Genomic DNA, 71,471 nt, shown 5'->3' on the forward strand with positions numbered 1-71,471 from the left:
TGATTTTCGGCAAAGAAGGCTCATGATTAATATCAGTTAACTGCGAAATCAGACAGACTTAGTGGAAGAACAGGGCGATTCATGTAACATACCTCTCCCGCGAATTCTTTTCACAATACATTGCCGGTCGAACGCACTTATATAAGACGCAACTTTTTTCGCAGATGAGATTTAACACCAAAACTAACGATCAAGAAGCGAGCCTCATTGATGCTTTATTATGCGTGTTACATTTAAAAGTCTAGAGACATTGCGCTGACTTAAGTTTACAAACAAAAAAGTAGGAGACGCACGTATAGGCGGTGGGCACGGATGCGCCTCTGTGTGCCGTGTTTCTCCCGCTATTTCGTCTTGTCGACTTAGCTAGCGCAGTGTTTTCACTGTTAAGACATACAAACAAGCCCACAAATTTCTCCTTCCCTCTGGAAGCGGTTTGTGGCCACGGAATGCATGTGCATATAAGAATCCGATACGACATCCCCGTGCTTGCAGCGCGCTGCCCCAGCGCGCGAGCGGCGGGATTCAACATGGCGGCTTCCGTAGCAGACGACGCCTCCACCCGTCACGGAGGGGCGGCGAGGAGGAACATTCAGGCACCCTAGCCCCGACAGGCCGCGCTCGAGGCGTATAGTGGCGCAAGACATTTTGGGCATAGAGATAATATACTGACTCTAGAGGGAAAGCGCGCCGCTCAGCCAATGCATTGGAACCGTACGACACACAGTGGCAGACATGATACAACGATTTGAAGGTTGCCAGCTGAGCTTTTGCTTACTAAAAACGGCGAAAGCGATGGGTTATAATCTGGCAACGTGCTACTGTGTCGTTTCCGCGTCCGGCTAGCGAAGCATGCCGGGATTAATTGTAACATGGCGGACCGCTGGGCAGGCGGATTTTGTGCAGGCGGCGTCGACAGCATTGCGTAGTTTTATCTCCTGAGGGTAGGTATACCGACGTGTTCTCGGTTCAGCGTGTGACTTATATGTACTGAAACTATTTGAGCAAGATGTGGCGACGCTCACACAACACTTGCGCGCAAGTTCGAATGCGACTGATCGCATGCGGGAGGACGCCAAGGAATCAGCTGATCCGTACTGGGGCGCACAGAAAAATGAATCTCCGTCATGATCTACGAGCATTTTTACGCTGTGCCACTTTATTTGCCATTCTGTGACATTTTGCGCGTGGCTCAATGCTTTTCAAATGAAGTAGAGTGATCCGTGACTTTAGCTGAATGTGGAGCCTTTATTGACACCAAGAAAAAAAAAACAAAAAACGTTATCGCATGGGCCAACGCTGATATTGCCGGTGAGTCGCGGCCCTCAAAAGCACAGGAATGAAAGGGCGCGGTCGATCGCAGGCCAACGGAGTGGCAGAATGCCTGCCAAAGGAGTATGCGAAATACAGTCAGCGGCGTGTCCCGTTTTCCTCTCTGTCTGTATTCGTCAAGCTCTAGCTGCTTTCCACCACTTCAAAGGGAAAGCTTGCGGGAGTGAATGGGCAGTAAGTTGCTGCAGAGAGCGCGCGGGGAGAGAACATTGACTTATTGTCTTATTGTGAGTGGTTAAAAAAAAACCGCATTTCGTTATCTATTTTTTCGTTCTACCTTTACGAACGTTTGCGCAAAAGATCGAAGCACGGAGAGCTGTCAGAAGTCCCATGAATAAAACAACTGGAACGGAACGATTATAAAAGCTCCTTTTATTTCTCTTCCAACGAGAACGATCGCTGCCACTCCGTAGCATGTAGTGAACTTGCGGTAGCCAAGGTCAGATCGGAATCGCTGTTCCGGCGTCAGTGCGCAGGGGAATAGATAGGGTGCTTAACGTGAAGAAACGAATGACAGCCTCGCGAGCGCCCGCGAAGGCACTTGCTCAGCGTGTGCATCCGAGTTGTTCCAGTTACACACGTTTTGCACGCACGCAGACCTTAGCTCGAGACTGCACACACACACACACTTCGCATGTCAGGCGCAAGGGCCTCGCCCCTTCCTAGCACACCGAAAATCGAAACCAAAACTGAACTACGCACTCACTCTTTGTTCGCTAATTAAAGCTTAATTACAGTAAACGTTTTTTTATAGAGCTAGTTTAATTACTGAGGCAATTATTTGTAACTATTTTGCTGCAGTTCTTTGTTTTATTTAAATAATTACGGAACAACTGTTTAGAGGACTGAATAAAATTGATCTGGAAACCATGAGAATTGTATCATGGGCCCTATTCTCGACTGCACAAATTGCCGGCAATTCAAGCAATTTTCCGGAAGTCTTTTCTGATTGGCTTTCAATTTTGGTCACGTGCTTCCGGTTGACAAAGCGGTTGTGTGTGCTGTCGTCATTTTGACGTTTCATGTCGTCTACGGACACCAGTTCTAAAGTTTGCCTTATTTCTCGTTACTAAAGGCGCATAATTCTTGGCCGGAAATGAAAAACCAGACTAAATGCAGCGGACATGACAACGTAAGCCTGTCTTTGCTATTCAACAACACTACTGCTTGTAATACACACTCCCTCTGTGATTGGCTGAGAAGGCGTGACGTAATTTAAACAGTTGGCGGGAACGATTACGTCATGCATTGGCAACTTCAGGCTGCGTAAAAGTGACGTAGTGCTACGTAACAGCTTAAAAATGGCGGCTGTTTTTGTCGCAAAATACAAGCAAAATAGGGCACAATATTGCCCCGGCTTACGGCGCCGCGAAATGTGCGGCAATTTGCTGCAGGCGCAGTTTCGCATGTGCGCTGTTTAAAGCATGTTTCCTACCGAAACAAATTATAGTTTCAACTGCTTCCAAGTCAGCGATCATGGAACATACAAATAACATGCAGTATTTTGCTTTTATGTTTGGCAATGAAATAAAAATTATTTGTTTGGCGTAACCGCAACATAAGAGGGCAGTACAAGCCTCTCCATGACAAAGAGAACCCAATGCATGGCATTTGTCCATACTTGTCCTAGTAAGCTGTTGGGTCACATGATCGAACTCAAGACAAAAATAACAATAAAAAGTGACTATTTAGTTCATTATAGTGCTGATTGCAGTCGAGCTTGACGAATGAGTGAATCGGCGACATCGGTGCGCTCCGCGGTTATCAGGGGTAGCGCTTCGCTGCTCTTACGTGTCATAGAAGCGATGGTCGCGGCCGTGTTTTTCTGTGATCACGCCATAAACTTGTAACATAGCAGCAGACGATGGCGTGGCGGCGGTGGCGGCAGGGAAGGTGATAACGCGAGAAATCTTGCATTGAAGCAGAGAGCCCAGCTATGTTAATAAAAGCGATTGAAAGAAATAAATAGATACGGTAAAAAAATTGTGTGATGTTCTTTAGCTCGACATCCGCCTTTCGCTCGCTTTTGGATCAACGTTACTCGATCGCCTTGTGGTGTTGGCGCCAAATTTGACCTCCAGAAATGTGTTTTTCTTGTCAGCCTCAGCTACCGTCTTAATTTTTATAGTACATGCCAAGTGTTTTTATATCTTTCTTGCACAATATTTGATACCATGGTAGCGATCTTTATGAGTGACTCGTCAAATTACACTGCATGTCGTCATAGCTATAGGTGCAGCACGTCACTGATTGCTTACGTCGTGCTTACGCAAAAAAACATGGGCGAAATGCCGGCAATTTGTGCAGTCGAGAATAGGGCCCCATGTCAGCGCCCACGATTCGTACGGTCTCGGAGCTCGCTTTACCCCCCTGATTTTGGGTATGCAAAAAAAGATACATATATATATATATATATATATATATATATATATATATATATATATATATATATATATATATATATATTTATCTCTTTACGGCCCAGCCCACACAAACGTGTGGGTCAACGAATTCGTTTACTTAGTGGCGCCTGTTCCGGTTTCGGTTTCACAGCCCTGAGTAGCCGCTGCGAACACTTCCGAGACTTTATTGGTTTCGGTAGTTCATTCATTTCGCCACCAGGGGGCGAGAAATCGCACAGTAAAAATGGCGCCCCAGCAGGCACGATTACGCTAGCCGCCTTCAAGATGAAAACTGGTATTTCTTCTTGCTATTCTCATATTTTCTGAATAACAAGCGTAAGACACGACTTGCAGGGCTTGGAAAAACACGATCGGCTAAAAAATACACCCGTTCCCTTCGTCTGCGTTCCGTCATCACGCTTGAAAAATGAACCCACACATATGTGTGGGCTGGGCTTTCGTCGTTACGAAAATTTTGCTGGGCGGTTTAGGCTGGCGGGCTCGTGCACTGCAGCGCTAGCGATAAATAATTTTTTCTTGCTTTCTTGGTGTCTCAATTATTCGCGGTTTTGTGCTGGCTCGTTGGTAATGTTTTCTGGCGCCTTAACCTTGAACTAGTTCCGTAATTACTTGTGATAATAATATTAATTATAATTATTAATTACATTAATTAAAACATCATTGTTATTTATTTTCATAAAATCCTATTTATAATGCAAGTACTCCTGAAAACAATATGAAGCTTATAAATAATACGTAAAAATGCAGTTTTTCTGCGCCTGATGCCGTTTTTAAGGTATTCTTACTATGCGCGGATCATACGAATAGAAGCCCAGCCCACACATATGTGTGGGTTTGTTTTCTGTATGAAATACTCTGAGCTTTCCATTTTAACTTGTCGAAGCATCATTAGTTAGGGGTAAATACACAAAATGTAATTACTTGATTACTTGTGGCCATTTTTTCTAAAATATTTTTGTTGGGCAGGAAAGGGATATATATATATATATATATATATATATATATATATATATATATATATATATATATATATATATATATATATATATATATATATATATATATATATATATATATATATATATGGTAGGGTCCCTAGAAATTGTGCTAGTCTGCCGTCCGCGCGCTTTCTCTATGGGAAGGTGTGTCCGCGCCGCTGATGCACGCACAGCGCTGCGCAGAGGGCGCTGCGAGCAATCGGAGCGCCCGAGCGGCCGGAGCAAGAGCGGCCGCAGGCCGGCCTGTGCCGCGCGCTATACTGCCGCGGAACGCGAGCGCGCATCGGGGTTTGTCGGCAACTTAGAGCGGTGAAATGGAATGGTACGAGGTACATCAGCTCACAATTGAAGGTACGATAGTACTATAAGACCTTCTAGTTTCACGCCCCGAGTTTTTCGCGAATTGGGCTACGGAGCCTCTTTGCGGCCGTTGAATTTCGCGAGTGAGACCGAAGGATGAAACCGCAGCAACCAGCGTAGCCGTTTCACTACCACCGCTTGGACCATTATTAAAGTAAAGCTTTCTATGTCTCACTGATGGCCTATGTCGCCTCGAAAAAGCACTGCGGGAAAGCCAACTGTCTCTGACGACAGTGATGTTTGTGAGTAAAGTGAGAGGGGAAAAAAAACGCTTCCCGTGATCAGAATCGAAGCTGGCTCCATCGCGTTTTGAAGCCGACGTCTATCTCAATGCGCAATTCCAACATGGTCAAAGCAATTTGGATTTGGAGAGGAGTGCATGGACGTGCACATGTAATTAGTCAGAAAAATTATCCACTCCTCCACTCCGCAACGATGGTTGAACACGAAGCTTTCTTCGCGTGAAATCAAACGGCAAAGGGTCGATTTCAAATCCGGCGCGATCATAAGTCCAAAATGCGTGCGAGTCAAAGTGAAAGCTCAATGAGTCAAAGTCAAAACTCAGACGACAAGGAAGCGCTCACAAGAAAGCTTCGCGTTCAACCATCAATGTTCAGACAGTGAGATCCCGTTAAAAAAGAACTCCCTGCGGCACCAGAAGCTGTGTTTGGTCCACATCGAAACTACCGGGTCATTCCCGAACGTCATTGACGGTGACAAGCACGCAGCCGGCTGGTAGGCTGACAAGAAGAAAAGCGAAAGCTTGAGTAAAATGTTGTGCCAGCAAAAACTTGTTCCTATATACTTTGGGCAGAGTGCGGGGGGAGGGGGGATAAAGCAAGGTATATATGGTCATGACAGTATAAATAAACCTCAATATTTTTACTCCTTGGTTTCAAACAGCCACGATTATATGATTGGCCATAACACAAATATTCTCCCGTTTTGCTTTCCCCGCGTGCGTCTCGCAATTCTCTCCGAGTGTGTGGGTGATCAAAAAGAACCTGTGTAATGACTTGTAAGCGAAGTTACTGATTTGCAGCCGGGTTTTATTAAAAATCAGTTCCACGTACGCAATGCTGGCGAATGTTTCAAATCGTGGTATTCACGAAAATTAAAGGCACGCAGAAGAAGTTTGATAGTACCCAAATTTTTGAAAATTGCGAGGTAAGCGGAGTGTTGGGTTAAGCGAAATGCGAAAAATGTATGGCCAGATCACTGGAATAAGAGCTAGTGCTGGTAACAAACATTCCAATGCACAGGGACGCTTCCGGAATACAAGCAAAAATAATTTGCAGAAAAAACAATTTTTTTAGGTATTGCGGAAAAAGAACTGCGTGATGCTGGCCTGTTTCGCGTTCGCATCTGGTCCCAAAAAAAGTGTTCTCGAGCTTCTCAATGCCGCATCAACTGTTGGTCGCCAACGCTATATTCTATCTTTGCTGTGAAGCAGGCAAAGCATGTTTTTCTTGTTCCTGCCGTTTTTGGGACTTTTTGAGACACGTCGTCGTCCACATGATCAGAAGCGTCTTCCCCAGCTATATCAACGATGTAGGCGCCGGACAGCACTCCGCTAACGGGACATCGGCCGCGCACAGTGCGTACCCCGTGCAAATTTGCCGTTCGCGACGGTGTTCGGCGCGTAATGGGAGCTAAGCTTTAACCGAGAGCTTATCAGCTGCCTGCAGCGGATGCTGCATTGCGTCCTATTGTGAACATTTCGAGATATCCGTGATCCCCAAAAAGACGTTTCGAGACAAAGGGTGGAAAATGTCGCCTATGGCAGGTATATGCACGGCAAAAAAAGGTTTCGACTTAACCGATATTTCGAGATATCCGAGTTCGAGCTATGGAGAAATCACTGTATCTGATGACTGAAGGTGATAAAACTTCGTATGCATGTGCACACGTCTTGTTTTTTTATTCGGCATTTACATTTAACAGATTCCCAGCTGACTGGACGTAACTGAGGGGGCCGCGAAGACGTGCGCTTAAGGGCCTCCAGATCAACGATGCGAAAGGTCAGGAGGCACCGGTTCGAGCTGCTTTATTTACATACACGTACAGGGGACAACATCTTGGGAAACTTGCAAAGAAAGACGGTTCCAAAAAGCCATAGAAAAAAGCGGAGCGCCGCCACACACCACACACATTTTCACGCGCTGACTAATCCATCAGTTAAAAACGGCGGGAGTATTCACAAAGAACGGTTGTTTGTTAGCTGAAGTCCCGCATGATATTTCCAAGCTGGAAAACGATGCCTTGCCGGCAGTGTTCCCGAAGCCCCCGAGTATGTGTCGAAATCGGTTCGACACATACTCGGGGGCTAGCATAGCGACACGATTCCGCGGTTTTTACAAGGCTCGATCCTTCATAATACGCGAAAACGTACTCCTGTCACTTCACGCTCCGGTTAAAACACTTCGTACTGGTAAGAACCAACTTATTTGGCTAATCTGGTTTGTCGACAGAAACGGATAGGGTTCGAAAAGGGGCAGTTAAAATGGGCTGAACCCGCCCAGAAATAGGGCAGAACTACGAAGGCAGCAGCGGCACGGCAGAGCGCCGTCCGCCACTGCCCATCGCGCCGGCCGGCCACCGCGCTCCGATTGACTGCAGCGCCGCCGCTGCATGCATCACGGAGGAGCCCCCTTCGCGGCCGGCGGACGGCAGACTAGCACATATTTCTAGGGACCCTAATAATGGTATTCAAGCTTTTCTTTCTGCTTGAGGTCGCTTGTATTAATGGGTAATTAGGGTTTTAATCATAAGTTTCATTTCACGGCCTCATTCTTTCCGGTAATAAATTACTATTTTGAGGTCCTCGCGAATTTGAGATATTGAGTTGGCCCTGGCCAATCCCCCTTGTGGGTACATGCCATAAACATTGATGGTATCATCATCATCATCATCAACAACAACATCATCAAACAACAACATTGAGAATCTCCGGTACTCTTGGAAATGTGACTTAGCGCAGTCTCGACTGTGCGAGGTCACACTGACTTGCTTTCGCTGCCGAACACCTAATTTGAATTTTTATCGACACCGTGCACGCATATCGCTTTCGGCCATGTGCCGCGTCTGTCAAGAGGAGGAAACAATTGACCATTTTCTGTTGTCTTTCCGGCGGTCCTCCTCCCTCCGAAATCGTTACCTGGAGGTTCCCCTCCGGCAACTGGGTCTCACGTTGTCGGTGCCTAATTTATTGTCATTTGGGGCAGTCGGGCCTGGTTGGTGCAACTGGGATGTGTGCCGCCCTCTTCACTCCTTTATTGCCGAATCAGGTCGCTTACCTTGCTAATAAATCGCATCAATCAATTTTTAAACGTTTATTCCTTTAATCGTTTATTCCCATGCTGACCCACGCGTCCACCTTCTGTAATAAAGTTTCGTTATGCTATGTTAATCGTTTTTTAAAATACTTGTTGTAACGTCAGTATTGAATTTTTTTGGTTCTCAAATTGTTCAAGTATCCCTGTACCCACTATTATCCCACTTATATTTTTCCTTAGTTAGAATTCAAAAGCTTCTTCAACAATGAAACCACAGCCAGACTTGGCCAATCCCCCAGAGTGGGTACGTGCCATTCTTGTTATGGCTCCAACCAACCAACCAACGCCGACGAAAGGGAAGAAGGTCTGCGCGTGTCCTCCGTGGCGTTCGTTCTCGAGCAGAGCTACAGCACCAGCCATGGACAAAGCCTCGGTCTGCAAGGCGCCCTCGCTACCCCTGCTGCTCCTGCTGATACCGGTCGCCCACTGCGTTCGGGCCGCCTCGTACCTGGGCGATGCGCGCGTGGTCGAGGGGGACAGCTTCTTCGTGGCCTGCGTGACCGAGCCCCACGCTCAGCCCGCCTGGCACAAGGACGGCCTGCCGCTGCCCTCCTGGGGACACTTCCTCTTCCACGAGGACCTCACCGACAGCGGTGCAAAGGTGCTGCCTCCTACTCCCGCCCACGTCCTCGTGACCCCTGTTGCGGCCCCAGATACGCGCTTTTGTAGCGTGAGCTACACTGGCCGAGGTTGAGCAGTTTCCCGTGGCTCCTGGAGAGCCGTGCTACGCATGCGCGGGGAGCAGTGACGTCTAGCGGCGCACAGCTGGAGCGCCGGAGCCGCCGCTCTAGTGCCCAGAATATTCTAGGCACTATACCGCCGCCGCCGTGATTGGATTGGACTGAATTGGATTCGATTGGATTGGATTGGAAATGGTTTTAGCAGCAGTAAGCATGAGAATTAGCTAATCCTAGACAACCAGGAAACCTAAGAATAACCAGCTGAACCTTAGCTCACGCTACATATATCCTGACATAGCCGAGCTAAGCCACTGCTAATTTTTTTGGTCGCCGCTCTAAATCACTATTTGTGAAAGTTTAATGCGCTCGAGCTGCATTTCCGCTGAGCCCCGCCGCAGTGGAGGGCTGAAGATTGATTTTTACCAGGGATGGAAAACCTTTTGAGGTGGAGGGCAGAGTGCATGAAGCCGACTCGACGTAGGGCCGGATGACAAATCTGGTGGGGAGGCGCAGATGGCTGTGTAGGCAAACAGAAAAAAATAAGCGATTTGAAAACAATATTTGTCAATAATTGACAACAATCAGTAAGTGTATAGACAGGGGACAATGCTAACTGGAAGCGATCATTGTGTGTTCTTGTGTCCCGCCTGACCTCATTTGAGGTCAAATCTGGCGTGTCGGCCTTCAAATACCGAGTGACAGGATGAGGGGTGAGGATCTGAAGGCGTGCTGGGGCCGCATAATACTGGGCCTCCTCGATTTACCAGTCCTGGACGATCCGCGGGCAGTCCGAGGACTGCGTTCGGACCGGAAGCCCCATAGGAATACATGGGAAAATCGAGCGCCGGATAGCGCCTCGGGCAGTCCGCGGACGATCATGGGCCGATAATCGAGGAGGCCCACTGTCTCGCAGGCCGAAGGTTGCCTATCCCTGCTTTGGACCATTTTTAATTTTTCGCCTTCAGGAAAATGGTCGCAGCGCATGTGTCGAGCCTGTGTCCTTGGGCTTATACTCGGTTACAACTCAAGAACGGCACCACCTCATGTAGTGTATCACTCCGCTAAAGCGCCGGACCCGGGACGTCAGTGCGCGCGCGTTTTGAAAGGGGTTTGCTATGAATGCATGATATCGTCTGCCTTGTCTCACGCAGTTTGTTTGCCGTCACTGGAGTCGTTTATAAGCATATTAAGTAAAAAAAAATCACGGGAACGGCTCACGTTATGTTTAAAATATTCCCAGTAACGCCCTACTTGCGCCGCGCGGAGAAACGTCCGGCTACGGTGATAAGGCACAGCGGCAACTTCCGGTGCTGTTCTTAAGTTGTCATCGAGTATAGCAACCCAGCGCCTTAGTCCCTGCGCCAACGCGGAGGGCTAGTTGCTATTTTAGCATATATCGACCCGGTTTTACTACCAGGTTTACCATAGCTGAAATTTTAGACGGTCTGTGTCGAGAACCGTGTATAGCTGCTCTACATGTGCATGAGAACTAAAACGAGGTCTGAAAATTCGGAGCAAAGAACGGCTCACGTGGGGCTACCTATTGGGTTTGCTCTAAGATTTACCAGGGATGACTTCAAGTTGGAAAAAAGCACAAGCAAACGTAGTAGGTGCTAATAAAAATCTTTCCTTGATGAACTGTTAACCGAAAACGACACGCGAACGAGCCCGCACATGCAAGAACCTAATGGACGTAATCACTTCCAAATATTCGGTAATATGGTCATCCTTCTGAGGTATTAGTATACCCAGAAAGTACAAGCTGGACAAGTTTCCGATTAAAGCCCAATTAATTTTTTTTAAATTATAGACGTACTATGAGGCTTGGAAATGGATTCTTATTTATGGGGCCGCCGTAAATAGATTCTGGGCACGGTGTCCTGCCGATGCCGCTCCCATGCACTAAAAATGAATGCTTACCATTACCACTGCAGTGTCCTCCTTCCCAGAATAGAGTAACAAAACTTTCGCTTCAGAACCTTCGGTGCGCCATCTCAAAAGGGGTGTTTTGTTTGCGCTTATGCCGCAGATGAACACCCTGTACGTGGCGCACGCTCTGCCCGGCCACTCCGGCGACTACTCCTGCGGGATCAGCCTCCGTGATGCACACCGCCTGCGCGTTGAGCCCGCTTCGGATGCACGCAGCGGAGTACTACACCGGGACAGCCAGCGGGCGTGCCTGCACCTGGTGGGTGACCGTACAGTGTACACGCATGCGCTGCGTTGCGTAGAGCATTCCAAATATCATCACTCCCTGTGGCAATGTCCGCCCGGTGTTAGCGCACGGCTTTAGGACAGGCCCACAGCGTGCAAGGTGTTGCATTCGGGAAAGCGTACCCTAGCCGAGCTCCGTCGCCTCCGAGATGCGAGTGGTAGCGTAGTGAAGCGGGTGGCCAGCAAATGTTGCTGCCTTGAAGATGACAAGAAGCCGAAGGCAAACTTGTTTACTGCATGGCGAGAGATGAGCCGAAGCAAGACAATAACAATGCCCTGACGTGCGAGGTTACAGTACAGGGCTCGAGCAGAGTGACAGCGTTTATGCACTGCTCAAACAGGAATGAACTTCTGCGCTTTCGGGGGCTCTTATTTATACCCAAACCGCTAACGGTCAAACAAGTGTTCCCCCTGGTTTTTGCACACGGCGCGACATACTAAAGACACACACACAACGCTCTTTCCAGAGTTCGTGACGGGTCGGTAGTAGTGGCGCACGCTGAGTCCGAGAGAGGGGAAAAAGGAGGGTTTCGCAGCGGTGTCCGCGTCCTTTGGGCATGTAGTCACACGTCGCGCTTTCCGACGCGGAAGTTTGAATGACGCAGACAGTGAGGCGCCAGCGATCCGGCCTTTCCCATGCATGTAGCTGCTTGTTGGGATCCGTTGGCTGTCAAGCCTGAGTCACCGACACAGAGACAGCCACTCGAAAGGCGCCCGTAGTGGAGGCTCCGCCACAAAGCAGAAAAGCACTGCACGAAGCTTGCACTACAGCGGCGCGCTGATTCGTAACAAAGGGCAAACCTCAATAGAACGCTTGTCTCTCTTGCTCACCCTCGTTTACATCATTGACAGTATTCTAATCGAAGATGGTCGGAGCAAAGGGGTGAACTGCCTCAGCAATACCGGATGAGCCTTGCTGGGACAAGTTATTACAGGGAACCACGAAATGTTACAAAGAGGTTATTCTGGGTGGATTAAAATGATCGCTGAGCTAGCTGAAACGCGAGAGCGGAGCGACAACGTACCGTACGCCCATGAAATTAGTAAGCAGGGATAGGTGCACTCGGCGACTTTAAACCTATCGGTCCGGTCAGTAATCTCCCCAGCGACGTTAGCAATATTTACAATAATGAATGACAAAGCGGTAACCAGAGAATAAACCAGAAACGAAGGTAGACAGACAGGGCGACGAAAAATTGCAGCTTGCTTCCATGTATACCTGCCTTTCCCTTTTGTCTTTCGTTATTGCGCTGTCATATTTTGTTTTAAATGCACTAAACAACCCAATTCCACACTTCAGCAATGCCTATATAGCTCGAAGCATGCAGTTCCTTCAAAATACAATTTTCTGGCTGGACGTGCCATTACCAGGCTGGTGAACACCACGTCCATATCTCCGTGTTAATTACCCTGTCCCTGAGTCATTTGCAAGACCCTCTTTGGCTCCGAGTGTTCCATCCCAAGCCAATCTTCCACTAAGCTACAAGCAGTGAATTTCGACACGTTTATCTAAATTAACAAGCTCGGAGGTCGGCCTAAACGTCACTCATGGACCCTGGAAGTCATTATTAATTCTCGCACGGTTACATAATGATTCGCAGGGGCATTAAAATTACGTTTTCGGTAAAGGTATTTAACCATGAAGAAGTTGCTTCGCGTCACTCTGAGAGTATTGGCCGTTACAGCTGCATCACAGATAACAAGGGTTTCGAGAATAAGAGTGCCATTAACGTTTCGTCCGCTTATGGAGGCAGTTATGTGGAGTTGGTTTTAGGGCGGAGGCTTTAAATGCGCCATCCTGCGGGAAACCGTTCGTTGTTGGCCGGTCAGAAAAACGGCCGCCGCTGTAAAGACCGTAGGGGAGGGCTACGGATTACTTTTAAGTGCAGAGCACTTTAGGGGCTCGCCTTGTCGTCGTAGCTCGCTCTCTGGACCCAAGTAGAGCCGCATGGCGTTCCGTCGTACACCGGCTGTTGTTGCGGCGTAACCCAGAGGCTTCGGAAGCCAAGCGCTTTATATAGTCATAAGCGTTCGAAACTCGTGAAACGCTGGCGCTTGTCATACATCGCCGTTGTTTAGCGCAAAGAAAACTATATGTACATTTGAGCAAAATAAACGCAATAACAGGCAGCGCCCGTGTTCATTTAGATAGGAACGCTCGTCGGGTTGGTTTTTACGATAGTAAGCGAAAAAAAGTGGCAGTGGGGATCTTTATGGGGGTCTTTAACGTGGGCCCAGATCTTGCCACACGGGCGTTTTTTTTTTTTTTTCTTTTCGCCTTATCGAAAAAGCGGCCGCCGCGGCCGGGAACCAAACTCGCTTCCTCGGGCTCAGCAGCACAGCGCCATAGCCACTGAGCCACCAAGGCGGGGGAAATGCATGTGCGACCCTGTGGGGTTTGAACACAGGTTCCCACAGTAGCACCATGTAGGGGCCCGATTCACTCCCCTTTCGCTATATCAGCAAGTTGCCAGCGCTACAACATAACTTGCTGTCGCTGCTGCTCCTTTCATTTGGGCACATACCCAAACTTGGATGGGCCAGGGATCGAAAACAATGAGCGACTTAGTGCCGGCTTCACAAAATGTACAAATGCACAATCGGAAACGCCAAAACTGTTGAGCAGTGCGTGCCACGGGACACCTAAACGTAACACCACAGGAGCAGAAGAAAAGCAGCTGTTTGATGTAACTCGCACCAAAGGAGAGAAGAAATCGAGTGCAAAGAAAGAGGCTCAAATACGGTGTAGCAGCAAATAGGTTGCTAATACGTATCGCCAGGCCCTCGCCTTCACTTAAGTGTTCCCAGGAATTCTTAATGCTCGAAGCATTAATGCCTATCTGGGCATGTTTTTATGTTGCGCGGGTTTCTGAATACCGCGCAAGGAGGGTCACATTCTAGTGCGGCGGAAGTTGTTTCCGCCCGGGGCTGTTTTTAGTGGGAGACACCAGCAACCTTGATAAGGCGCAGCACGTATTCCCAGTGCTGGGTCGCGTTGCACGGCGTACAGAACTTTTCCGCAAAAGGACTCGGCACCCGCTTAGTCGACGTTATAATCGCATTGTTTCAGGGCATCAACCTGACCTTACACACGCTGTACTACGCTTAAACCGGAGAAGCTCCCGGGATGCATTTCAGCGGGCCCGCGCATCAGTCTACCAGGCTTTTTTATAGGCGTACGTTCGCGCGTACGTCTGTTTATAATATAATATAATATAATATAATATAATATAATATAATATAATATAATATAATATAATATAATATAATATAATATAATATAATATAATATAATATAATATAATATAATATAATATAATATAATATAATATAATATTTGTGACGTGGCCAAAGACGACGCAGTTGTCTTCAAGGAAAACAAGTTTATTGGAGCGAACTTGTGTTCCCCTAACAACTCAAAGAATACAGGCGGCGAAGCAGCAGTCAAGGAAGTGACGTGCGAAGGCGAGCGTCGACGATTCAAATGCCGTGGTGTCTGCTCTGCAGGCTTTTATCTTTATGCGCGAGTGTTTACATCCAGAACATTGCAGATCAAAGAAGATTATTCTGGGCTAGTGGCGTTAGGGCGAAACAGTTTGCTTATCTGAATGAGATAGCCCGTGCGGCATAAAAATAAAGAATGGAAGACGCGCTTCGTTTGGAACACAGATAACAGAGCCGGGTGTGGCCGGGCAGTAAAAACAAACAATAAATAAACAAACCCATACATGGTTCGCGGCAATATAATATAATACCATGCAATATAATATATAATACTGTAAAATGTAATATAACCAGCGGCTTCACTCCAGTGCCGATGCTTCAATAAGAAGACCTGCCGTCGTCGAAACATTGGTATTGGGCTGCGGCCAGTACCGTGTCCGAAGTATGTCTCGTCTTTGCCCAAGTCTCATATTCCTAGTTTCATCCTTGTACACACTCACGCGCACCAAATCATCCCTTGGATCCGATGAACATGCTGTTTTGACGTTCTTCTGCGAAACGTCCAAAACCGAGCAAGTGCCACCCAACTGTTTCGTTACGGTCAAAGTGTGTTTTCTCTGGTGGGCGGCAGGTGCCGAACAAGTCGCTGGAGATTCCGTGCGAGTTGTCCAGCTCTGGCCGCTCGGTGACCTGGTACAAGGACGATGACGTGCTGTCCCAGGGCGACGGTGGGCGCATCCGCATCCACCCGGGAGGGTTGGAAATCCGGGACTCGAAGTCCTCCGACGCCGGCACCTACACTTGCCTTGGTAGCGGAGGGATGGGAGTCAGCGTCAGCGTGGCCGCGCCCATCGCTATCGAGCCGATGCCGGCGTACCAGAACGCCAAGGTATGTTGAGCACAGCCAGGGTGCGAGACCGAAAAAATGACCGCGGTTGGAACAAAAACACTTAGCAATGCTTTGTCTGCAAAAATGCCTGATATCATTGGGTATTCTTGCTGATACAGGTTTCGTGCTTGAGTGTTCTTTGAACTTTTACGTGCGAAGCACCTTAGGACCGCACAGTGTCCGTCCTTGTCCGTGCGCATAGCATCTGCAATCGCAAAAAATCACACAGGCACGGGCAGGATTCGAGCCTGTGTCTACCAGACAGAGTTAGTGTCAGTCGTCTTACCCGTTGGGCTACGACCTGAGAGTCCAACAGCTTACTCCCTCGCCTCTAACGGTGCGAAGTATACCTTAGGACCTCCCAATGTCCGTCCGCGTCTATCCGCGCGCACACCACCATCAAGCGAAATTCGATTTCAGCCGTGAGTTGCAGTTTCATTAGGGAACAATCGAGAAGCAACTCACGGCTCAAATAGAATGACGGTCGGGGCGCAAATCTGATGTCACTCGGGGCGCAACTTGGATGTCATTTCGACTCCCCGTACTCCGCACTCTCGCCATAATCCGCGGAGTGGCGATTCTGCCATTTTTTCTTCCGCGATCAACATCATCATCAGAGAAAGTTTGCTTTCTTGCAGTGCGTTTTGGGTGGACGGCAGACATCCGTGAGAGGCTAAAAGTTTAATAAATGCAGGATCATCCACCCCGCACCCCTCAAAAGAGTCTGGATCTGCCTCTGATCTGATGGAGCGTCGTGGAGGGCGAAGATAGTTTGAGGTATACGGATATCTCATTGATAAAATCGCAACGTTTCACGCCTTCTCCTCCCCCGTTCGCCTCCTCCTCGACTCTGTCGAGGTGGGAAAATTGCATGAAAAATGGCTGCGGCTTAGCTCAGGCAGCCCTGGGTATGCAAAGCAAAAAGCTTTGCTTAGCCTGGTTGAGTCATGACTTGACTTGCTTAACCCTTGATTTAGCGGTAATTATTATACTATTCGTCCAAAGCCTGCCGTTTTCTACAGTTGTGGTCCCGCTTACGGCGTTTTCCGAGCCGAACGGCTCGTCGGGAGATATCCACAAGGTGCAGACGCCGCTTGCCGATGGCGGCTCGAAGCCTCCAGCTCCCGCGCAACGCTCAGTGAAGACGGCCTAGCCTCGCTCTCAGTCATGGCCAAACTCCTATGTACGCGCCGATTCACGTGGTCAGGCGTGAACAAGCTGCGGAGAGTGCATGTGCCGAGCCGGCAGCTGCGGCGGGTGCGATGAACGTCGCTGCTTTTTCGTCTTTATTGTGTAACGGCGGCCGTCGGCGGAGCTCGGTCGGCGGAGCTCGGCCCGGCAAGTCACGTGATGCGTTGTCAACGGTCGAGCACCGCAGCGGTGGATTGAAGGTCAAATTTACCGCGACGGCGAAACCGCTTGATGAGATTAGTAAAAAGCTTTGCTTTAAAAAAAACTCCCGCCTCCCGTCGCGGGAACCCCTGTGTAGATGCGACGCATAGGCGGAGCGGCCAAGGGACCGCGTTTTATAGCGCGCATAACGTTGAGGGGACAGCGTAAGCCGGTCCCAGTCGATGACGACGTTGGCGTACTTGTAAAGCGGCGTGGACTCTAGGTGTTTGAGCCAAGCGTGGATGTTGCTTCGCCGGAGAACGGCACACCGGTTATATGCGCAGCGCGCCCGAAGGAGAGGAAACCGCGGAAGAGAGAATACTGCACATGCGAAGGCCCCAGCGCGTCTGCCGCGGCTATGACGCAACACAATCCACTTTAATCCAATCCAATCCAATCCAAGCCAAGCCAAGCCAAGCCAAACCAAGCCAATCGAGTCCAATCCAATGCCCCTCGCGAGAGAGTGTTCGCTATCGGAGAGGAGAGGCGGTGAGCGGCGGAGAGCGCAGCTGGCGCGCCGAGGAGAATGGGGGAGGGGCGGACAACGCCGACGACGACGACGACGACGCCGGAGGGACAAGGCGAGTGAATCTAATAAAAAATTACAGCCCTTCCTCTCTGTGAAGAAGGATGACCTGCAAAGCTGGGCACAGTCTACGGATTGCACGAAGCAAAACCCGTTTATCGTAATTTGCGATGAAGCATACTTCCTAGCCAATGAGCTGATTGAACCCCTGAAGGATCCAAGCTTTTTTTCGTGCAGATAAACATGGAACTGCCTGTGTCCCTCCCGCGTCGTAAGCATCTTACTGTTTGCGTAAGGCCGGTTTCAGACTGCTGCCGCAACGGTCGTGATGACTTTAAAGAATGACGTTATTTCACGTCTCAGCCAACCGAACTGCGTCACATGGCATTTTTTCACGTCCATAGATCACGATACGGTTTTTGCGTCGGTGATCTGAACATAGCCTAACACACAAACCGAATCCGCTCTACCACTAAGGACTCCGGACAGGTGCCACTGGGCCGTTTAACGTCCGCGTTTAAATCTCGTACCAGCACAACAGACATGCCATCCATCATCCCGGCATGAAACCTATAGCTGCGCGTGCACGCCTCCTACTATTTTTCAATACAAACCTGCGCACGCGTAAACCGGCAACCGGTCATGTGCGCGCGCTTAGAAGTGACAGACGCCGCGACGGCGGGTTTCGGTAGTTTTAGGGGGCAGCCCTTTGGCAGCCGTTACCTGGGCTTCGCGGGAGCGGCGTCTGGTTATGTCCATGTAACCGAGTGAGCGATCGCAGCAGCGACGAAAGAAAGAAAGCGTAGAGGAGCGTCTAGCGAAGGGTGAAGTGGAGTACTACTACACGTGCGGCTACGCCGTCATCTCTCGCTGCCTTTCCCTCACATGTTTCATGTCGCCACCAAGGAGCGCCCTCCTCCTGACACTTTCCTCAGACGCTGTTCCATTCTCCGCTAATCCAAACCACGTGACGTTTGCGCGGGAGGTTCAAACACGACATGCAACAACATGCTCGCTGCTCCCTTGTGCGGGGCTAATACGAACCACGTGACATTTCAGCGGGAGGTTCAAATACTATTTGCACCATGCTGGCCGGTGGCGGCGGCGCACTGCGAGGTAGCAGCAGAGTAGCGCACGCCGCCGTACGTTCGCTGATGACGCGAACACTTCCTGAGACACAGCAGAAATGCGCCGTGACCGAGAAGACTGCATCTCACGCTGCGCACAAATTTCACATTAGGGAGTGTAGTAATCGTCAGTGCATTTTTTTACGCCCATCCGCGCTTCAGTTTATTTTTCGCAATCATCTGATAACCGCATACCGCCGTTAGCTGCCGGCTGCACAACTTGCCAAAGGGGCGTCGGTGGGGGAAAATAGTTGTCAAAGAGGTGTCAGCGGTGGTGAGGAGGAGCCCCGGAGCGGTGCCGAGTAAATCGATGACATCGGAATGAAAACTGGGGGGGGAGGGGGGGGGTGCAGACATATACTGCTTTGCAGTAAAAAGGAAACCTGGCGTAACAGGTTACGGATAGACGGACTGATAGCAAAAAACCACTGATGGTGGTAGTGTAAAAGTCACCCGCACGTGGATCTCGCCCGAAACTTTGCCTCGGGTGTGCAATAGTGTATATGGCGCACCAGGGGAAGTGACACCGATTCCCGGCCGCGGCGGCCGCTTTTCTGGTGGAGGCGAAAAGCAAAAACGCCCGTGTGCACGAGATTTCGGCGCACGTTAAAGATCCCCAGGTGGTCGAAATTAATCCGGAGCCCTCCACTACGGCGTGCCTCATCGCCTGCGTTGCGTCGGCGCGTTAAACCCTACAATCAATCAATCAAGTGACACCGCATGGTGCTGCCACTAACACGTAACTTCCATTTCCCTTGCCCGAAGGTGAATGGGACCGTCACCATCTCGTGCAACATCGATACGCGGCCCTTGCCACGCGTCTCGTGGTTTCTGGGAGACACACCACTGACGCCTACGGAGCGGATCACCCTGACTTCGGGCAAGAACGGCGTCGAGAACGCCAAGCTAACCATCCACCGGGTGAACCTTCAGGACCGCAACAGGTTCGTCCACGTGGCGGCACACTTTGTGCACTACTCCCCGGATATGCACTTCAACAACACTCGATTGCGGCTGCGCGAAAAAACTATGCACTTGACTGAAAAACCACTGTTTGTCGTGAATACGTAGCCGTATTTTCAGCTCTATCGTCACCTCCATTTGTATGTTCTCTATTCTGTGCTGAGTGAAGAGATTGCGCACCGTGAGTGAGTGCTAGGTGCAATATTCGCTTGCTATTACCAACTGGAAACTGCTGTGCTTGATAATTCACTTCCCCCATAACACATACCTTTAGGAATATAAATTTTCACGCTAAGCTGCAAACGCAGCGGTGTTTTACTATAGATACTGCTACAGTTATTGTCAAAAGAAAAAAAAAGGTGTTCATTTAGTGTTTTATCTATGTGCCGTAAGACTGTACACAAGGCAGTGGTTTATAGACAGGGAAAACGGTAACCGTCGTTACTTGTACACTTTGCGATCGCAGACGCTAAGTCGTTACGCTAACCTACAAAAGAAATCACCGGCTCCGTTCTCACTGTGGGTGCTGAATTTCTGATGGAGGCGATAGACAAAACTTGGCTGTAGCCCTTTACCAAGGCTACGTCTCATAGTGAAGGTGCTGCTACCACGCGTTAATCCACGATTTAAAGGTTCATTCGAGTACGGTTTCCGTTAATTCCACGGCACCGCCATTCAAGCCACCAAATATGGAAGTCGGGACAGGTCAAGTTCGAACGCTGAGTATTTTTAACTCGATCAATTCTATCCTTGGTTCAATCCACCCAAACCTATGTGGCCTCTTCAAGGCCCGGGACTCAAGTTGAAATTAAAACTTCACCGAGGACAGCGATAATTTTATCTCGGCTCTTAGAGTTCATTGGCATGCACGTGCGCAGGTACACGTGCAGGGCCGCCCACATGCACTGCGCGGACCAATTCGCGTCCCAGGTGTCCACCAATCTGTTGGCCAGCATTATGGCAATCACGACGAACGAGGATCCCCCGGGCGGAGGCAAGGCCATCGACCCGAGTGAGCCGTTCGTGTTGGCCTGCACGGCGGGGTCCCCGAATGACCCCATACAGTGGTCCAAGGATGGCAAGGACATCACCGAACATATCGACAAGCTGGCCAACGGCACGTCCACCTTGACCATCGAGAAAGGGACACCCGAAGACGTCGGCGACTACACGTGCAAGACGGCGCCGGCGGCCGGAACTCCCGAGGAGGCGACCATAACGGTCGGCTTCAAGTTATCCGCAGAGGTGAGCCCCCACCACTCGACTGCGCCGTCGGCTTGTGTCGAGGGAAAGGACGCTCAGATTGTGCTCGCTATCTTGGGAGTACCAAAGCCGACGTCCCTGGTCTGGACCAAGAATGGCGACGCGTTAGCGGTCAGCGACCGCGTGACCCTCGAGGAGTTCGACGGTATCCCCGACGCTAAGCTCCGTTTCCATCCGCTCGAGACGGGGGACGAGGGAAAGTACTCGTGCGAGGTGACGAGCCCCAAGGAGCACGTCACCGTCGAGATCCAATTGACGGTCAAGGGCAAGTACGCCGCACTGTTTCCCTTCATCGGAATCTGCGCCGAGGTGGTCGTACTCTGTCTAATCATCTACAGGGCGGAGAAGAGGGCGCTCCAACAGGCGAACCCGGCACCCGCAGCCGCAGCCGCAGAGGCTGGCACAGCAGGCTCTCAGGCCGCGGACGCCGGCCGGGAACCAAGCGAGCAAGGAAGCAAACAGTCCGTGGGAGAAGCCCAGGTGGTCCCCCCCGAGCAACAGGCGCCGCCTGAGGCTCTGGCCACGCCAGCATAGAGGACGCAGCCTCACGGGCTGCACTCAGTAAATGTGCTCTCCTCCTGGCCGGATGTCGAATACTCCTCTTTAGCGCATCGGCGCCGAAATTAGTTCGTGGCAACAGCCAGCTGTGCTCAATGGGTGAAGCTTCTTATAAAGAGGTATTTGAGCCAGTTTGAGCAGCACGGCTGCACAATGCCGAAGGCGTTACCCGAGGTTTCGGTTGGGCATGAATGCCGTCTTTTGGGGAGGACCGTTTCAGCCGTTCTTAAACATTACGAGTGAGCGGTGCAATTGAATGTGCAAATTGGGCGTGTGAGGAGTGGCGGCGTGTGATTTGAAGAAAAAATGGGATATGCGCGAGGACATATAGGGCGAGGCGGTTTTGGCGCTTCGCATTGCACGATGTCCAACCGCACAATTCACTAAAATATGATCTTAATTCTCAGAATTTGCACGCGTGATCCTCTTGATTGGTCGTTCAGAAGCATTGTAGGAAAGCGGACCTACGCGTACGCCTTAGCGGGCACAACGAAAAAAAAAACTAAAACGGGTGAGTCTTCTTTTGAAGTTTTCTGGACGCAGTGTCGCACCTTATTACGAAACTGCAGGTTTCTCGAAGCGCGCTGCGTGTGTCACAGGATGTTTATTGCTTCCATTAAGCAGCGCGGTCGTCTGGTGTTGATAAACGAGTTTGTTTTCAGGAATACCGTTACAAATATACAATCCTGTCACACACGTTTACTTGCAACGCACTTTATCGACCAATCCACTCAGCTAACAAGGAAAATTCGGAGAATGCGATGCCGAGCATAACTTCGTCTCAAAAGTTCGGTCGGCCAGGCAGCATGAATTGGTTCCTCAAGTGTATTGTGGTGAAGCTGAACCGCGGGACTTACCTTACTTCTAGCACACTGTTTCCCTGTTATAGAACGGGACGCGGACGCGAGCCCATGGCTGAGATCAATCGAGTTTTAAATGCAGAGCATTTCTTTAACTCACATGTAGCGTCCGCCGTGCGTCCGCAACAGCTCAGCGCGCAGGTGCGCCCTCTCCCCCACTCCTCCTCTCCCGCATCACGCTACCCTCCTCGCTCTCAACAAAAGGTCGGCACCCCTGCCCCTACACTATATAAAAAAATACTTACCGGCGCCTGGTTTCGATCCCACGACCCTGCGGGCGGAACGCAAGGTACATGGTGCTCTACCCACTGCGCCACACAGCCGACACAGAATGGAAGGCTACGAACGCGCCTTATATCCTTGACTCATTCAAACTACGTCAAGAAGCTGCTGATACAACGCATTCACTACCTGTGGGCGGAACGCGAGGTACATGGTGCTCTTCCCACTGCGCCACAAAACCGACACAGAATGAAAGGCTACGAACGCTCCTTATATCCTTGACTCATTCAAACTACGTCAAGAAGCTGCTGATACAACGCATTCACTATCACCAACTCCCCAAACACTAAACGTTAACGCAATAGGCCTTATGCAAAATCTGCTGCCCTCTCGCGGCCACCGCGAGCGCGACCGCCATGTTCAAGGGTTCAACTGGTAAGCGGAGCATTGAACTGCAGCGAGTTCCCGGCGATCGATCGTTTCCTGTCGTCCAGGATGCCGACATACTGTTGTGTGCCATGTTGCACACAAAGTGGGAACAAGGATGCTCAAGGGGCAAAGGTAAGAATGCTAGAAGTCAAAGTATTAATGTTTATTGCGTGTCGCGCGCGCGTGTGTGCGTGCCGTGCGTGTCGCGCGCGCAGCGAATCGTATCCGTGTAAAATTCGTTCATGTAAAAATGACAACAACAAATTATGTCCGTGTGATATGAAAGGGGTTACCAAAGAACTTCCTGCTTGTCTCAATATGCCAGAATTACCTCGCGCTAACACAGCGGCGATTGCGGACGATACTACTTCGGTGATCGGCGCGAACGCGACCTCGCGCTAATGCAGCGGCGATTGCGGACAACTACTTCGGTGATCGGCGCGAACGCGATCGAAGCTATAAAAAGAATTACAGCGAGTGCTGAATGGAACGGCCAGCGCTCGTGCGTGTAATACTGATAAATTAGCGTTCGTGCTTGCTGGTCCGGTGTTTGAAATTATTTGATCCCTCGGAAGGCAGGAGTGTCAACTGGCTTGAACATAGAGGGTGCAACCGCTGTGTTTACATGCTTTGCGAGTTCAAGGCGAACGTCGCTGCTACAGTTCATGTCCGGACGTACTTTATGTACTGTTTGAAAGATTCCGTTTTTTACATTCTCACAACGAAGAGCAGTTTGCACGCGATGTTACATCGCGGGCAAAATGAGTTCGAGTGGTCGCGTGAACGAACTCCGTGCCGAACACGAACCATCGCTTGATCCGCGATTTTTCTTGCCATGAATGACGATTATCTGGCCAAAAGCACACGCAAAAAAAAAAAAAAAAGCTGCGCAAAAAAAGATGCCCTTCTAACGAAAAAAGATACACGGAAAAAGACGCAGTTTAGGTACATTTATTGTATGCCTTAGTTCTGCAATGAGCGCAATAAATGATTATTGAGCATTTTCAGTGCATAATTGAGGAGGTAGAACGAAGGGGAGGAGGGGGTAGCTGTTTCGTAGACATTGTTTTCTGGGGTGTACCACCGTTGTACCCTCTCATTTTATTAAGTATTTCTTTGCTAACTTCCTTAGGTGAACCTATCGTATCGTACTTGCGATTACAAGCTAGCACACACTTTCAGTACGGAAAACAAGCTAAAGAGGTTGTTTTTTCCCTCCATGGCAATCATCACATCATTTCATTTTTGCAGGTGTCATTCCACTGCATTCCTGATGGTGAAGAAGCTCGCAAGGCATGGCTGATTGCCATGAAAAGGGACCCCCCATTCAATGTCAGGACTGCCAGAGTTTGTTCGCAGCACTTTACTCAGGATGATTTCTTGAAGAACATAGCAAGTGGTCGAAGTATACTGCGTGAAGGAGCTGTACCTTCGGTCTTCACATTCAGGAAGCCAAAAAAGACTAGGAAGCCCCCAAAACCCCGGACCATCCCAGTAGATCCGAAGAGGAGTCGCACTGCTGTTTCCGAGGTGGAGACACGACCACCACCACAGACCTTGGATGCTGAAGAAGACACTTCAATGAGCCTGTCACCAGCTGCTAGTGCTGAAAGTAGATCCCCTGCCGAGTCAGAGAAAGATACTGAAATTCTCCGCCTTCGCCTAGAACTGCAACAAGCGCATGAAAGAAATACCAGGCTGGAGGCAAGGGTTTCTTTGCTACAAAAAAGGTGCGCGTACCTGGAAAATGCGTCAGCAGAATTCTCCGTCGAAAAATACAAAGACAGCGACGAAGATTTCCAGTTTTACACTGGGTTGCCTTGCTATGGCAAATTCAAAAAACTGCTTCAATATCTGAAGCCGCACGATGTGAGCACAGATGACGGAGGCAGTTCTAGAAGAGAGGCCGGTCGCCCCACTGTTTTGAGTGCGGAAAACCAGCTTTTTCTGGTTCTGGTATGCCTGAGACTAGGGCTGTTTCAAAAGGATCTTGGGCATCGGTTCAATGTTCATCAGAGCACCGTGAGCAGGATCTTTAATGAATGGGTCAACCTAATGTTCCACCGTTTGGGGGACCTTCCAATGTGGCCTTCACGGCATGTAGTGGACAAACACATGCCCAAGGAGTTCATGGAAAAACACTCCCACACGAGAGTCATCATCGATGCGACTGAAATCAAGTGCGAGGTACCAAGCTCCTTTGTCTTGCAATCAGAGACGTATTCGAATTACAAGTCAGCCAACACCTTCAAAGGCCTTGTTGGCGTGTCACCAGATGGAACCCTTACATTCGTGTCTGGACTTTTCACGGGCTGCGTCTCAGACAGGGAGCTGGTGAAATGCAGCGGGCTTCTCTCTCGGCCTTTCGACAAGGGGGATGTCGTAATGGCGGACAAAGGTTTCACCATTAAGGATCTTTTGGAGCCGATTGGCGTGCACCTCAACATGCCACCCTTCCTGAGGAATGGACAGTTTTCTGAAGACGACGTTGCAAAGACGGAAGAGATTGCATCCCTGCGAATACATGTAGAAAGGCGGATTCAGAGAATCAAAAGCTTCCACATTTTTGACCGTCGGATTCCCATCACCATCGCACCCCTCGCAAACCAGATATGGACGGTTTGTGCACTTTTGACGAACTACCAGACACCACTGATGAAGCCGTCGTAGTGTGCTTGCAACGTCCTGAAGCATCCTTCCCTTTTTCGACCACGGCGCCGACAGAAACGAACTGACCCCACTAGTGCAAGAGCAACCAGGAGGAGGGGTGGTGTCACATCCAGGCAGGAACACCGGCTTAGAATCGTGCTGTGAAACAACAGAAACAATTTAGTTTTTCAGCAGAAAAGCTGTTTGTTTCTTTTATTTGCTCAGTTCGACATTTTTGCTTACAAAGTGGTGTAATCCTTTGAAAAATAAGCAAGCAATGATGACAACAATGTTAATGTGATGACAACAATGTGTTCTCATTATTTGCTTCAACAGTTTCGTTATTGCACCAGAGAAGATTCTGTCAAGGTCTATCCTATCTAGTCCTAAATCCTAGTTTTTAGCAGCTTTGTTTACTTCTAAGGACTGCAGGACTTATGCAGGCATCCTTGAAAACCAACTTGCACAGTACCGTCATGACGTGCTGGCCTGAAATCTGTTTTGCTATCTTGAACGTTTGCATATATCGTGCTTAAATGAAGCATTCGTTACTGCATAACTCTATGATTGGATAAACATGTACTTGGTCCATTCAATGCAGACTTGCTAGTGCCATCACAGCTGGGGTCAGGAAAATTACAAGGACGGTTAAAAAAAACTGAACGCAAGCTAGTCGCCTGGACTACTGTAACAATATGATTACAAATTGTTTACAGGTATTTAGTGCCCCTTTAATCAAGCAGCACCAAATGCTACCTTCAACGGAATGCAAACGAGTATAGGTTGGGTAAGCTTATACACACTTGCATTACAATTCATTTGACCACACATTAATGAAAAAACAACGAATCTGTGATGAGCTGAAGAATGAACCTGTTATCGTCAACACACACACACACAACTATACCGACAGTGAAGAAAGATACGGGACAGCATGAGTGAAATAAAAGCTGTCAAGTTTGGCCTTCATGGCATCCCAGGTGTTTTGACAAAACGTCACTTTGCACACAATAATCCATGCTTCTGCGTACACTACAAAATGTGTCCACAGCAGCCCTGCACAAAACATTTGCCCCATAACTTGAGCATAGTACTCGCTGGACACCTTAAGATGTGGGGTGCTGTTCAAAAGTTCCACACAGAAGTCTTTGGAGGACAGCGCGTCCTGCAGTGTTGAAGCTTTCTTGGTCCAGGGGCACTTAACCTCAACTAGGCCGAAGGGAGGGTTCTCTTGGGGGTCATGTACTACCCGGTCGGGAGTCGCGCCTAGCCATGGACAGCTGGGCCTCACCATGAGCCCACATGTGTGCACAGTGACAGGACGACCGAGATGCTCCATGAGAGCCATGTAGCGTTGAACCGCCTTCGGCTCACTCGTGGTTCCATACCTGCATACATTTAGAACACACATTCACACTAGTTGTTTGAACCAGTGACAAAATGTACATCCGACGTTTTTTTTTTCGTCGTCTAGTAACATAAACTTTGGGGCTTTCGTCTTGCAATATAAAAATTCCAAGTGCCTAACCAGTTCTCAGTGTAACACCAAACCCAGTTTCTTGCCACACTAAGTGTACATAATCTGCTACAAATACATTGTAAATGAAAAAGATAACACAGCCCACTTTTGCAGCATGTTATCGCACAAAGAGAACCTTTCACTTCATCAAGCAAGTTGTTATGCCGCATCGTTTAGTTGGTTTACATGCTTTTTAATATGCTGCTGCAAAACTAAACTAATGGGCGAATGTGTGTCGCCTTTTTGAAATTGTCATAGCTTTTGCTAGCATCACGACATTTAGCGTTCCAGAATCTGTGCTTTGAAATACACAAGAAAAGCACGCACATTCAAATTATTATTGTTGTCAGAACATAGAATCCCAGTGCAAATAAACTACTTTTTGTAAGGAGGGCAGAAAGGAAAACTATGAGAAAATGCACACATTTCATAGTCTCACCTTACAATGTGGTTCGAGAAACTAGTTGGCCTCATGATGTTGGCAATGCCCCGCTCTGTCCATGGCTGTTTCCTTGACAAGACCGAGCTAAACCTCGACGCTGTCAGCCGGTTGGCCCGAGCAGCCTGCCATGTGGGACTCCTGGCTTGTTGCCTGGTGTTCATCTCCAGCATGCTCGCATCCTCAGAGGAGAGCTTCAGATCCTTGATAGATAACGACAAAAATTAAATGCTCTAAAATCAAAGTTCGAGTGTACAACATGCATGCTGTCAGTATTTTAGGTACGGATTTTGTACCCTGCATATGTGTGCTTCATACCTGCAGGACCTCATTCATGTGCGATGCTTCCACGGGGCACCAGCTCGGCTCGTTGGGCAGAAACACATATGATGGCACAAGTTCACATCGCACCGCTTGCACAGGTTGCTCCCACGGCACCAAGCATTGAAACCCGGATGGCAACAATGGCATCTGGACGGCTTTTGCCGACCCATCAAATGCTCGCCCACACTGCGTATCGACAAAGCTTGCAGATGCTGCTTCCGCTAGTATGTCCGCCCAACAACTGTTTGTTTCTTCCAGGCCCTCGGCAAGCTTTATGGTTGCTACACGCTGTTGCTCCTCTGTGAGTGCTGGAACCATGAATTCCCGAGCTGTAGACTGTAGAGGGGTCAATAAGCAACCTTCACCCACTCTCCGCCAGTTTACGTTCATCACGGCTTCTGGTGCCATCCTTTTTCGAGGACGTCGCCACTGTTGAGGTAGTTCTGTTGGAGCAAGCTCATCGGGTGGCTCCTTGTAGCCCAACTCTTGCAGAGCCACAACTGTCTTTAAGACTGCCATCAGGTGGTTACAATAACCTGATGCCCCAGCCGGACAACTGCACTTAGCTAGCTCCACTTCGCAGGCCATCGTGAAGGTTAGGTTGACAGTGTACGGGTCTGCATTCTTTTTCCGGCTCCGGTAGCAGGCACAACGCACAGCAACAGCAGGACCAGCGACACTGAAACCAAACAACAGATTCGTGAAATTCAATACAGGCACAGAAACATTACCTGTTCAAGAACTAGACTAGTGCTTACAAATAAGAGAAGGGGAGAAAGCCGTCATTTAGACCTAAATTTGAATACGGTGTGACGTGGCCTTTAATGCAGACCCTTGGGAATAAACAGGACGGCTGGTAGTTGAAGCATTTATGACGATTATAAAAATAATCCAAGATGATTTACGTAGTGTGCAACTAGAGCACCATGGTCTTTGACCATGTTAGAGACTACAGTACCTGCTCTGCATAACAAGAGAGTCCTTACACACTCCATAAGTAGTATACACGTTAACAAGCTTGGGTAAAATAAATTAACAGAGTCTTCACACAGACAAAATAAATGAAACGAGCGCCACAAGCAAAGGTGACGAAAATATGACAGCCTTTTTAATGACCCTCGCACAAACAATGCGCTTGCGCATGATGCGTTCAGGTGTGCTTTCACCCGACAGAAAGCGCAACCCGCAGTCCATAGCGTTAGTCCTATAAAAATTAATCACCAACTGTGTTCGATCGTTTGTAATCTGCACATTCATTATCGTGGCAAGAATTCCTTAGTATTTATTTTTCATTCAAAACGCTTCCATCAATCGAAAATTTACTCTGCACCGGGCTGCAGCATTGCAGTGCTATTTGATTTCTTAAAAACGGGATTTTTTTTTTGCGAGCGACCCAGGATTGCTCTTACAAAAACAAGCGCAAAGTTGAATCGCGGAAGAGCGAGCATTCGTCAATGTTTTTTCGCTTTCATAAGGACGATTTACCGCACTGTTTGTTGCAAAACACGATACCCCAGCGCTACTTGAACAAACAAGAGCCGTGAGCCAAATATTTATTGCATAAAATAAGAAACGCACAAGAAGTGAAACGGAACACGCGTGTTGCGGCTGCCGGAGCGACTGATTTTTCAAAACTTCGATTTGCGTGCGGCACCAGTGATGGCTCGGTAAGCTTTAGAATGTAATTCATTCTAGGCACCATTAAAGAACTTCTGCGCAAACTCAAAAGCACATACAAATAACAATAAACCAAGAGTACTTACCCGGCGCACCGTTTCGTCTTCATCGTCGGCAGGCAAACGTACGATTCGGTGGCGAACTTGTAACTGCGCTCCTGATGCCGTTGCGATTGCGTTTTGGACGCGTAATATGTCTCCGCGAAGCCGGACGGGAACCGGGGCAACGCAGACAAGTCCACACACCATTCATCAGTCATTATGTGCGACAACACAGCACGAGACGTGAAGCGGGTCACCAAGAAGCGGCAACACGCACGCGCAGCACCTTGTCGCACACGTATTCCCGACCGGCGCTATCCTTGAACATGGCGTCGAAGCGAGGGTTCGATTCGGCTGCGACAGAGGGCAGCACTTTTGCATAAGGCCTATACACCCACCCCCTATGCGACGCATTTCCTCGAGTCCCCCTCGCGGGGAGATGGGCCCTTTTTTCCCATCTTTTAAACACTATAGTCTTTCTTGGGCTAGTTGAACGGGAAAATTTTGGCCTGTCTGTCTGTCACTCGATTCAGCCAGCCGGCCAAAGTTAAACAGATGCTGCGTAATGTTCATGCTTGTCAACATTGTCGAACAAGAACAAGAAATTACGCAAATATAAGGCCGAAAATCAATACATCAGTGATATGTGCAGTGTTTCTTTATTAAATTTACGGATGCTTGGATTTTGCGATAACAAATAAACTGCTACATCAACTGCAGATACCCATCGCTTGCTGTTGCCCGCACTACCTAGCGGCATTAAAAAAAAGGCCGCCCGCATCTTCCCACGGGGGGAACTCGAGTAAATGCGTCGCATCTACTCGAGGCAAGCAAAGCATCACGTCAAGCGAAAGCCAAGCAAAGACGCCCTTGACTGAATTCCGAACGCGCGCTCCGCCGCTTATATACGTTGAAGGGACTGCGTAAGCCGGTCCCAGTCGACGACGTTGGCGTACTTGTAAAGCGGCGAGGACCCTAGGTGTTTGAGCCAAGCGCGGATGTTGCTTCGCCGGAGAACGGCACACCGGTTATATGCGCAGCGCGCCCGAAGGAGAGGAAACCGCGGAAGAGAGAGTACTGCACATGCGCCGGCCCCAGCGCGTCTGCCGCGGCTATGACGCAATGTGCTGCGGCTATGACGCAACACAATCCAACACAATCCACTTTGATCCAATCCAATCCAATCCAAATCCAATCCAAGCCAAGCCAATCCAATCCAAGCCAATCCAATCGAATCCAATCTAATGCCCTCGCGAGAGAGTGTTCGAATCCAATCCAATGCCCCTCGCGAGAGAGTGTTCGCTTTCGCCTCGACTCGACGCGCATGCGCAGTGAGCGTGCGGACTACGGACGCCAACGCGGGTGACATCGTGAGTTACTTAAATGCTCTGCATTTAAAATCATACGGCGACAGCAGCAAAAGGTTCCACTAGTTAGCTTCCACGTTCCGCTTGGAACGCTCGTGGAGTAGGGCAGCGTGGTTCTATAAACGTTGCAGTCGGGTGCCTCGATTCAAGGGCGTCTCCGCCGTACGGCAGCGTTGGCATCGAGGCAGGCGACCTGGAGCAGTGGAACGCGGTAAATTTAAACTGACTTGAGCAAACCTCTAGCGTGTTATGTTGGAAGGAACGAGACGAGAGAGGAACAGCATGAGAGGTGAGCAGGGAAGAGGAGGGAGGCCAGGGGCGCCAGTCGACGATCGTCTTGCAACGAAAGGAGCAGATACGCGGTCAATTTTTCCTTTACCTCCGATGGTGACGATAGTAGGCGGTTAGCATCCCCGGTCGTCTTCCTCTTTTTTCACGAATCCGCAACATACTCCCACCTCGACGGTGACACTAGTGGCGGGAAAGTGTAGAACACGTTAGTGTGGGTTTGCCGTATATTAGTCCGATATCATTGCAGTGGAGATGAGAGGTCACCCATCGGTGTTTCCAGGCGCGATGCTGTCTTCTTGCTACCTGGCAGGCTGTTTCTCTCGAGTCAGATTGTCTCATGAATGACGCATTATTAAGTTGGTCCTCGTTCGAGCATAGATGATTCTTACTCGGGATGTACACTGAATCTTCTGGTTTGTGGTCCCTTTTACCCTTTGTATTCGTCTTCGATGTTCCTTTCTGCGTACTGGCTGAGTTTTTCCCACTTCCGTCTGCATCTTCGCCGTGTATCTCACTTTTCTTTTTGCTTGTGCTCGAACGGAATTTTCACTTTAACGTGCTTGAATTCGCATGTTCCAAGGTTTGCTGCTAATCCACTCGTTCCGTAACGGCGGAGCACGAGTGAATGTCTTGCTGTCGTTGCAAGCAGGACCACTTCCAGGTCGTTCATCTGTTGACGTAATCTTCGTGTTGCCTATGCGCGATGGCTTATTGGGCTTGGTCCCGAGAGCAATCGATTCTCCGATGATATTGTCCTCGCTTCAGTGGATTGCTACGGCGCCGGCTCCTTCGTCGAACGTGGGCATCCCGTTATGTCCCGCGGTCTGGCTGCTTCGTCCCTTTCTGCAGTGAATACGACGAACGCATTGCTTCGACGGTAGTCCTTATTGCGAGTAGTGAGTTGGCCGCATCTTTTCTCCGGGAGGCGGCGCCCCTGGTATGCCGCTACATGCATTGAGGTGACGACAGTCTTCGTCGTGGTTCCCCACCACCTCAAATTTGTCGTAGAGATTTGCTCCTTTAGTAAAACCTTACTACTACTGATCACGAATTCATACTTCTCGGCTTTTTCTAAGCCCTTCACCAAGCTGCCAAAATGGAGAAGGCTCTGAGTCTGTCCCTTCCGCTTTCGAAGTTCAAACTGTTTTTGTTCAGCTAAGGCGCACAAATCATTAACAATTTCATGTTGACGATTCCAAAACCGAATAGGTATGTTGGCTAGTTCTGTTGTGTCCTCCCGGACGATGACCCGTGATCTGATAAGTCGGCCGCCAACCTACCTGTCATCAGAAGCAGGAAGCGCGGCGAAACAGGAGTCGGCAGTGTCTGATAGCTGGGGTCACGGAGGCTGGGGTTCATCTCCGGGTTTCCTTCAGGCGAAATTCGCCCAGCACGCAGCCATGGCAGGCACCGTTCAAGAGTGAGGCCTCCAGAACAAGGAGATCCGACGTACCCGAGGCCACGCACTAACTTGAAGGCGCTGTGCCTCGAAGTTTGCTGGTCCGTTCTTCTCGGGTTTCACGGCACCACATTATAAAAAGGGATGCGGACGCGAGTCCATGACTGAGCCGAACCGATGATGATGATGTTGCTCGGTGAATGGCACATACACAAACAGGGGATCGGCCAAACATGAGAGGTATGAAAAAAGATGTTATTTATTTACAGGCTCCCGTAAATAGTAAATTTCTAGAGGCTGGAAATACTTTCGAAAGTAAAATCCAAGATTAAAAAAAAAAGTTCGGAGGTCCTCAAACCAATTACGTAAGTTCCAGCGTAAAGGAATTCATTCAGAGCGGGAACCGGTTTTTCCCCTCTTTTTCCTCTACCTCCGATGGTGATGATAGTAGGCGGTTAGTTGGCTTGGTCGTCTTTATCTTTTTTTCATGAATCCGCAACAAACTTTTTGCTGAGAAAGTTGTCGAGCGCATAAAATGAAAAAAAAAAAAATTAGTCACTTTAAGGAGAAAACAAGCGATCAAGAAGGTTGAAATGCCCAGCATAATGTGCGAAGCCTGTATTTGTATTTCGCCACCCCCTCAGAGAAGAATGTGCCACGTGTTTGCGTGGAGCTGCTCTGCTTTCTTTCTGTTCGTGAACTCAGTCCCTTCCAAAATCGGCGTTAACTCCTCGATAAAACTAGTAGTTTCTGCAGGTAAGCAACACACACACGCACACGCGCACACGCGCACACGCGCACACGCGCACACGCACGCACGCGCACACGCGCACACGCACGCACGCACGCACGCACACACACACGCGCACACACACACACACGCACACGCACGCACACACACACACACACGCACGCACACGCACACACACACACAGAAAGAGAGAGAGAGAGAGAGAGAGAGAGAGAGAGAGAGAGAGAGAGAGAGAGAGAGAGAGAGAGAGAGAGAGAGAGATTTAATAAATATACAGTTGCTTGGATGAACACATTGCACACCTTCCGTGTTGTTACTGCTAGTGATGGTCAAGTGTGAACATAAATCAGCTGTTGGCATTTGCTCTGTGACCTGGATGGGAACTTTACTTTTAGATTAACGAGTTACACATCCATCCGTGATGAAGAGCTTCTGGATGTGGCTCTGGTTATAAGAACAGGTTCCAGTTCTATGTCGAACGTCTAACTGACTGCCGAATCAAATATATTTGCGCGTTGTGTGGGTTCTAGGACGAACGGGTGTTACGATCAATGAGACTAAATTCCTTTGGTGCATGGACTTCTTAAGAATAATTGAATGACCAAACATTGACAGGCACGACACCGACGTGCCCAAAACCAAAAAACTCCGCTTGTTAGGATAGCTGTACCTTTATATGCGCCCAAGGCACTGTGGGTACAACAGCACGAAATGCATATTTGCCAGTCTAGTGTATCGATGTGATGACAGTGCCCACGTACAGCACCTATAAACGACTACGTGCTTTCATTTAGGCCTCCCCTCGTACCTTTGAATGGTATTTGTGTTTTTTTCTGTACTTTCCTTTTCTTTTCTTTTCTTTTCTTATTCTTATCAATGAATTCCTGACTTGCCTGTTCTCATACCCTGGCCAATTTCCCTCTTTGGATGTGAGCCACCCCTAAATACGAGAAGTAGAAAAATGATATTCGTTTTTTTTTGTCACAGTGGACTTTCATTTCAAGCCCCTTTTTTTCTGCAAAATAAATTAATCCTACAAGCTCCAACCACAACAAAAACAACGATTTAGCCCTGGCCAAGCCACCCTTGTGGGTACGTGCTGAAACACTTCATGGGCACCAGCATCATCATCACCATAATCGTCATCATCGTCATCATATCATCATAGTCGTCTGGGCGTGTCTTTCCTCGCGTTCGCTCTCGACCTAAGGTAAAGCACCAGCCATGGCCGAAGGTCCGATCTGCAAGGCGCCCTCGCTACCCCTGCAGGCGCCGCCAATACCGGTTGCCCACGGCGTTCGGGTCGCGTCGTACCTGAGCTGCGCGCGTGGTCGAGGGGGACAGCTTCTTCGTTGCCTGCGTGACCGGGCCCCACGCTCAGCCCGCCTGGCACAAGGACGGCCTGCCGCTGCCCACCTGGGGACACTTCCTCTTCCACGAGAGCATCACCGACACCCGCCCAAAGGTGCATCCGTCTATGTCCTTTTGCATTCCCGCAGATGACGTGTCCTAAGACACGCTTGATCGCCGCCGCCGTAGCACCTATTTCCCGCGTTCTACCATCACGTATAACATCGCTCAAATTCGAGGTGCAGTAAAGAAGGATGTCGACGTGTCCAGAACAGCGTAGCTGGTCTACGTGTTTACATAGTTAAAACGAGGTCTGAGAATTGGGGGGGGGGCAGCTGAGGCTCACGTTGGGCCATCAACTGCGTTTAAGGGATCATTCCAACTGTGTTTATAAGCTACGTTTATACTGATGAGTCCAGCCCACACACCATGGTTGAACTTAGCGCACGGAAGTGTAGCAGGTAGGAAGAAGAATCTCCAACGGCAGATGTGTTCCCTAAAAACGTAACGCGAAAGAGTCCGCAAATGCAAACAGGTCAGGGATTTATACACCCCCCAACAACCATCTAACACCCCCCCCCAGAGGGATTTCAACCCCCTCCCCCCCCCCGAAAAAAAGTTTCCACAACCATAAGCACCCTACCCAGGGGTTTATACACCCCCCTCCAAACTGCCCCCAAACACACCCAGAGGCTTTTGACACCCCCCCCCCCAAAAAAAAAAATCAAAATTTCGGATAAACCCTTGAAACAGGTAGCACGGGGCGAAATCAGTTGCAGATCGTAGGGGGGAACAGCCATTGTGTCGTTGTGTTAGTACACCTATTAGGAACAAGCTGCACAAGTTTGTTATTTGAGAGCCAGTTAAGTTGTTTATTGGTTGTAGTGTGTAAACAAGCTCAGTTTCGGGTAAACGCCGAAAGCCTGGGATTCTAACTCAGGAGCTGTAGGAACATTTTCGGCCTGGTTGCATTGTTAAACCAAACGCATGCTTGTTAACACGAAAATATTTTATTCCTGGATACATCAGGATTTCAATGACGCCATATCCGTCAACGAAATGACGCCAGTTCAACGAAGCAATCGACCTGTAAAGGGTGCACCCTTGCATACGGGGTCTTCTTGAGGGGAAGCAACCTTAAGTACTAAAGAGTACGTTATACTTAAGGTTGTTTGTTTTCGGGTTTTATATTTGAACACGAAGGTGTTTTATGCCGGGGTACACCAAGATTTCACTGACGTACTATCCGTCACCGAAATGACGCCAGTACACCTTTGCCGAAGCGACCCGCCAGCAGGACGTCACTCACCAAGCACACCCACAAGACAGCCGCAGACCCGCAAATCATGCTGAACCGCAGATTTTGCTGCACATTTCACTTTCGTGCTTTACCGATTCCCATGAAAGAGGAATCAAACCACAGTTTTTTTATTACTTTCTGCGTAACCTACGGCTCAGATGGAATTGCACTTCGTTTTAAGTCAATAGTTAACTTGAAGTTCAAAGCGTTTGCACAGAAATTTGACACTTTTTGGTCCTCTTAGGAACTAAGTATGTAAGGAGTGGTGTGAAGAATATTCCACTCATGTGAGTGATAACTGTGCAACACAAGAGTCTGGAAAGGCATTTGAGTCGAATGACCTGTAAAATTTCCAATGGCATTTAACCTTGAAGGTGTTTCGCCCATCTACACACAATTCTGGAAGGCAACTAAAAGTTTCCGCATTCACCCACAATGTTTTGGTGTCACCACTGCTTCCCAGTTTTGAGCTCGTAACGTGACAAAAATGTAATTTTAGAGTTAAACTGGGCCAGAAAACACGATTATTGGTGCTAAACTTGATAATAACCTACAAACGCGCACCAAACATGCTCAAAAGGGGCACTTTTTTCTCTCTTTTTTTCGCATCGATGGTGTTCAGAGTTGCAAGGTATACCTTGTAATCGTAGACTGAGTGATAGGAAACAAAGCAAGTGAAAAATTAGTAAGTGCGTGCACTATAAAACAAATTTTTACTCGTAAATAAGTGTTTTTGCAAATATGGAATGCGGAAACTGCACCCGAGAGTACGAGCGTTCGGGTTTCAAAGGACTTCGAGAGCCTCAAAGGTCGTTGGTGGTGCTCCTTTGACTCAAATGGCATTTGAACCAAATGCCTGTCAAAAACGTCTAGTATAGCAGCTCAAAGGTGGCAGTCCATCCGAAGCCGCTGCTATTTTTACAAGAAATGAAGGCTTATCATTACCACTGCGGTGTCTTGCTTCCCAGATTAGAGTAACGAAACTTTCGCTTCAGAACCTTCGGTGTGCCATCTCAAAAGGGGTGTTTTGTTTGCGTCTATGCCGCAGATGAACACCCTGTACGTGGCGCACGCTCTGCCCGGCCACTCCGGCGACTACTCCTGCGGGATCAGCCTCCGTGATGCACACCGCCTGCGCGTTGAGCCCGCGTCAGATGCACGCAGCGGAGTACTACACCGGGACAGCCAGCGGGCGTGCCTGCACCTGGTGGGTGACCGTACAGTGCACACGCATGCGCTACGTTGCGTAGAGCGTTCCAAATATCATCACTCCTTGCGGCAATGTCCGCCCAGTGTGAGCGCCGGGCTATGGGACAAGCCGACATGGATGCGAGGGCAGACTTAATGCTCTTTGACCTCACAGATAGGAAAGGATCCGATCGAGGATGCTTGGAACAAAGGGGTGCACTGCCTCAGCAAAATCGGCTCAGTCTTGCTGGGACAAGTGAGGTTGAAATGAGGGGAACACGAAATGTTATAAGTGCCTCAGCTGATTAAAAGTATCACTCAGTGAAATGAAACATTAGAACAGCGACGAACTCCATCCACGGCATTAGTATGCAGGTATATAAGCATCAGTCCACTGTTAACCCACCGGTTCTGTTGGCAGTTTCGGAAGCGGCGCATCAAGGGAAGACAAAGCAGTACGATGGCGGAAAACCGTCAAAGAAGGTGGACAGACAGGGCACTGATAAGTTGCTCGTTAGTTCCGTGCCTGTCTACCTCCTCCCCTTGTATTTCGTTATTACATTGTCCTCTTTTGTTTCAAACGTACTAACAAGTCCAACTCCCATCTCCGTAGTGTTTATACAGGCATGCATACACTTCCCACAAAATTCAATTTTAGGGCTTAACGTACCATGCATGTACTAGTGGCGATAACAATAACATTCTTATCTCCTTATTAATTCTTCTGTCTCAGAGTCATTTGCGAGAACCTCATTGGCACTGGCTGAAAAAATCTTCCGCAGGGCCACACGCATTGAATTTTGACACACTAGGTTGTCGTCTCTCATCCGCGCCGGCGGTCATTATTCTCACTCTATCACTTACCGAACAAGCGTGGTTTCCACAGGCTTTGGAAATGATGTTCGACACCGATATGTAATCAGAGAGATATGTAAGTCTGCTGTATGATATGTAAGATATGTTAAATATGTAAGTCTGCTGTAGGTCGTGCATCACGCAGGCGGCCTCGCAGAAACCGGTTCCCGGGCTCACCGACAGAGGGCGCGGTAACCTCGCAGTAGTAATCTCACAGTAATAATCCAAATCTACATGAAGGGAATATTGGGCTTCCAGAAGCCCTAGGATTTAAGGGTATCAGAGAGGAAGTTAACTTCAAGGCTGTCGAGGGGACGAAAAGAAGATTAGAATGCTGGTGGACGAAAAGCAGAGAGGGGAATATTGCCTAGGATAGTTACCACCTGTAACAGGAAAAAAAAAGTATTTTGTGCCTAATAAGCTTTTGTGCCTGCCCTAAGCAGCGCTAGTATTAAACCGAGAGTGTAGAGCATGGGTATATTAGTCCTTTTTGGTAAGATGACATGTCATCACCTCGCTACAAAGGGGAAACCAATAGCAATAATCATCATCATCATCATCGGCGGGTTCCTCCCCCTCAAGCAGGGGAGGGAGACTCCCGCTGCTGACGTTTAGCTGCCGATTCCTTTGCGCGAACTGTAGAATTCGCGCGGCTACGGCGCTTCCGTTCTCGGACCAGCGCCCGTTGACAAGAGGACCACAGCTCCGCTGTTTCACCAGATTTCACACTTCATGTAACTGGGTTTAATTTTGTGTGCTTTAAAACATAGGTACGCGCATGAAGGGGACAACAGTAACCAATAAACTAAGAATTGAGCTGTTTTGCGTTATATAGTTTGAAGATTTGGGTGATGCCCAAGAGGAAGAAATTTCGATTGTTTGCGTCCTATCGTTCCTTGTGTTTTGTCGTGTTTTCGCTTGTGCTTGTCGTGCTTGTGTGTTTCGTCGTGTTTGTGGGTGTTTTGTTCTGTTCGTACACATCATACCAACTCGGCCAGCTTGCCACCCTCCAGCAGAGCGCGAACAATATTTCTAGCTGCCATTTGTTAGCAACCTACAGGAAGGTTCGTTGGAGCTGCTAGGAAGCTTGCTGGAATACAAGTATTTTTCAGTAAAAAGTGTATATTGGAGTGACAGGACAGAAAATCTCCTAACAGTTCTCTGCGGTGTCGTAGTTCTGAGCCAAGTCTCTAAGGCTTCAATTAACTTTTACTCTGCCTTCCGGTATTCCTACACTTCTGGGAAAAAGAACATGGCAGTTTAATTCTTGGTGAAAAAGGGCGATGGCAGAGAGTAAATATAGTCGCGTGTGGGGCTCACCGAAAAATTTCTCCTTTGATGGGGGATAAGGCATGCGGCGCACCAGGGTAAAGAAAGGGGCACCGCATGACGTCATATCTACACCTAACTGTCCTGCTTCTTTCCCACAGGCGGGTGTGACCATCACCATCTCCTGCAACATCGATACCCGCGGCCCTTGCCGCCCGTCTTCTGGTTCCTGGAGAGAGAAATTGTCTTGCCTCCTGGACTCAACAATTAAAGCAAAAATTCCGCATAAAACGAAAAGTTTTATTAAGCGAAGTTGGTTTGTGGCTGAGTGGTTCATTGCCGTCCCGTCAGCCCTGGGTCTTACTCTTTAGTAAAGAGGGTGTGCGTTTGTGCTTGTGCGTGCTTTGTCAAATTTGTGATAGAAGTGGCCGCCACTCACGCACGAAAATTCCGAGATTAGTGGAGCGCTAGCCTGTACCGCCCAGCGAACCTCCTCTTAAAAGATAAACGAAAAAAAAAAACCCCACACAGTGGTTCATGATTATTTCATATCGTTCAGCCGAATTATATTGTCTGTATTCGTATTTATCAGTTGGCTTTATGTAAATATATTGAGTGGTCAAACGCACTAACCGCGTAAGTCGCGATTGGACATATTCGCACTATGTAGAGATTCGCGCGCTGCAATTACTTTCAAGGTCAGGTTTATGCGCTCTAAGTGTAACGTTCGTACAGAAAGGAATGGAAAGAAAGCGAATATTCTGCACACGCTCACAACAGTCCACACAGAATGCGACTAATATCTGTCGATTTGTCTGTGGGAAAGTTCAACGTGCATTCAATGGAATGCACCGGGCAACGTAAGGTTGTTCGTTTGCTGACGCAAGAGTTGGGGGTAAACGGTCGATCTCGCAGCTGGGAATCGTCGACAGGATCCCGTGGAGCGTGCATGCACATGTGCATGCCGCACGTGCATTTACCTGGACTTTTTATGGAGCTACGGCAATGTGAAAGGCTTATATCAACATTTTCCTACAGTGATCACAAAGAAAGTGACCATTTCACATTTTAGCGTCTCCAAATGAATAGTGTAGCACTGATATGATTGAACGATACATGGTCCTGCCATCATGTATTGAACAGCGTGTAGTGGACGCATAAGTATGTATGTATGTATGTATGTATGTATGTATGTATGTATGTATGTATGTATGTATGTATGTATGTATGTATGTATGTATGTATGTATGTATGTATGTATGTATGTATGTATGTGTGCATGCATGTATGTGTGCATGTATATATGTACGTACGTACGTACGTATGTATGTATGTATGTATGTACGTATGTATGTATGTATGTATGTATGTATAAAGTGGCCTAGATTTTCCCGAAGCACTGATTCCAAACCGAAGCTGGTTGCTAACTTCTAAACCCACTGAAATTAACGAACACCGCGTGGAGCGTTAATAACGTTTTGCAGTCGTGTACTTTGGGTAATGTGCGTGCGTGGATGAGTCAAATTTTTTAAATCTTCGTGGCCGTAACAAGTTGATGCTTTACCGAGGAGTTCCGTCTAGACTACCGAACACAGTTCTTTGGTTGATCAAAAGAGAAGAACCACGAGATATCCGGGTTTGATGAAAATATAATTTATTTATACTGATGCTAAACAATGAATAAACAAGAAAATCACCATAACATTGATAAAATGTGTGTCAGTGTGGAGAAAAGACGTCGGTTTATTAATTTACAGGAGAATCAAACACATATTCGTGCTTAACTCATTATATACATAGTTCTACTCGACATGCTACGTTTGGCATGGAGAGCATCGTGTATAGAGCACCGGTGACAATCTCCATAACATTGATAAAATTTTTGTCAGTGTGGAAAAAAGATGTCGATTTATTAATTTACATGAGAACATGAAACACATACTCGTGCTTAGCTCTTTATATACATAGTTCTACTCGACATACTCCGTTTGGCATGGAGAGAATCGCGTACAGAGCGCCGTTGGCACAGTTATTAGCGAATGATGCAGTGAAGCACCAACAAAATACTGCTTAACAATGACGAACAAACAGAAGAATTGTGGAGTATTTAATACAAGGTGTTGGCAGTGGCCGCAACAGGTTATGGCAGTGTCCCGAAATTCTCGGCACAAACTAGCATGCACATGCACAGTTAACCGCTGAACAAAGACCAACGACTTGCCGACTTCACCCACGAGTGGCACATACGTGGCGTGTAACACAGACAAGCGATTTCTTCTTGCCTTTCTGTCTGCAAAACATCACACATTTAGTCCAGTTAAAAGTGGCTTGTGTTTCACACGTTCACGATGGGAATGAGTTATTTTCAAACATGGGAGCATGACATCCAAGTTCTCTTCCAGAGAAAGAAGTGTCGCGCACGTAAGGCTTCCTGGAATTAAAATGCATTCCTGCCCTATAAATCTCATTAAACATTTTCTCTCTCTCCCTCGCGCATGCAAAAAAAAAATGCAGCGCTAACATCGTCTCAGATATGATGAGGGAGGCGAGCAATTTGATAACTCATTCGATAGAAAGGCAACGTTGTACATTGAGTGATAACTGAAGTTAACTCTCCGTCATGGTACTCCAGGGCACGTAGAAAAAGATGTTGGGTTGTTTATCGACTTCACCACTATTGTAGCGACTCGGGTGTAGCCGGCACCAAGACGGCCGTATCCTCTGATGTCCTTGGTTGGTCACGTACTAGCATAGGTGGCCGTCTTGCAAAGATTGCTCCGACGACACGCAGTCGAAAACGTCAGCTTGGAGGTATACCCTCGGCACGCTGGTCGAGTGTCTGAGTCCTGGATCCTCCAACCTGATAACAGAAAGATAGCAAAAATAAGGAAGGGAACAATGTCAGCAGGCTTGTTTCATCGCATGCTACGATAGGAACTAGAGTTATGCATCTTGAACACACGCAGTAACGTTACGTGAAGGATCTGTAAAGGTCACTAGTACGGATTCTTGGGCAAGTTGGTGTGGCGATCTGGACGAATGCATAGCGCAAAAAGAACGAGGACAGAGAGAAAACACACAACACAGCGCTGTGTTGTGTATTCTCTCTCTGTCCTCGTTCTTTTTGCACTATGTATTCGTCAAGATCTGTAAAGGCATAGTAGCGCCACAAGTGTGTACTTCACAGTCATGGAAAAATAAAACGCGATCACGAAAATACGAACCAGAACAGACAAATAGCGCGAGTTCTTCCATTTCTGTTTAGGTCAAATTGACGCGTGCCTTAATGACAGCAACAGAGTTTAGAGCTGTGGCTTTCCAAATATACCAATAGCGCGCTATTATTGGACCATCATGAACAGTATTTTTCAGTTTTGTGTGTTTTGGTTTATGACTTCGTGTAGCGCCAAAAAAAAAAAAAACGACAGAGGACACATTTCATTTGTCTATGACTGTACGTCCAAGCTACGCACAGAATAAATGAATCGGGCCCGCCGAAACTGCACGGTCTTACGGTCTTTCCATCCCAGGAACGGCGAGCATTCGTGGGACACCATGTGTCTACAAAATTCAATGTATCGCCGCAGGGGGGCCAGAAATGGGGCGCACATGGCACGAGCATGACATCACTTAAAAACTCCCAAAATAGGTATTCGTAGCGCAAGCGCTTATTATATAAACGGCCATTAACTATTCAGCCAACATCTTGACAATACAGCGCGACAGAAACAAAGACTTAAGCGAGGCACACAGGACGAGCGCTGACTTCCAACTGAATTTTTATAACAGAAACAAGCCATATTAATACAAACACGGATGCACACACCTACGATGAAGCAATTAATATGTATTAATATGGCTTGTTTCTGTAATAAAAATTCAGCTGGAAGTCAGCGCTCGTCCTGTGTGCCTCGCGTTGTTTCTGTCGCGCTGTATTGTTAAGATGAATCACCAACTAGCCCAATACCACACTTTGCAGCCAACATTCTCTCACTGCTCTCTGTGACGTTTCAAATAACGCAGTTTTCGCGGATTTATGGATAATAAATCGGTTAAGGCCTGTTGTGACGGAGTAGTGACTATAGTAAAGTTTGATTTTACACTGGTAGGCGACACGCGGCTTTTACCGAGTAGTTTCTTGAAGTTCAGGAGCACTGAATGTGATGATACTAAATACGGAATTGGTCATCTGTAAGGCGTTTTGTTAACGTGAAATAAGCCTCCGTGTAAACTAATAGCTTTCAGTCAAGTTTTTTTTCCAGAAGTAGTGTAGCCCGCGTAAACAGTAGCCTGGAAGTATATAACAGCGAGAAGTAGTGCGGCCTTCCCAGGGTGAGCCTCATACGCGTTGAAGTGCAAATACAAAAATGTAACTCCACCGTGGTACGTGGGCGAGGTGAGTGAACCCCCATCATCGAATCAGGCGTCCAGCATTTTCATCTCCTTGGAAGAAAACGTCCGTCATCTCGCAAGTCTCGACTTTCGCGTGGGCGTGGCAGCTGGCACTTATCGCTTGCATACGCAACCCGGTCCGCGTGTGTATACATCCGCCGTCTACACAGCTACCGGAAGGAATCTCAAGTGATGTAACGACGCTGTTTTCTAAAACAGGACCGACTTTTTCTTTCTATACTTGACCTTCTTTTTGGGCCCCGAGCATAACTGCGGCAGCGGTTACAGAGACAAGATTACTCCACGTGTACTCGGAGGCGGCAAAAAGCAAAGCATTCTCCGCGGCTTCCTTCCTTCCTTCTTCCTGCTCTATCGACGCTGCGGTTTCCACATTTCCTCCTAGGAGCGTTACCCCCGCGTCGCTCGCGACTTCTCTAAGCGGAGCCCGCTACTTCCTCCTTTACGGGTGACAGCGTCTCCCGATTCGAGGTGTTGATACTGGCGCACTCAATTACGCAATCGCTAAATGACTCCAACAGGGTCGTGCACGTGTCGGTGCCGATGCGGGGCACGAGGCGGCCGCCGATATTCGAACGCCGCGTGATCCCAAATGCATAACGCAAGTCGGACTTTGCCGTGGACCGCCGTCGCTTGAATAAGAAATATGGACCTAGTTGCGAATCAGTTTTGTAACCCCAGGGGCGCAATACACACGCGGCCTAGAGTTGCGGTAAACAGTTCCGAATTTTGAAAGGGGCGTCGTTCGGACTTTGGACGGGCGCGCTCGCCGCTTAAGTAAGAGATGTAGGCCTAGTTAGCGAATCAGTTTTGTAATCCCACATGCATAATATACGCGATGCCTTGATTTTGTGGTAAAAAGTCGCGAATATCGGAAGTCGTGTCGTCCGAACTTTGCAGGGGCCGTCGTTACTTGAATAACAGATACGAGCTTGGTTTAGGAATCTATTTTGCAGGCCTGAATGTGTAATGTACGCGGAAGCTTTACTCGAGATAAAGAGTCGCGAATGTTAAATCTGGCGTCAGTCGGACCTCGCCATGGGGCGTCGTTGCTTAAAATAACAGATGCGGCCTTAATTTCAAAATCAGTTCTGTTTTACCTTACCCTGATCGCTAAGAAAGCATTTCATCAGATTTTACAGACATGCTTATTGAAGGCTTTGAAACCGGCAGAGAGAGACCTAGCGATAGTGTCTTCAAGCTCAAGCATTGGTGAAGAGATAATGAACGGCTACAAAATAGCAGGTGACTTTTGCCAGAAATGGAAGAGAAAAAAAAAGCGGCGATGTATGGGTATTCATCTGGCTCCAACGGTGGTGATAAGAAGACCGCGCAGTTATAAAGTTCACGTTCCGCAAGATCTCATTATTCGCTTTCAAAATGGGTCTGACACACGTTACAAGGCTATCGTAGGCTTTGAATCGATAAATAGTTTCGGTGTTACTGGCTGGTCGAGGGGGAGTAGCGGTCGTCCAATGGGTCGCGAGATTAAGCAGGTGAAAAGGAAGCTACAAAGGCTGTTATTGCATTTGCTGACAGAGCAAGTACAGTATCAAAGTTGTACGTACGAGAAAAATATATTTCTTCCTCGAATTCCTGTATGCATTGCACTTGCTTGGGCAAGACGCGAGTCAGGTCATTCCGCCCCCGAGCTGTTATATATATATATATATATATATATATATATATATATATATATATATATATATATATATATATATATATATATATATATATATATATATATATATATATATATATATATATATATATATATATATTGTGAGCGCTGTCTTCACATTGATTGCTTGAGTGGTCACTCTCTCAATTGTGTCCAAACACACTATCATTAGCATCGTCTCGCCCACGCATCGTTTGGTGCCATCATCGTATCGCTGGGCTCGCGCGATCCTAATCATCATCTGAGTTCGTTGGTTCGGTTGGCTGCTTAGTAACGACCGCCGGAATAAACACCGCCCTGCATTAGGCCTGCTTTCCTGCTTTCCTCTCTCAAATGGTGGAGGAAAGCAGGAAAGCATATATGTATATATATATAGAAATAACAGAATGAGGCGTCAAGGCCACCATCGGATTCATATGTGAACAGTTTCGTCTTTTTTTATACAGAAACAGAAATATGGAAACGTTGGGAAGATGGGAGGAAAGAAAAGAAGCCCACCTCTTTTCGTCCCCCCCCCCCCCCCCCCCCAGAAAAAAAAAATTATTTACAATGTGGCGGCAAACTACTTTAGCGTCATAAACTTTCGGACCGCTACGTCAGCAGTCTGACTGAAACGCCCTGACCGCGTCGTGCAACTCTGTTACACAATGAAGACGTTGTTATGTACGCGCGATTAAAGGGAACGCGGCCAAAAAAAGTTAAAAAAAACCCGAAGCTAGGTATTTCATTTGGGAGAGCGCTTCAAGGTCGGTGCTTTCGTCAGCAGTGACGTCGCCAGAGCTGCCGCGGCCGGTCCGGGCAGTTCGCCAAGTCCCGGCTGGCCGTATTTCCCGTCTGGTCGTTTTACTTGAGATGCAAACAAACTGGGTGGGAAAACACTTGTGGGGCAACAATCTCAAGAGAGTGGGTTCGCGGTCGTGTTCTTTTCGTCCACGTATTGCACCGAGATTTTTATCCGACCTGTTCGCCTGGGCTTTCTCTAAGGAAGGCTAAACAACAAGAATTCAAAATGGGAAACTTAATGCACTCAGCTTAACCTCGAGTTCTGGTAGCGTGTACCGTCATAGAAATCGGTGGATAAAAACAAAACGTCCACGTATTTTAACAGTCACCAAACTTCGCTTTACAAGAGGGCACTTTGCTGTTTTCTCATCATAATTGCACAATTCAGAGGCCGGATTCCACAACGATGAATGAACTTTAAAGCACATTCCTGGCACAGAATTTTTTTTCTTAAAGCTGTAGTTAGCCTCTTAGCTGGCTAATTGTATCTGATTTCCACTGAGGTGCCATTGTGCTCAGGTAATGTGCGGTTGGCCCAGTTTCATAGTTGCATTGGTTCAGTGCTAACGGCAAACTCTTGCCCCGATTTCGGCGTGCTGTAAGACGCGTTGTATAGTGAAAACAAAACGGGCATGCTTGTGAGTGGCGTGTTTATAAACACCGTACTGCACTCACCGGCAGTATCGCGCTGGGAAAGGAGAGAAACTAACGCCTCCAAACAGTAAAAAAAGTAGTTCAGAAATGAACCCAGTGCGATAAACTAGGCCGCACCTTTCTAAAGAGCTCAACAAGGGCGCTTTTAAGTCAAACACCCCTGAAAAACGCCTTCGAGACCTCTATGATGTCAAGCGTTATCAGGAAGCTTGGGCGAACATTGTTTCTTTCGTCTATTTGTAAAGTGACCGGCAATTACCAAGGTCCTAATTGTAGCGCTATGACGTCAGCGCCACGCGGTTCACGCTTAAGGAAGCTATAGCGGACAACGGCCGCCCATGCCGTAAAGAGCGTGCATATGCGTAAACGTTAGATGAAACCGCGAGGGTGGCAATTTTCCTCTTTGCGCGTGAGAGCGTGTCTGACAGCCAAGGTAGCTCGGCGTATCGCGTGAAGGAGCCTGAACAACGAATTATCTCCCTCCAGCGCAAGGACTCGGCGACGGCCGGTGTGGAAGACAATGAACGACGCGTTTCATGGGCGGTAAGTTCTTTTTGATGGTACCCTTGTAAAAGGTGCACTGCTACCGTATTATCAGCGCTGTGTCGCCATCCCAGGAACCGAGTGCTAAATTTGAACGACCTCCGATGGACGCCTATACAAATCATCTTAGCCTGTAATACTGACTCGATTTCTCAAAAGCGCTCTGCTGCGCGCGCACTGAGACGCCGAAAGCATCCAAATGCGAAAGCTTTCTTACACGTGAACAAACTCCTTATACGCCTCCTCTCCAATAAAGACGAAATTCCCTTCTGTAAATTGAAAGCCCGAGGTTTCAGTTGTGCGACCGAAAGTGGCTGTTTGTGTAGCCGTTTGTTCGAACATGTTTTTTTTTTTGCTTTTTATAGACGTCACTGTCGTTTGTGTGTGTGTAAAGCCGACTCCTCTTGCAATTGCTTTCTGTGTATTCTCAAGGAGCAATATACAAGAATAAGTCCTTTAGCCCTGTGCTGTTCTCAGCAAATACCTGCTTTCGCGCGCTTCTGGTTGTCCCTGGACACTTAATCTTTTTGTTTCTTTCTCATGGCTTCGGGAGGTCGCGCGTAAGCTCGCGTACGAGACGAGGGGAAGGCTCCGGCTTAAAGCTTCCGCATTCGGCTATAAAAGGAAGGAAGGAAGTCAACGTGCGCACGAGTGCGCACCAACCTATGTACGGCTCCGTGGCCTCACGGGAAATGGGTCACTCGTGGCAGCAGGAGAAAAGGAAATCAGAATAAACGAACAAACAGGAAGATGGCGTACTCTACTAGTGGACACGACGCGAGGAAAACGCGGTCCGACACGAACTTTTATCTCCGGCAGCAAGCGGCAGCCGCACATTGGTTCTGAATTACGGGCGGGAGAATTGAAAATAGCGATTCCGCGAAGCCCCTGACGCCTTGTCAGCCGCCGCGGCGGCGATTCAGCGGCTTGTACTTCCTGCATGCCCGCCCCCCGACCGGCCTATAGTATACCGGGGTGTCGGGTGCACGTGATACGCTCGCAATTTGCGTACACTTCGGTGCGTTTTCGAGGCACCCCCTTTTGCCCTGTGAGCCCATTCATATGGAACGTGGTCAGTGACGTCGAAGTACTGGGGAGGGCGGCAAGGGGAGGGGGAGTCAGAGAAATAAACGATGAAAGAGGGCGCTTCTCTGTAAGTGCGGGAAACCAAACCATCAAATCGATCAAATCGTACCTGCAAACTGTGGGCCTGTCTATGGATCTCCTGAGAATTGTGCAAAGGTTGTCTACAGATTTTACCTCAGATTGACCATTGCCTGCATTCTCCCTACACATCTTGACAGCCCCTGTTGGCAGGGTGTACGCCTTTTGCAGCATTTGTACTAAATAAATACACTTCGTTTAGGTGTGTTAGTTGCATTGGGAGCTTGAAAAAAAGCTGAGTATGTGCTTTATACACTGGTATAAATGTTCAATCACGCACTCTTTAAGGAAAGCTGTTGAAAAGACAATTGTGTTTGTTTCGTGCTTGGTGGGATTTGAACTATGATCGTACGGAATGCCACACTGGCCTGAAATGTTCAATGTGTGTTCGCATTTTGTTTTATAGGTATCCTTGGCTTGAAGAACCTGGTGACCACTGGTCGCAAATTATTTAGAAATGGCGTTGTTTTCAGCCGGGAATAAGTAGCACACAGAACTCGGGCCGGCTGTGGGGGACGTGTTGTCAGGTTCGCCCCATGAAAGGCGCAAGATGAACCAATAACGCCGAACAGACTTCGCGAGGAAATCACTGGTGTTTACGACGCTCAGCATTTCACTTACTCCTGAATCTCGTCAGCGATCCTTCCTTCACAGTGAAAACGGATACTAATGAGCGCATCAAGCCCTGCGGACCCGCTCTCGCTTCTTATCTGATCGCGCCACCCCGTATCGTTTTTTTCGGTTTCGCACAGCTACAGGCTTACAGGGTTTTTAATCAGGGTCACTGGTGCCCTCGAGGCCAAGGTAGAGCTTCCCAGCACTGCCCCACTTCGCGCTCGCAGCAAGAGTTGCTGGAAACCTTGACCAGAGAGTATCACTCGAGGTCGTCGGGCGTGGATCGCTATCGTAGTTGCCGTCGCTGCAGCAGACGATTGACATCTCTGTCCCGTCCTCCCCCGTCCACCTTGAATAGCGTAGGCATCGAGACTTGCGGCCCAGAATAGCATCGCGGTAGCAATCAGGGGTCATATGTGGCCTCACCTGATAAACTAACGTTGTTTCGGTTCACAGAAAAGCAACAACGCTTTTACCACCAAAATTCCGGATGATAGGAAAGGTTGTCTACTAAAACAGAGCTCCCAGCGCTTAAAAAATCCGCATCTGTGCACCTTCAGCCTTCATTATCAACTTTTCGAAACCACATCCTATGAAATTTCCTATCGAACGGGTTACTGTTGAATGTCAATTTCGACAAGCAAGGTTTTCCAATTTTGATGCAATAGAATTTTTCATTCAGCGGAATGATTTGTAGCTCTCGATAACTTCTCGAAATCGAATTGATGTATGACTCAGGTTGTCGGTGGCAGGCCCCAACCACGAGAAAGAAATCTACCGTATAACTAGTTTGGGTAAGGGAGAATTCGGCAAGCGCTCTAAAATAATGAAGACCCTGCCACCGAAAAGAACCACGTACAGCCAATAAACACTGAAGGTAATGACTTATGGGGCAGAAACATGGCGCCGTGAAAGGTTAGCCCCACAATCTACGGAAAGAAGAATGATAGATGTGACGCTTAGATATATAGGAAGAGCGAACCTACTTGGATGGAAGAAGTCACAACTCAAATTAATAGAAGTGGACTTGCACCGGTAATGTAGTGCGGAGAACTGGCAACAGATGGGCCAATCACGTAGCAAGAGAAAATCAAGAGACTATAGGCTCTAAGTAAAAGACAACAATGATCTCAATCGAAGTTTGAACTAAATAACATCAGGGGCAAATAATGTACTGGGGCATCGGATGGCAGGAGAGATCGAAAATCAATTAGGAAATGCGTTCGTCCTGCAGTGTCCATAAATGGGCTGCTGTTGATGATTATGAGAATGATTGTGCCTCCGGTAATCGCAGTTTTGTCGAAAATTGCCCAGTATGATTAACACGCGCATCAACAACAACAGTGCAGCTAACATATATTTCCTACAGAAGTAAAAAAGAAGTAATCCACGTGACCTCACCTGAGAAATATAGATCACACGTCTTCCCTCTTCGGCGAGGTCGTGGCCTTGCTCATACAAGCGCCAGGCTCCGGAGGAGGGAGTCGGTCTGGCCGGCTGGACACGAGCTTTGAGACATCCTCAGCGCCGCCAGCCTCGATATGCCGTAGTAGTGCGCCAGAGCGCCCATGATCACCAGGATGTGAAAGATCTGGTGGCTCTGGAAGGCGAGGTCACAGCGTCCGGGAAAGAAGCGCTCGGGCACGCGACTAGCGTAGACGCAGCATCCGCTCACGTATATGGCCACCATGAGAAGGATGTAGGTGAAGGAACTCTTGTACATGAGGTCGTCCCAGCCGTGCTGGAGCCCGTAGTGGGACGCCGGCAGGATGCCGCACACCAGGGCGAAGCTGAAGAAGATGCCGGCGCGCAGGGCGCGGTAGCGGGCCTCGCCGAACTTTTGCGACATCGCGACGCGTATCGTAAGAAGACCCGAGGCGCTCACGAGGAAGCCGTAGACAAGTCGCTTGATGGGTTCGCACAGGAACTGGAAGTAGAGCCACGGGTAGAACGAGCCCAGAATGAGGACCGTTATTCCGCAGTAGTCCATCTTGCAGAAGAACTTGCAGACACTGGCCGAGTGGCAGTTGAAGGTGTGATAGGAGGTCGACAGCCCTAAGCACAGCGCTGCTCCCGCGAAGTAAACGCCGAAGGCTAGTCGTCCGGCCCAGTCCAAGGTGACGGCGTCGGAGCGAAAAAAGTGAACACCCAGGGCTAGAAAGCCCACAGCACCGAGAAGGTGCGTCCAAATGTTACCGCTCTCTGTGTGGAGGCTGAAGATGGACTTGGCGCAAGCGCGCCAGCTCATCAGGGGAGGTCGGTGGTGCCTCAGCAGGTACTCGTTGTTCTGCAACCATTCCGGAAGCTCGGAGTGGGGTACGAGCCTTAGCTTAGCGCTTTCGCGCCGCTGCAACTGGCTCAGCGTGTAACGTCCCAAGCAGCACTGAATCTGCTTGTCGCTGGTGCACAAAACGTCGTTGTCCGTCTCGCTGAGGTCGTCGCTGAAGAAACCGGAACTTCCATCCTCTTCCTCCTCGTCGTCACATTCGTCGTCCGCATCCGATCCGTCGTCCCCGCTGTCCGGAGGGGAAACATGGATGTTGGGAAGGCCGCTTCGAAGCACGCCCTCGGCCCATTCCAGCACCTTTTCTTCCACGGGCACCTGGTCTGGAAGGTCGGATAGGACGCCTTCATCGTCCTCTGGGATCACGCTCTTCGTTTCGGCCATTGGGGCAGATGGCAGTAGCCGGCCGAGGCACCTGAAGCTATTCGCGGCGCTTCTGACAAGCCCGGACACCCTTGACACTGGTCCCTCAACGACCGTAGCATCCTCGGACGCAACGCTGTAGCAGTGGCCATTCCGGACGCTGCTGCCACCACTGGGTGTTTTCGACGCTATTTTGCAGTGCCTCGGAGACAACCGCGACGTTGCCGTGATCCTGCAGCGAAGCTGTACCTCCGATGCGCCGCATCGTGCCGGTCGCACGATGCCGAACTCGACGAACTTGCTGCCGTCCGAGGAAACGTGGATCCTAGCAGAGGCCGGTTTCTGTTTCATTCCGTCTGTTCCAGCGTTACAAGCGCCCACCACAGCACACCGCGAGATTGATGAAAACCGGTAGCTTCACAAGCACGCGACCTCTTGTCTCGGCCGAGCTTTCTTTTTCTGACTGAATGAGAGAACCGGAGAGCAGCTACTTGTTATAGCGACGGACGCTAGGAGAGAAGGTGATCGTCCAACGGCCTCAAGAGAAGAAAAATGTGCGAGGGAAAGCGGAGCCGGCGATCGCATCGCTCCACGCACGCAAACGGGGAAAGCCGCCCGCCGCTCAGGTGAGAGCAGGTGAGGGCGTGACTGACGCAAGGACGCCCTCGCCTCCCAGATGCGAACGCCCGGCAGGACGGACGTAAAGTGTTTTTCCGCAGACGCCCGGCCAAAGCGGGAACGTACGTAGCCGACCACGCCGACGCTTCTACAAGCCATTGGCGTTAACGTTTACGCAAGCCGATCCGCGATAAACCCGTCGCAACATTCACGTAACAACGAGGAAGAAGATTAAGGCGCCACGATCGAGCCATTTGTGATATTTTTTTCGTCATGTGGCAGGGGAAGCACCGTGATCGCGAATAACACCGGCTCAAAACACACCCTGAACAAAACGTCTTAACTGTCGTTGGCGGTTATCTTTCGTCGTTAGGGACCCAGATGGGGCTTAGTTCCGTTATGTCGAACAGCATGTGACATTGGTGTAGCCGCTTGTTTACTCGATCTGATCTAGCTATGCGACACATCGCATTCCGCGAATACTTAAAAGCGCCATCGCTGAAACCAAAGGAAGGCGGAGTGAGACGCAGATGCCGCGACGAAAGAAAGACGAACACACATAGTGACAGCCAGACAGGGATGGGCACGCGCCGATAGAAAGTACACCCATACAGGAGACTATTACGACTGTCGCTGTGATAAATAATTGACGTGCATTTTTTTTTAAATCGTCGGAACGTCGAACCTACCAGACGATTTTCTAAACTCGACGACACGAATACGAGCAGTGAGCGAGTTTGTATACCAGGGATGTATGTCTGCCAAGAAACGCGAAGTACGCACTGGAGCGCAAGCAGTCGAGGATGTACCTTTTCTCGGCGAATGGCACGATTTCGGGGGTGAATTATTGCCTGCGAGATTGCGCCGTGCATCAGACGTGCCCGCAACTTTAAATTTGAAGATTTCCAATGCGTGAAGCTATTTACGCGCCGAAATTCTGTGTATCTGCCCGCAAAGAAAGCAGTCCGAAATGATGTTATGATGGAAAGCGCTTTCATGTCACGCACGAACAGAGGAGGCGCATAGGTTACAACCTGCCCGCGAACGCAACTGTATTTGGCTCTTGGATATTTGAGCGATTCTAGTTCTCATGTACGATTTTACGATGAGAAAACAAGCGACGCGAAGGACTGGGCAGTTGTGCAGTCGAAACTAGAAACCATCAGTCTTGAGTTCGAAAAGAAAAAATAGGGGAGGCTTAAATACATATAATAAAAAAACGAACCTACACAAGAACGACGTCGACCACGGAATTTCTTCAGAATCGAATCAAATATCGGAAAATTAAAGCGACAGAAAACGCCGAACGGTACTTTTGTAACGAAAACTAAGTGTAAACAAGAACATCGCAATCGCGCTTTGGTGATGTTGTTTTGCGCGTAAAGCTACAAAACGACTTGCGTCAACGGCGTGCTTATCATACAGGTTGGCTGTCTTTCGCAGAGATAAACCGGATTAAATTTTGTTGTGTCCAGCCAAGAAAACACCTCGTTTTGATCAATGTTGCCTTGAGTTCTCGAGTGACGTAGAGCAAACAATCGCCTCAGTACGGCGAAGAAGCACGGCACTCAGGACGTCATCGAACCCTTTGCACCTTCGTTTCTCATTAGCATTCAGAAAGGCGAACTTTGCAGGAAATTTTTCGTGCAAAACAGCCAAGGAAGTGACGATCGCTTCTCCGCAATTTCTCGTTTTCTCGCCTGCGACCTTTCCGTAAATAGCGCGTCCTTGAACTGCCAAGGCTTGAAGTCTTTGAAGATGCGGAAATGTTGCGTGTGCGCAAGATTACCGATGCTTATTCTTGTGTGTGTCTACGTGTTCGTGGAAACGTCATTTCGTAGAGGAATAAATGTGTTCGACGCCGATAAACACTCCTGAAATTTTTGTACGTGAAAAGACAATTAATTGATGCTCTATGCTGTTGTTGCGAGCTATCACTGAAACGTGTATGAATGTACACACAGAACACAAACAAGCCGAAATGATAGTAAATGACTTGTAGCCTTAGTCAATCCCAAGTTGGAGTATACTGTACTCCTTCCAGTGGGATTATAGTCTTACTTTAGGGAGTTTATTTAGTGGCATATCGCAGTAAAGATCTACTGACACTAAAATCAGAGTTATCAAGGTAAGCATATTATTTTCTCCAACTAGGAGTTTTCAATAGACGCGTTCGGAGTCCTGTTCAGCAGCATTCGGAGTATTTCAGCTGTTTTAGGCGTTTTGCAGAAGCGGTGTAGAGGAATTTATGACTTTATTTGGGAATTGTTATTGGGCTCATAGCCCGTATTTTGTTTTCCTTTAGGAGTGTCAAGGAACCGCATTGGGTGTAATTTCTAGCTTTGTTTCGAACATTTGAATGGCAAAACGTGAAATGTTTGTTTTGTGCACACAGGAATTACATACGCGTAAAAATGCTTTTGAACACATAAATAAGAACACAATATAAAAACGCTCAATCAACAAAACACATGCATCGATAATACAAGGTATCTTGGTAAGACCTATATTTACAACTCTCTTCAACGCAAAGAAAAGGTGTAAGCCATTTGCAAACAATGAAGTCAGCCAGGCACTGATAGTTCCGTTGTTCACTTGCATTTGCTTCCCAAATACTGCCTTTGCCGCCGCCTGCTGGCATGAAACCACGGAGACACGGAAGCCCCGGAATTACAGAGGTAACCGAGCTCTTTAAAACTAGAACAAATGCAGGCACATGCTGTATGTATGTATGAAGTTAGATGGGCAGATGAGATCAAGAAGTTTGCGGGGATAAATTTGTCGCAGTTAGCACAGGACCGGGATAATTGGAGATTAATGGGAGAGGCCTTTGCCCTGGAGTGGGCGTAGATAGGCTGGTGGTGATGATCATGATGATGTATGTGTATGTGTATGTGTGTATGTGTATATGTGTGCATGTATGTATGCATGATGTATGTATGCGTGTGTATGTATGTATGTACGTATGTGTGTAGGGAGCAATAAAACTGGGAAGATCGTAGGGAACACAAGAAAACTCCCACCTCCCCTCGCGGGAACCCCTGTGTAGATGCGACGCATAGGCGGAGCGGCGAAGGGAACGCGTTTTATAGCGCGCATAACGTTGAGGGGACTGCGTAAGCTGGTCCCAGTCGATGACGACGTTGGCGTACTTGTAAAGCGGCGTGGACTCTAGGTGTTTGAGCCAAGCGTGGATGTTGCTTCGCCGGAGAACGGCACACCGGTTATATGCGCAGCGCGCCCGAAGGAGAGGAAACCGCGGAAGAGAGAGTACTGCACATGCGCCGGCCCCAGCGCGTCTGCCGCGGCTATGACGCAACGCAATCCAACATAATCCACTTTAATCCAATCCAATCCAAATCCATTCCAACCGAATCCAAGCCAAGCCAAGCCAAGCCAAGCCAATCCAATCCAATCCAATCCAATCCAATCCAATCAAATCAAATCCAATCCAATGCCCCTCGCGAGAGAGTGTTTGTTATCGGAGAGGAGAGGGGGTGAGCGGCGGAGAGCGGCGGAGAGCGCAGCTCGCGCGGCGAGGAGAATGGCAGAGGGGTGGACAACGCCGACAACAACGACGACGACGCCGGAGGGACAAGGCGAGTGAATCAGATGCTCTGCATCTAAAAAGAAAACTTCGAACAACGTAGCGACCACGATTTCTGCTAACGTTTCAGCGAGAGACGCCTTCATCAGGGCAAGCCGAAGTTTTCTATGTATGTATGTATGTATGTATGTATGTATGTATGTATGTATGTATGTATGTATGTATGTATGTATGTATGTATGTATGTATGTATGTATGTATGTATGTATGTATGTATGTATGTATGTATTGCCTGCGAAGCCACATATAACCGGTTTTTGGCGCCGTAACTCTACCTGCCCTACCTGGGGCCTACGGATTACCCTAGGCCACCAGTGGGTCCATAGCGTGCGATGTCTCGTGAACTTCTGTAGTTTCATTTTTCTAAATCAGGTAGGCGCGTTCTGTCCGCCACCAAAAACAAAACGATGGCATCGCCTGGCGACATCGCACCCCCATAGCGCAGCAGATCGCACGTATACAGTCTTTGTAAAATACTATTCGACCACCAGGTTTGTTTGAAAGGGGAACGAAATACTTCACAGTACCTTTTCTGCCGTTAGAAATTTGGAGCGAATATTAGCAACTTGTAGGACTGTACCATCAGCAGCTGGCTCATAAGACGTTCATGCGAACACGCTGACTGCAGGAGCAGCAACAGTGTGACTTTTATTGATGAGGCCTTCATGGCTCTTACAGTCCCACACCTTGTGCGCACACAATTGCAAAACCCATGGTTGCCTGGAAGGATACCGCATGAAACAGTAACTATCTCAGGTCTGCAAGCGAGCCCCACATATACGAACTCTTAATAGGTCGGATATGTACAGCTACTTCGTTGTGGTCACCTTACCTTTTCTTACTTTTGGATTTCCTTGGATCTCTTGCACGGCTTGATCCACTTAATTCGAGCAGCAGAAAGAAAGGGCAATTGCAACGAATGCGGCAGCTTTGGTGCATAGTTTGCAACCCTGACCATTGACCGCCGGATGTAATGCCTATTCTGAAAGCTGACAAGCTGGCGATGGGGCTATAGAACACGTTCAGCCAGTCTTGCTTACGCCGAAGCTTTCCAAGTGTGAAGTGAAAACGATAACCACTCACTTGTCCTACTGGCTTGTACAGCATAGCTACTAGCACCCTGCACAAATCGGCTTTTGGACGTCTTTAGGTGCAGAGGAATGACTGCTTTAGTTTTAGCAGCGTGAACCTTGTCGTCAACCCGCAGTCAGGGCGTACTCATCATCTTAGCAATGAACACCCAAAACTGGTGTTTTGGGTAACTGGTAACTGGTAACCGTAACTGGTCATCCTGAACTAGACTGACATGCTCTACCTGCCCCGCTGGTGCGGTAGATTGTCCAGTGAGAAGGATCATGAAGCTTTTGAGTCCTTTGTCTCAGTTTATGTTGCGTCGACGTTGCTTAATATTGGTTTAATTCTACCGGCATGGAGCCTTCATGCTGTACCCGATGTTCAAGTTACGGTATACGCCGATGACATCAACGTGTGAAACACTCACTACCTGCCACCTCAAGCGACCGCCGTAAAATAAGCCATCGATGTCACCGAACCGTTTGCTTTTTTAGTGCACCTTCATTTTCCCGCAATAAAAACCACGTGCACCCCACCTGTTGGAAATCTCCGGGACCACCGAAAACTTGCTGCTTGTTTTATACGGCTTCAACTGGCCACTCCAAGACAGCCTGACGATCAAGACCTATAGCTTACGCTGTCTCCACGTGCTACCATCATTCCCGCAGCTAGTTCTACTCCCTGGCCATTTTTTCATGGTTGTGACAACAAGCAAAACGAGTTAGATTCAGTAATTCTCCATCTGCACTTCTGCAACCACGCATTTCCGAAATGAATCACCACCCCTTAACTAGTTCCACCATAAAATACGCCGACGCCAGCGTTCGATACATCGAGTAAATGGAGCTTGAATAGCTCCCCGGTACCACAGTAGTATAACCGGTTATACCCAATTGCAACAGTACAAAAACAGGCCAACTGGCAAAAAGAATTTTGTCCACCCGAAGGTGGAGAGAAATTAACGGGGAAAGCTTTCTTGCGACCCACCGCCAGGGGGACGCAGTGCTTCCAACCGCCATTTACTCAGAGCAAATTGCGGTGGGAACAGCCATCCAGCCCTCAGCAAGGCGTCGCGATTTCACGCTCCGCAGTCTCCTTCGTCGACCCGTGCGAAACTCTTTGCCATTCGAAGGGTACTTCCGTCTGTATTCTGAGTCGATTTACCACCCAAAGCACGCATCGTGATGCGTACCGATGCCCTTCGAGCCGTTCGCCTACTTCGTTTAATAGCTGCTAGCCTTGCGTTTTCCCAGAATGTTCACCTCCTTGCGGCCAGAATTGGTTATGCAATCCAAGTTCAACGAGTTCTGCGCGACCTTCTGTCCCCTGAGCTGTACGCGAACCTATAGCAGCCCTGCCAGTCCTTTCCGATTAGTCACCGTCACTCCCGCAAGAGCTAAATGATGTCCCCGTCCTACTGACAAAAAGTCATGAGTCATTTCACTCTCTGAAGGTGGATGAGCAGCGATGCTGAGGTGACAGATTATTTTGAACAAATGTACGAACGTGTTTACTCTCTTTATCAGGGGTTACCGGTAAAAACACATTTACTGTTGTGTCTAAATTTCTGATTTGATATACATTAGCGTCGACAACTACCGCCGGCAAAAAGAGCCTGCAGGCGAAACGAGACATGCATGAAGTTTCGACGTGACCGCCTTCCAGCGGAATGTAGACACGCGCGAAGTACCCGCCACTACGGGGGAACGGAAAGAAAGGAAACTAGGCTCGCATGCGCTCGGACAGGCCTTCTGCGCTGGAGTTTTGGGGACATGCAGCGCCCCTAGTGGCCGTCGCCTGTGGGTAGGACAAAATCAGACGACCCTCACCGCCCTCCATGTGTTTTCAATTACAAGTCAGAGTGATAGTAGGTTGTATACTGTATGAAATAGCCCTTAAAATACTTGCAGAGGCTAAACAAAATAATATCCGCTAAAACAAGCCGATATATCGGCTTTCTTTTGAGCGAGCTGTCGCGGTCGTCGCGGCGGGACAGTATCGCCAGGTCAGCCGGGTGTTCTAACTTCCTGACGACCATTACCGTTCTTCCTTCTTGCGTGCGGTCGACAATGGAAAGTTCACGTGTAGCATAAACACGGAACGCTGCTGGTAACCGCAAAAGATTGCTTCAGCGGGAACATGCAAGCGAACGCAAGAATTGCGCAGCCGACTCAACTGACACTGCTGGTCTGGTAACGCCTTGAAAACGAGTAAAAATTTTGTTTTGTATTTTCGCAAACTAAATGATTCTTGCGTAACGTTTTACGCCGCACGATTTACGAACGGCAGGGTACATGTATACTAGCGAGTAGGTGAGGCAATAGCGTCAAATAAACAAATTAAGCGCTATTAAAGGACGCAAAACAAGCACCAAATCGCACGCCCGCTGCCTGCAAAGATGTGTACTTCTATATTTGCATAACATAACAGCCGCATACACGGCGCGCGGCCCCGCATATTTACATACGATCATCACTGACTCTGTTGGTAGTGCAGGTGTCGTCGCTAACAATCTGAACGCCGACACGGCAGTTTTGTCCCCAAATGGAGTTAGGCAGCGAGACAAGAACAGAAAATTGGTCGCTTCCAGTTGAATTGTCCCCCATCTTCACACTTCGCCAGATTATTGTCAAATATTATTGGCAATTCGCTATTTCTTTCTTTTTTTTTGCGTTCAAAGCCCCCTCCCCCTCCCACCCGATTTGCCGTCCAGCCCTCCGCCGTATCGGCTGCACGCAACTCGGCCCTACAATTCAAAACGTTGCCGACATTCATTCTAGCCTATTAAGTGCGAACTGGGGATACATAATGCAAGAGCGTAATTAAGTAAAGTGAGAGCAAACAAGGAAAGCGATAGGCCTCTCAGTTCGCCCGACCACCTAGCTTGTTTTACCGCCACTAATTTCGGAATCGCAAAACAGATTTCACGCTTCTGACGCTCGCTGCATTTTGTCACTGAGACACGCAACAAAACGGCAAGCTAACGCTGCACCATGTATTCGTAACGGCGATGCAAACGAGCACTGTTTAATGAAAGTGCACGCATAGTGCGCAGGTACTCAAAAGAGAGGCGCACCGCAGCAGGCGAGCCAGCGGTCCGCCGGACTCGCTAATCTTTTAAAGCGCGATCATCGCCGATTGCGTCCCTCTTATTTTTTGATCGCCTGTTGTTGAAAAGTCCTTGTCACCTAGAGTATTAGTTTAAACTAGACGTTTCACTTCAAATGGTCAGTGAACCTGCGAGTGGGAGAGCGCCGTCACCGTCCCGGCACTTTCGTTGGCGCTGTAAACGTATTTAGCGCTGCAAAGCTTTTTTCCCTAATGCCAAGTTGATCGCCGGAAGAGACCGGACTCGTCGGGGATGGGCTGGTGACCATGTCGCAAAACAATCGGAAACATCAAGCTCGCTTTGCTTCTGTCAACACGAGATCCTTAGGGACCCGCGCAGCTTTGTACTACCCGGAAGTCGCTTGCGCTTGCGCCCCCTGGGCAGCGCAGGAGGCCTGCGCACAGCGGTAAATGTTTGGCCAACCTGGCGAGTTAAAGCAAGCGCGAACCCAAGTGAAAGCAGGCAAGCACGTAAGCTAGCAAACAAGCAAACAATCATGCAAGCAAGCAAGCAAGCAAGCAAACGCGCACACATGAACACCTCGCGCTGGGGTGACGCAACGCGCTGACCGACACTTCTGACCACGTTTCAGCACAGTATACACGTCCCAGCGCCATGGCAAATGTTTGTGCTCCCTTTACTCGCTAGGAGAGAGAGAGAGAGAGAGAGAGAGAGAGAGAGAGAGAGAGAGAGAGAGAGAGAGAGAGAGAGAGAGAGAGAGAGAGAGAGAGAGAGAGAGAGAGAGAGAAAACTTTATTTAGTGGCCCGATAGTTCCTGCCCAACCATACCCTTCCTGGCGGAATCATCAGGGGTCAGCCGCCACGGGTTGTCGCGAGCACAATCCACTGCGCGCGTACACTTGTTTTTTGGCATAACCGACTTTCTCGCACCGATGGCATACTTTTTTTCTCTCTGTGTGCTCTCATCCACTTCTGACAAGTTCAAAATCGGCGATGAGGCGCGCAGACTGGCATTGGCATGCACGCCTTGACTCGGCAGCAGCAGCCTTGTGAATTCGCTCTCCGGCCTCGGATCGATGGTTTTTCGGTCCACGTGCGGGGGGCGGTCGCAGGAGGAAATGATCCGCATCGGGCAGCCACAACCGCCAGCATGGCTCGCAGCTGCAGTCTGGGCGCTGCCATCGCAGGCATCGCCGCTTCCGAAATTGCACAGCCGGTAGGAGAGAGCTGCATGCAGCGCCACGCAGGTGTAGACGAACGCTGCTGTCAAGACCACCGCTAGTGATAGCACCGATGCCATGGATGATATGTCGGTCATTCCGCTAAGAACCCACCCACGCACTGCTAAGCTGTGCTGCAGCATTTGCTTGATTGTTAATGGACGCATGGGAATACGTCTACCTTCCTTCGAGGTCTAGGTATCACAGACGGTCACAGACACGGCTCCAGATTGCGGTTCTGAACCAAATAAGAACGCCAGAAGGAAGCAGCTACCACACGTAAACCTTGCCTCGGCGACCATAGCGCTGGTGTTTGCTACTGCTATGACGGGAGTCACGCAGGACAACAGTTCCTAATTCATGCAAGTATGAATACACGCAACGAGAAGACTATTTGCTCGTTAGTTTCACCATTATGTTATGGTGAAGACAGCAAAAATTAACCCACTCCAGCACACCTATCATGTGCACAGAATCTGTGGTATAATAATCGTAACTGCTGTCGGCCCCGATCGCCATGTATTACGTTTTACAGCTTAATGGTTCATTTAAGCTGTTAGCAAGCAATGCCTCTTCACCTCGTGATTTTAGCTATTATCAGGCTTCGAAAAGGCGGCATTACCACCCTCCTTCCTTTAGTCCCATAATACCCCAACGTCTCAACGGAGGTTTATATGACGAACACACTTTCGGTGACATTTGTATGAGCTTTAATAACATACAACCTTTCTTGAGGTTAATGGCTTACCTGCTGCGGGACAGAATGGGGGATATAAAAATAAGATTAAAATTCCAGGCCATCTCCACTAACATAAAACCTAAGAAGGGGCGAAGCATGCAGTGTATAAGTGTATTCTTGGCGCCTTGGTGTTTTTGGCGACGGAGATGAAACCGTTGCGGGGTAGAGGTATACAGCTTTGCTGCAGAAGTTTCGTGTCTTTGAAGCAGGAAGTGTTCTCGCGTGAGTCATAGACGAGTGTCCCGGTGTTTTTTTAGTACTCGTCTCCCCAACCCTCTACTCATTCAACTGTACATACTGCAACTCTCTAAACACTACCAGCCACCTAGTTTGGACATGTCCGTCCAATTCACCCCTCCCCACCCCTCTTAAGAGCGCGCGCTGCGCTGCAGCCAGCTCGAAGAACCGGAAGCCCTGATTATCCGGGCGAAGACTGCAGCCACAGCCCGCGGCGTACCGGAACAGGATGGCCACCCGGTGGTCCACTTTTTAACCCAATTCCCTTCCCCTCTTTTCTTAATAAACGTTTTCAACAACAACAACGTTACGAAGCGTTCCAGCGCAAGGCGTAAGCGAGTGTCCCGGTGTTTTTAAAGACGATAGTCTTTCTTGGGCTACTTAAACCCAGAAATTTTGGTCTGTCTGTATGTATGGCTGTCTGTCTGTCCGTCTGTCCGTCTGCCTGTCTGTGACTTGATTCAGCCACCCGGCCAAAGTAAAACAATGCCTGCGCAATAGTCTTATATAGTCACAGCTAAATCTACCCATCTAAGCCCGGTGTAATGTTCATACTTGTCAACATTGTTGAAGAAGAACAAGACATTACGCAAATATAAGACAACAGATTAATACAGAAGTGAAATTTGCAGTGTTCCTTTATAAAAAATCATACATGCTTGATTTTTGCGAAATTAAATACTTCATCAACTGCAGAAAACAAATTCACTCCGCCGTCGCCTGCTGTCGCCCGCGCCACTATAGCTTCTGGCGCCATTTTAAGAAATCAACCGCCAACAGTTACGAAAGGTTCCACTAGATAGGTTCCACGTTCTGCTTGCAACGCACGTGGAGCAGGGAAACGCGGTTCTATAAACGTTGAAGTAGGGCGCCTCGATTCACGCTCGTCTTCGCCGTACGGCAGCGTTGGCATCGAGACACCCGGTTTGGAGCAGTGGAACGCGGAAAATTTAAAATGATTTAAGGAAACCTTTGGCGTCTTTACCTTCGGAGGAGCGCGACGCAAGAGGAACAACATGAGAGGTGAGCGGGAAAGCGAAGGGAGGCATTTACTTCGCAAAAGCCGATAAAGACTATCGTCTTTTGTCGACATTTGCAACGAAAGGAGCAATTTTGGAGCAACGCGGCCAATTTTTTTTTAGTACGCGTTACGTTCTAGCGCGAGGCGACAGCGAGTGTCCCGGTGTTTTAGTACCGTGACTACATGAGACCGACGACGACATGAGGCACCGACAGCCCGAGCCCCTAAGGGCCTTCGCCCCTAAAAGACCGCGCTAAAAAGGGCTAAATAATCATTAGAAAAAGGATGGGGACTTCTGGCTGCAATTCGTTCTGCATAGAGAATTCGCACAGAATAAGTTCATATCGTCTGATGTTATTCCGGTTAATCCGCAACAGTGCGTTCTTTCATAGTTTATATTTATGCTTCAGGAACCGAAGACATTAACCGCGCCCTTTGCAAGACAAAAAAAAAAAAAAATAGCGCATGGCTTATGTTTTATACCCTCGACATAACTATTAGCAAAACTTTCACCGAGAAATGTGAATGTTTTGCCGCTAATAATGTTAAACATACACGTCAATATTCTTTTTAACGATATCTGAGGAGCCCTGCATTCTGAACACTCAGGACCCTTGTGGAACTCGATGTGAACGCAAGCTACAAGCTTTAAGAGGCAAGGATTACTGCGCTTTTGTTATTTTTGGACACCAAATCCGCCGTAGCTTACCCACAGCCTGTTTCTGCATGTGCGTCTTCTCCATACAGAGCAGGCGACAACTAACGCAGAAAAAATAGTGGACACAAGCTAATACAAAAAAGAGAATGACAAAAAAAAAACGAAACGCATGCATGCTCTCATAAAGTTTAGACCAGGCGGGAAGGCGGGCTGCGAAAGTCGATCTCTGGCTGCTTTCCAAGAAGGTCCGGAGGAAAAAGGAGCAAGCGAACACGAAGAAGTTAGCGGGCGTCATTTGGCAGCAAACTATTGATTGCGCTCATCGCGTATTAAGGCGATATTCCCGAGAGACGTCGCAAGCACAAATACATACGCAGATACGGTTCGCTTGCGTAGTGCCTATGAGCTCGACGGGGGAATCCTGTTTTCCGTTGGCACGTGGCTGCTTACTTTTTTATATTTTTATTATTATTTACCTGGACGTATATGATCGGTCCTTAATGTTGGACATGCGACCTTCAAGAATTGAGTTAGTTTTCTGGTAAGAGGTTACGCATCAGGATAACCTGTCCCGCACACACACACACACACACACACACACACACACACACACACACAATTAAAAGCATAAAATATGACCTTCAAGCGGTTTACTAATTGTTTTCCTTGTAACTGTGCAGTAATGACTGAAAACACTTAGCCTGACCCCCATGCTACACTCATATTACTACTACTGCTACTATTAGTACTATTACTACTAATACTACTAATACTACTATATATATATATATATATATATATATATATATATATATATATATATATATATATATATATATATATATATAGCGAATCAGAATAGGAAATGAGGGGCTCGTTGAAAATAACACAGAAATAAGAGTTGGCAGTCAAGAAAACCTCGGAAAGCAAAGGGGAGGATGTGGTAGGTCATTGAAACAGATAAAGAATTTGGAAAAAAAGAAAGAAAGTGGAGAAAAAATGCCCGCCAGGTGGGATCCGAACCCACGACCTCCAGAATACCGGTCTGGTGCGATAACCACTACGCTACAGGCGGGGCGATTTTCCCCTCCACTTTCTGGGGTATTCTGTCATTCTGTCCGTGCATTCTGTCCGTGAGCGAAGTCACTCAGCAGGCCACGTTTTTCAAGGAAGATCTTATGCTTGACTTTGCCGTTGGCCTCGTCAGTGGCCTCGTCAGTGGCCTACATTGCTGCCTTTATCACCGTGATTGGCCTTTTGAGAGCACTGTGGCGAAGGAGACTCATTGACCTTTTTTAAGGTGTAGATCTTAATCGCTTCGCGCTCGACACGCTACGGTTATAGTGTCAGCCTTAGCAAGTTTAACCTCGCCTCTTTTAGCTACGGGACATCGCATCCGCGGCCCGCAGAGCACGGCCCCATTAATCCTCCGCAAGATGCAATTCGTGATGCAAGGGCGATGAATCGTTCGCATATGTTAAGTAGTGTCCTAACAAGTCAGCGTCGGTGTGGCGCGTTAACCTCGGTATTATGTAACGTCGGCGGCAAAAGGCCCTGACTGCTGGATAGTCATCGCTTTCATTGACTTATCTATCACGGTCGTGGAACGAAAAATTCTCCGCTGAAATAGATGCTTTGGTGAGTTTGACATAATATGAAAGCACATAATATGAATATAATATGAATAAAACATAACTTAACATATGAATGTAAAATAACATGAACTGCGCAAAAAAAGTGAACACGAGGAAGAGAACACGTACAGACACCGCTCTGGCTCAAGAATAATTTATTTCACCCAAAGCAGTGCCCTTTTATGGCACGCGTCGGACCGAGAAAACAAAACAAAAAATGCTCCGACATAAACACGTGTAGAAAGGGTTTCCGGTCAAATATTGAACAACGATTACTGTGAAGGGCGGCTAAAAATGCTACGGGGCACTTAAGTCTGCTTACAGGAAGCCGAAAGCATTATGGCTTCGCCTCGCGTTACTTATTAAAGATTTTGTTACTGTGCAATGTGTCCGATGTACAGTAAAGAAACAAATGCAAAGAAAGAGTTCTTTGCATTCGTTTCTTCGTGTTGCGGTGGAGTATCCAAACTCACGCCACAGCTTCCCTAACACCATAGTTCTCCGCTGCTGGCGTGCACTTGTTCTACTTCCGTGCCGTCATGTTCCCTTGTCACGCGATATGACGTCAGCGCCACGCGCACTAAGACAACTGTTGATCCGCCGCTGGCAACGTGCTGAAGTAGCGCGGAGGCAACCCACTCGGCTCCTACTCCGGGCACCCGGGTTCAACACTGGGCATCCTCCATTACCAGTCCTGTATAGTCCGCGGGCAGTCCGAGGACTGCCCTCCGACCGGAGGCTCCGTAGAAATAATTGAGAAAATTGAGCGCCGGGTCGCGTCCCGTGGAGTCCGCGGACGGTACGGGATTGAAAATCGAGGAGGCCCGCTACACACGGACTCAAAGGTGTGTTTTATTTACTCTTGGCAGAGGCGGCGGCCAATTTCTGCACCAGACTACAACAACAACAACAGCTCAGATGTTTTTCGCATAACGGGGCACTTAAAGAAGTCATGCAGACAAAGCACAAGTTTAGTTCATTCGAAAGATTGCCTTGTTATAATCATACTGACAGCACTCTTCACGTAAACTTCGCTCAAATAAACTACATAATTAGGAGAAAAAAAAGGAATGGCCATGCGACCCACTAGCTCATTTCCCGCACTAGATGGTGTAGTATGCACAGCTGTGCGATTGGCTGAGGCCGGCAAAAGCAAACGGAAATTAGGCAGGGTGTATAAGCTTGCTGGACGAGCTGTTTGCGCTTAAATTTAGGGCACAATCTTTTTATAGCAGCAATAATTGTAAGGTGAACAATTATAGCTACGAACGAACACGTAAACACCGAAACAGATAGTGCGGCACTTTGCCGCCTGATCCTGCCTAACACAGCCATCGGACGCGTTGGACTTGGGTGACACAACACTGACCGACTGACATAAGCGGCACGGTCATTTACATGGCCAATGTTTGTCGAGTCATAGCTTACGTTTTGGGAAATGATTAGTATGAACCCTAATAAAAATACAGCAGCTATAGAAGTCCGGCCAGAAGCCAAGTGCGAACACTGGCACTTCAGCGGTATTGCAGCGCCAACTCTGAAAGTGCGCGAGTAACAAGATAACCAAACCGCCGCTGTGAGATGGTAGCAGCCCTGGCCAGCAGGCTATCTTTAGTTTTAAGGACCTGCTCTGGATACGTCATTGTCGACGCCATGAAACCGCAAAATTTAGCGAGCGAATTGAAATTTTGGCTTAAAATGGTGAATTTTTCAGTGAACAAAGCATCGTTTGCTGCCGGACAAGCGCTGAGGGCACTATAAACCTTGTATTTTGCATGCGTGGCCCCTTTAAAACATAACCAATGTAAATGCACCTTCATAGGGATGCAATGCAGCAGGCAATTACAACAAAGTGATGAAAAGGGCTGAAACAATGCAGATACAAAAATACGCTTTTTTTTGCGCAATGTTTCACAAATGTTTCACAAATGACGCATGAAGCGCCACATGAGCCGAGCACCTGTTACTTAGCTTTGAAGCTGTAATGGTCCACAAATGCGTTAACTTTCGCCGCCATTTATGACTATGGGCTCTGTGAGCTTGTAAAGATGACATTGGTGAGAGCTTGCTCCACGGAAGCTTTGCGCAATTCTCGCTTTCTGTGCGTTGAGTCAAGTTTTGAAAAACGAACGTGGCTCCTACACTCGACTACAACTTAAGCACGACAGCGGAAGGTTCCCCTGCGCCTCATCACCGCAGCCGGATGTTCTTCCGCGCGGCGCAAGGAGTGGGTTACTGCGAGTATTTTGAACGTGACAACAGTCTTGTTTCGTGATTTTTCAGACTTAATTTGCTTTTAATCTACTGCATGCAGCGATGAAATACCGTATAGGCGAGAAAAAGCGGCCGATGTCACCCATTAGGCTCACTCTCCTTTCAAAACGCGCGCGCTCGTTGACATCCGGGGTTGTAGCTTCGGCGCAGTGATACATTACATGATCTATTGCCGTACTTGCACCCGAGTGTAGCTTTGGCAGGGCACCCCTCGCACGCGCTCATGGCCGTGGTGGAGTGAACGCTCAGAGATATAAATCATCAGAAAAGATCAGGGATCAGCCACCGTGTATATAGCTAAAGAAATAAAGAATCGTGGTAGTGCCACATGCATGTGGGTTATCCCACAACCTGATAACGATCGCCAGCGCTGCAATGCTGAGGTGGCCTTTTAGTCCCTGAGAGGCTCTCCAGGTTATCTACAGAGATGATCCCCCACCCCAAAAAAAGAGACTTGTTCGAAACCAAACAGGCACCGCTAGCCGTTCGGTGCCGTATGCCCGAGGTAGTCGTGTTCTCTACGCCGCTTTCATGCGGGAGGCGCACTAGGGTCTCAACGTCCGCCTCAAAGAGTACCACCAACGAAACCTGTCCACGGCTATGTGCAGCCATCTAGCAATGCATTGCCATGATTGTGGCTGCAGCCGACGTTTTGAAAGGTGGGCTGTTATTGGCAGGCATAGCGATCAACTGGTTTTAGAAATTTAGCAGGCCGTTGAAATTTAATGACCGGGCCCTCACTTTGTCTCTCTGAAAAGAAAGTAAACTTCCTGAATTTAAGCTTATCACACTAACTATTCGGTTAACGTCCTGTTTTCGGCATCTACGTGTTTTCGGCACTTTGCATCATTCCATTATTATTGTCCATGGTCTTGTATTACCATGAACGTGCATTTACTTTCGTTTTATTTGTAGCCCCCGTTCGTAGCAATCAATGTCTATCTTTGACCGACAAACTTTTCTACCCATCTTTTTGCTGGCCCATTTTTTTTTCTGATCCCTATTCTACGCTGTTTCTTCCTGGTCCGGTTACTGCCATAAAAAGACACTCCGTTCGGTGAATAAGTTGTGAGACAGCGCTGTGGCTGTGCGTGTTATCTTCATCGTGTATCATTTTTTTTTTCGCTTTTTTTTTCCCCCATTTAAGAATTCTCGGTTCAGCGAGCTGCAAGGACATGCCTTGTGCGGATAATGGGTAAAAGGCAACGGAAAGGCTTTGCGATTTTGTCACTGTCGTCGTTATATTAATCGTTAACACCTTTTTCGCTGTCGTAGCATAATCAGACTATGCATGTACAGGGCCGTCCGCTTTAGGTGCGAACACGGCGCAGCGTGGCCGCGCTCCGCGGAGCGCCAGAGCACAAGCAGCGGCCGCGCATCGAAGCTAAGCGGCGCAGGCGCATAGGTGCTTGGAGGCGGGGCTTCGTGTCGTCTGCTAGCGCGGTAGCGCAGCGTGCTTGCTTTGCTGTGAAGCACGCCTAACTCTCGGTATGCTTGTAGTCTCTTAGCACGCCGCGACCGCGTTAAAGAAAGCGCACTTCAATCACTGCGCCGGGTTGTGTAGTTTCTGCGTACGGCCACTGAGCGAATCTTTTCAGGTCCACAGTCCCAGTTACATTCTCATGTATTGTTGCAAACACTTCAGTACTGGCTTGGTTTGGTTTAATGAGAGACGCAGTAGAGGAGGGCTACGTATAATTTCGGTCACCAGGATCTATTTAATATGCACTGGTATTACGCAGCACATGGGAGTCTGGGCATTTTGCCTCCGCGGAATTTTGGTCACAGTGACTGGGCTTCGATTCCGCGAATTCGGCCTCCATGTGTGTTGGCTTTCTTCATATATATAATATCGGGCATCGTCGAGATGGTTCAAGCAGTGGCCCAGCCAGGGAATTACGCACCCAGCACAATCGTCCTACTCTCCGGCCGAGTCTTGTACTGGTCCCACTCTAGCCTGCAACATTAAAATGCATATGTCATTGGTGGCGCTGCGTACCTCACTAGTTATTGGGAGACAGCGCCGATTCCCTTTGTTGCCACCTGCTACGTATCCTCCTTTCTGGTACAACCCGCACTTTCTCGCAATAAGCATACGTGAGTAGTGAAGCTGTCGTCACTAGTTCCATGCTACACAATTGTGGAACAGCTTCACCGTTCTTGAGGTCCCCAACTTCTGCATTCTTTTCTTTACCATCCTATAACGCATGGCCTGCCAAACGCTATGAACTGAAAAATCACCAATATGTTCAATACGTTTTCAATGGGCTTAATAATGCACGTAATTCCGTACTTATAAACAAACAATTGCATCGTGAACTGGACATATTATGATTTCTGAGGCTTTTGCCAGATTTTTATTTTCGCTAAATCAAGTGCATGTGCTGGAGATGCTCGGCGGCCGCCCCGAGGCACGCTCCCACGAGCGCTCGAAATTTCCTTGCTCCTCAAGGCTTTAGCCAGTTTTTTATTTTCGCTAAATCCAGTGCGTGTGCTGGGGATGCTCGGCGGACGCCGCGAGGCACGCGCCCACGAGCGCGAGAATTTCCTTGCTTCTCAAGGCTTTTGCCAGTTTTTTTTATTTTCGCTAAATCCAGTGCGTGTGCTGGCGATGCTCGAGCCCACGCTTGCTCGGAATTTTCTTCGTATTTTTTTCTACAACGACAAACTTACGGCTGTAACAGCTCCAATGTTAAAAAAGCGGACCGGACGGCATATCCGGTCATATGGCCATCTGCTTTAGAGAGCACACTCAGAAAACAAAGCTGTGTTCCTTGCCCTTCCTTACTTCTAAGCCACGGTGAAGTCCTGAGACACCCGCCAGGAATTGACCAGACCCGCCACGGTGGCTCAGTGGATAGGGTGCTCGAATATACTGAGCCGAGAGACCCATTTTCGATCCTACCGGCAGTTGTAGCTTTAAAAAGAGGCGAAATGCAAGAACGCGCGTTTGCTGCGCGGTATCAGTGTACAGTAAAGAACCTCAGGGGGTTATCCGGGGCCCTTCCCTACAGCTTCTTCGCAGCAAGAGTCGTTTTTCGGCATGAAAATACATACATGTAACTGGGACCGTAGACCTATAGAAGAACCGCTCAGTTGCCGTACGTAGAAACTACACAACCCGGCGCAGTGAGAGAAGTGCGCTTTCCTTAACGCGGTCGCGGCGTGCTAAAAGACTACAAGCATACCTAGAGTCAGGCGTGCTTCACAGCAAAGCAAGCACGCTGCGCTACCGCGCTAGCAGACGACACGAAGCTCCGCCTCCAAGCACCTATGCGCCGCGCCACTTAGCTTCGATGCGCGGCCGCGGCTTGTGCGCTGGCGCTCCGCGGAGCGCAGTCACGTGCGCCGTGTTCGCACCTAAAGTGGACGGCCCTGTACATTGAAGGAC

General features: G+C 48.5%; 3 protein-coding genes and 1 pseudogene across 4 annotated transcripts; 2 read left to right on the plus strand and 2 right to left on the minus strand.

Moving 5' to 3' along the window:
* The first annotated feature begins 8,803 nt into the window (after positions 1–8,803).
* On the plus strand, positions 8,804–37,321 carry LOC144175302 (protein sax-3-like). Its single transcript, XM_077704385.1, has 7 exons — positions 8,804–9,046; positions 11,155–11,313; positions 15,361–15,672; positions 19,483–19,661; positions 20,559–20,925; positions 34,739–34,934; positions 37,168–37,321. Exons 1-7 carry the CDS (start codon positions 8,804–8,806, stop codon positions 37,239–37,241), a joined length of 1,530 nt encoding a protein of 509 aa, XP_077560511.1. The 3' UTR covers positions 37,242–37,321.
* On the plus strand, positions 24,299–25,756 carry LOC144173312 (uncharacterized). Its single transcript, XM_077701795.1, has one exon. The coding sequence runs from the start codon at positions 24,321–24,323 to the stop codon at positions 25,680–25,682; it is 1,362 nt and encodes a 453-aa protein (XP_077557921.1). The 5' UTR covers positions 24,299–24,320; the 3' UTR covers positions 25,683–25,756.
* On the minus strand, positions 26,157–29,948 carry LOC144173311 (uncharacterized). The gene is made up of 4 exons (XM_077701794.1): positions 29,707–29,948; positions 27,938–28,622; positions 27,620–27,822; positions 26,157–27,049 (listed from the first exon to the last, which is right to left on the minus strand). Exons 1-4 carry the CDS (start codon positions 29,877–29,879, stop codon positions 26,563–26,565), a joined length of 1,548 nt encoding a protein of 515 aa, XP_077557920.1. The 5' UTR covers positions 29,880–29,948; the 3' UTR covers positions 26,157–26,562.
* A 3,741-nt stretch (positions 37,322–41,062) lies between the features above and the next one.
* LOC144174754 (adiponectin receptor protein 1 pseudogene) lies at positions 41,063–52,411 on the minus strand (annotated as a pseudogene). Its single transcript, XR_013323517.1, has 2 exons — positions 50,683–52,411; positions 41,063–42,291 (listed from the first exon to the last, which is right to left on the minus strand). The product of XR_013323517.1 is annotated as an adiponectin receptor protein 1 pseudogene (transcript).
* Positions 52,412–71,471: the final 19,060 nt, after the last annotated feature.

This window comes from Haemaphysalis longicornis, unplaced genomic scaffold, assembly GCF_048455015.1.
Source record: "Haemaphysalis longicornis isolate Haplotype H1 unplaced genomic scaffold, Haemaphysalis longicornis Haplotype H1 scaffold_3, whole genome shotgun sequence".
Taxonomy (NCBI): Eukaryota; Metazoa; Arthropoda; class Arachnida; order Ixodida; family Ixodidae; genus Haemaphysalis; species Haemaphysalis longicornis.

What these genes read in the sequence shown, in the direction of transcription:
- LOC144173311 (XM_077701794.1), bottom strand. Translation starts at nt 29,879, where the DNA reads ATGACTGATGAATGGTGTGTGGACTTGTCTGCGTTGCCCCGGTTCCCG. An exon ending in AAGACGAAACGGTGCGCCGG is followed by an intron (nt 28,623 to 29,706) that starts GTAAGTACTCTT and finishes GTTTGGTTTCAG; the next exon opens with TGTCGCTGGTCCTGCTGTTG. An exon ending in TTCTCGAACCACATTGTAAG is followed by an intron (nt 27,050 to 27,619) that starts GTGAGACTATGA and finishes AAATGTATGCAG; the next exon opens with GTATGGAACCACGAGTGAGC.
- LOC144173312 (XM_077701795.1), top strand. Translation starts at nt 24,321, where the DNA reads ATGAAAAGGGACCCCCCATTCAATGTCAGGACTGCCAGAGTTTGTTCG.
- LOC144175302 (XM_077704385.1), top strand. Translation starts at nt 8,804, where the DNA reads ATGGACAAAGCCTCGGTCTGCAAGGCGCCCTCGCTACCCCTGCTGCTC. An exon ending in TCACCGACAGCGGTGCAAAG is followed by an intron (nt 9,047 to 11,154) that starts GTGCTGCCTCCT and finishes CTTATGCCGCAG; the next exon opens with ATGAACACCCTGTACGTGGC. An exon ending in GCTTCAAGTTATCCGCAGAG is followed by an intron (nt 20,926 to 34,738) that starts GTGAGCCCCCAC and finishes CTACCCCTGCAG; the next exon opens with GCGCCGCCAATACCGGTTGC.